This window comes from Pituophis catenifer, unplaced genomic scaffold (genome assembly GCF_029215685.1).
Source record: "Pituophis catenifer annectens isolate HBS135680 unplaced genomic scaffold, rPitCat1.0.hap2 SCAF_12, whole genome shotgun sequence".
Classification (NCBI taxonomy): Eukaryota; Metazoa; Chordata; class Lepidosauria; order Squamata; family Colubridae; genus Pituophis; species Pituophis catenifer.
In genome coordinates, this window is record NW_027256892.1 from 11,343,317 (window position 1) to 11,399,619 (window position 56,303).

The 56,303-nt window shown below is 42.1% G+C and overlaps 2 protein-coding genes across 3 annotated transcripts; one reads left to right on the forward strand and one right to left on the reverse strand.

Annotated features, from left to right (window-relative positions):
- The first annotated feature begins 21,603 nt into the window (after window positions 1-21,603).
- CAPG (capping actin protein, gelsolin like) lies at window positions 21,604-34,174 on the forward strand. Of its 2 annotated transcripts, XM_070952413.1 has the most exons (10): window positions 21,604-21,760; window positions 23,030-23,064; window positions 26,946-27,118; window positions 27,583-27,737; window positions 29,058-29,225; window positions 29,587-29,736; window positions 30,307-30,399; window positions 32,653-32,785; window positions 33,440-33,528; window positions 33,767-34,174. In XM_070952413.1, exons 2-10 carry the CDS (start codon window positions 23,042-23,044, stop codon window positions 33,830-33,832), a joined length of 1,050 nt encoding a protein of 349 aa, XP_070808514.1. In that variant the 5' UTR covers window positions 21,604-21,760; window positions 23,030-23,041; the 3' UTR covers window positions 33,833-34,174. The 2 variants fall into 2 exon arrangements, with proteins under 2 accessions (XP_070808514.1, XP_070808515.1); XM_070952414.1 differs by lacking the exon at window positions 23,030-23,064.
- A 1,440-nt stretch (window positions 34,175-35,614) lies between these two features.
- LOC139323168 (matrix metalloproteinase-17-like) lies at window positions 35,615-54,085 on the reverse strand. Its single transcript, XM_070952412.1, has 11 exons — window positions 53,889-54,085; window positions 49,117-49,354; window positions 48,188-48,320; window positions 47,414-47,582; window positions 45,933-46,216; window positions 44,050-44,226; window positions 42,964-43,054; window positions 41,714-41,796; window positions 41,130-41,282; window positions 39,625-39,882; window positions 35,615-35,907 (listed from the first exon to the last, which is right to left on the reverse strand). Exons 1-11 carry the CDS (start codon window positions 54,083-54,085, stop codon window positions 35,615-35,617), a joined length of 2,076 nt encoding a protein of 691 aa, XP_070808513.1.
- Window positions 54,086-56,303: the final 2,218 nt, after the last annotated feature.

Genomic DNA, 56,303 nt, shown 5'->3' on the forward strand with positions numbered 1-56,303 from the left:
AAGAAGTACGCCCAGCGCCGCCACAAACCGAGACAGCAAAGTGGGAGACCCCCAGCAACCCCTGGTAATGGATCCACATCGACTTCGCGGGTCCGATGCAAGGGCGACACCTCCTCATCGTGGTAGATGCCTTCTCCAAGTGGCTCGAGGTGGTACCCATGGCATCTACCACAACAGAAGCAACGATCTGGGCCCTGCACCGTCTTTTCGCCACCCATGGACTACCGGATGTGCTGGTCTCTGACAACGGCCCCCAACTCACATCCCTGGCCATGGAATCATTCCTGGCAGGACTGGGCATCCGCCATGCCTTGTCTGCCCCGTACAGGCCGGCTGGGAACGGACAAGCGGAACGGATGGTGAGACTCACCAAGGAGGCACTCACCAAGATGGGCACGGGAGACTGGCAGGAACGGATAGACAACTTCCTCCTCACCCAGCACATCACGCCGCATGCCACCACCCACAAGAGCCCGGCCGAACTGCTGATGGGCAGAAGGTTGAGGTCACCCTTGGACCGGCTGCACCCCCAATACAGCCCAGAAGTGACCGCAACCGCCAGCCGCCCGCTTTGCGCCTTCAGCAAGGGAGATTCAGTTTTCGCGCTGAATTTCAACAGCTCTCCTAAGTGGCTGAAGGGGAAGATAGACAGCACAACCGGCCCGAAGTCCTACACCGTGGAGCTGGAAGATGGACAGGTCTGTAGACGTCACATCGACCAGCTCTGGAAAAGGTGGGGGGAGCGCACGAAAACCACCCAGACGAGGTAGGCCTACAACACCCCGACGAGGTAGGCCTACAACACCCCGGCGAGGTAGGCCTACAACACCCCGGCGAGGTAGGCCTACAACACCCAGACGAGGTAGGCCTACAACACCCCGGCGAGGTAGGCCTACCACACTCCTGCGAGGCAGACCACCGCCATCCCGACGAGGCCGGCCAAGTACACTACCAGGCACTGTCACGTCGACAGTCCAGCGAGGTAGACCAGGGCCAGCCGCATGGGGGATGGCAACACCAACCCAGCGAGGTGGGCACCCGGCACGACAGGGCAAGGGACTACCAACCCAGCCCCCGAGTAGACCGGGACCTGCCCAGAGGGGAAGCATCGCACCCCACCAGTGAAGGCAGCCAACGCCAGCCTGGCCAGGGAGACCTCCGCTCCAGGCGAGTAGACCGGGACCCAGCCAAGATGGGCACCCCACTACCCATGGGTGAGGGTGGCACACGACTCCCCGGCGAGGGGGACCCCTGCCCAACACAGAAGACAGCCCGGCAACAACAACCCGACCCAGATGACCCCAGTCACCAACCGGCAGTAGACCAGGGACTAGGGCGAAGGGAAAGCCGACAACAACCCGGCCAGGGAGACCTGCACCACCCCGGCAGGGGAGACCTCTGCCGATCCGCAGAGGTAGCCCCTCAACAACATCCCGACCAGGTCGACCACCGCCGACCCGACGGGGTAGGCCAACGCCAGCCCAACCGAGGGGACCTGCGCCACCCCTGCGAGGTTGGACAACACGACACGAGCCAACACCACCCACAGCTGGCAGACCGGACCCGAGGGCACCGATCCGAACCACCCCCCAGACGACAACAAGCCGAACCGCAGCCGAACCGCAGCGCCCGGGAGACCGGGGAGGAGCAAGTGACAGCCTGGGACTTACCGAGACTCAGACGCTCTTCCCGGGTCGGAACCGAGCAACCGCTACGAGACGATAGATCCACAGGCCAGGAGGAAGACCACCAGAACCAGCCATCCAAGGTCTGCGGTCCGGCCGGAGGCGCTGAGGGTGACCCCGCACACTCGCCAGCCGAACCGAGCCCGGTTCCGGGGAGGGAACCAGGAGACACAGGAGCCCCGTCCGTCCAGGTCGGGGACGAGGAAGAAGTGAGACTGCGCAGGTCAACTAGGGTGCCGAGGCGTCCTACGTATCTGCGTGATTACGTGACTTTCATTGATGAGGATTGACAGTTCCCGGACTAAGAGGGGAGGAGTGTTATGTCCTTATAAGGACATCCGCCCGGATTGGCTGCCAGCCATCGGGCGGGAAAGTTTGAATCCCTGTCAGGGGCGGTGCGACTGCCGGAGCGAATATAAGGAGAGCTCCGGCAGCGCGCGGGCAGTCTTGTCTTGTCTTACTTTGTAGCCAATAAAGTTACTAAATGTATCGAGCTGGTCACGTCTTCATTTCCTGCGCCTGATCTAACACTTTCCTTGCATGCAAAAGAGTCATCAAAATGTTGGTGTTTCCAGAGTAACTTTTTGCTACAAGGAATTGAATACAAGTGGGGAGGGTAAGGCAGTCCACACACTCTTACTTGAAATGGCATAGGCCAGGGTTTCCTACCTGAGCAAGGGGTTGTACTAGAAGATCTCCAAGGTCTCTTCCGGTTATGTTTTTTTTTTTTTAATTTGATTTATATGCTGCCTTTCTCCGGAGACTCAGGGCGGCTTACAATGCGTTAAGCAATAGCCGTCATACTTTTGTATATTTATACAAAGTCAGTTTATTGCCCCCACAATCCGGGTCCTCATTTTACCTACCTTAGAAAGGATGGAAGGTTGAGTCAACCTTGAGCCTGGTGAGATTTGAACTTGCAGTAATTGCAGGCAGCTGATGTTAATAACAGTGCTTTAGTCTGCTGCGCCACCAGGGCTCATGTTATGCTATGCCAAGCCATGCCATGCCATGCCATGCTATTCCCATTCCCATTCTACTTATGGGATCTTGCTATTTTATCTTGTATTTTTTGGGAGTGTCTGCAGGACTCAGCTGATCAAGGCTTGGACATTGGCTGTGGAAGAGAATCTGAAGATCTCAGTCTACTTTCTGAGGTCTCCAGTTAAAGGGAAGGAGGACTGAATACGTTGCACAAATCTAATCCGTGCCTATGAAAATACAACCCACACATGTTTACTGATTTAATCTAAACCCCTGGGTTCCTGCAACACACATTACCTAAACTAGCAAGCTGTGCAAATCCAGCCTCTGGTGCGTTGCTTGAACATGCACATCCAGAGGAATTATGCAGAAAGGAAATCTTGCTCTGATCAGATTGGGGACCTCAGACTTGTTTTCCTTAGAAGATCCTGAAGCAAAATACAAAACTGAACATCTGCTCCTGGAAGGTGCAGCCCAAGGATGTCATCCATTCTATATACTTCTGATGTTTTCCATACAGCGATGACAACCAGGACCCCCATTTTCAGAAATTAAAAGCAGGTTGTAGGTATTAGGCTTGCCTGCATACAGACAATTCAAAGAGGATCAGCAGTCAGGTTTCTTGTGCCAAGGTTTTCGTTTCTTCCATGACATTAGGACTGACAGCCCCACCCCCTCCTAAGCAGTTTTCTTGTATCAAACGGTTCTCAAAATATTATTATGATGTGAAGGAGAGACCAGCAAGCCATAGTTTTACATTTCCACCAGTGCGATTCACACATTGAGCTTTATAGACGTTTTGTTCCAATCTTCCTCACCTGAATATTCTTGAGGTGGCTGGAAAATCTAGGTACTGTAGCTCAACAGGTAGAGAAGGGGGGAGCTGCTGGAGCCCTTTCTATGGGCTTTAGAAGGAAATAGCACCACCTTGTGTTGCCTGACTGCTATAACTTCCCATTTTATCCAGTGCATAAAGCGAAGATTTTTTTAAAAAACATAGTTTGTCTTCATCAGAATGTCACCTTTGGGTACAACAGTAGAAACTGTCTGAGATTTGGGAGAATAATGCACACAAAACCCCTTATGAGATATAAATATTAGTTGTAAAGGATAGAAGAGCCATAAGCCGAGAGTTGGAGATATTGGAATTGAACTTAAGAGATTTTAGGAGCCTTATGAGCTATTGTGCTTTGGTATTGTCTAAGCTTTGGAAAATAACTGATTTGGCTTGATAAGAGGTATTGATGGGAATGTTAATACTCAGAACTTGGGGTATGCTGGAGCCAAACTTAGTTGCCAAAGTTGCTTGCAAATTACAAAACAACATGAGGTTTTTATTATATTATTCCAGTTGTTCAAAGTGGCTGTGGAAATATCACCATGATCCTGTGCCATTTGGTAGGATCTTAGTAGATTCATCTGCTCAGCGGAAGTCTGTCTTAGGATGTGAATGGTCTTAGGGACATTAAGTGGATAGTTAAACGTTATAAAAAGCAGTGATCTGTCACACGTGATATAGAATGAAGGTTGGCATGAACTTAAGGGACTCCAGCTCAGGTATTCTATGGGTGGAGATGTCTGTGGGCCCATTTGGCAGGCTAAATCTGCTCACCCATTTAATTTCCTACTCTGCTCTAGAGCAATAGACAGGGACAATGTGGACACTTAGATTTAAATTCCTCTTTCTGGCACTATAGGGAGTAATAAGAAGCAACGAAGGGGGACCAGATCAATCATTGGCAATGGGTCTTGGAAGCTACCCAGATTTCCCAGGAGTTGAAAGCAGGTCCCTCTCAGATCACACTGGTGTGCCCCTTTTGTTTGCAAAGCTCAGTTTGTGATCAGGAATGCAGAGGCCATCCAAAACTTGTGTTCTGCATAAGGAGGCCTACTAAAGGATCAAATGGGGATTGTTGTGTTTTTCATGAAGGAGTGCAGGCAAAGCTTCCAAGAGCAACATAACTCTTTAGTCAACACATTATATAAACAGATTATGAAACAGGAAGAATTCAGAAGTGAAAATCAAAGAAAGATGAAGCAAATGATTTACTCAGGGAACTGAGACCCAAATATAGAGAGGATTCTGGAGCAATCCCAACCTTCCCTAATGGAGAACACAAACGTTTTAAGAATCTTTTGCCCTTGGAGTCATACACTATTCATATTTGGATTAGATGACCCTCAATTTTCTGCTCAACGCTAGACCTTCAGATATTCCCAGAAAAAGCTGGTCTTTCATCAGTTTGTAAATCTGGAATAGGCACTCTAACCCTCAAATCTTAATAGCATGTGCATGAGAATCCCACCTGCTTTGGATCACTGCTGCTTCCATTGCAACCCTCCAGCACCGTAAAATTGTCTTCCTCTTGGACAGTCTGAAGTAACTTTTCCTTATTGATTTTTTCAGAATTGTTATCCACTTTGGAAGATTTGCCTTAACCCAGCCTTCCAGATGTGTTGGATGCAACATTTATCACATCTAATTAGTGATGCTGAATGTCAGATGTAAATGCCTTATTCTCTAATGTGTAAATAATGTATATATGGAACATCAGGGGTTAACTTATTCTTTGGACTTTAATGTATTCATAATTTACCACTCACATTCCTGGCTCCACCCCTTGTATATATAAGGAGCCATCCTCCCCATTTTTCCTTGCTTCTATCTTGAATATTCAGCGAATATAGAATGCCTATTATGATTAAAGAGAAATATATTTGAATCTCTAACTTCTATTATCTTTATTGAGTCTGATCCTGAAAATATTGCAACAAGCTGGTAGCAGAGGATGGTTAATTGACTCAATAAGTAATTAAAAATGTCCAAGAAAGATAGGCCCAACACCAGGGCCTACAGCAAAGAAATAGAAACTGATCAAGAGACGATCAACGAATCCACTAATGCGATCTCGAGAGAATCCGAAGAATACACCACTGAAGAAGAAGAACTGATGAGTGAAAATAACGACCAGGAAGAAATCGAGATAGAAAATAACGAACTCAGGTCAGAGATATTAAAGATACTAAAAAGCCAAAAGAATGATGAAAGCCTCATCGCGGACCTCCAGGAGATGCTGAGAAACAGCGGAGCAGCGAGAGAGAAAAACGTCATTAAAGAAAAACCCAAAGATCAAAAAACTGTGAGTGAAATGGCTACTGAGAAAATAGTTGTAAAAAAGAAAAGATGTGACATCGCGCGAAATTTTGAATGGCAGCCATCTTGGTTTCAACGAACTTCAAAAGAGAGTGAAGCAGAGCCAATCAAAACGCTCAGTTCAAAATTTCTGGCGCGAAAAACGCTAACAGACGAAGAGAGTGAAAAAGAAGTCTCAAACTCTTCAGATGAACCAAAATCAGAAAGTGAAGACGATTTAACAAAGTCTCAAGTAAAGTCAGCAATGAAAACGCTTTTTGCTGCTTTTGGGCCAAGATTGAAAATTTCCAAGACATCAACAAAGAAGCAAGAAATCAAACCGACAACTCAAGACCTGCACGCTCCCATCCTGACTTCGAAAACGACGACACCCGAGCCCAGAGAGCCATGCCGATTCCGTCCTACACCGCAGACAGAATCGAGTGCCAGCGCACACAAGAGAAAGAGAAGAACCGTCGCCATCACCAAAGCCCCAAAAACTGAGCCAGAGACCGACTCATCTGAAGAGGAGCGGATCGAGAGAGCTGAAATGGAGAGAACCTTCCACAACGGCGCCAAAGAAGAAATGAGCAACGCGCATGTGCAAAACTACGTAGACGGCCCCGAAAGACTTGAACTGGCCAGAGAACCGCGCAGACTCGTTACAAGCATCCCAATGCCGTTCTGTAATTTCCTGCACTTGAGAGACCACGGACTGCCTCAGGTTGTAAGTAATGGACAAAATAATGTGGGGAATTTACCCAGTGACTTCCCAAAACTTAGAGTTGATGGCATTAATTTACAAGAGTGGTACCAACAGCTTCAGGTTATTTTTATGAAAGAAAATTTACTATTCTTTATAACTAGTCCTCCAAGAAGACCTTGGACTTTAAAAATAGATTGTTTACATCATAGAGCATTTTTCATAATAATTTCTAGCGTGTCTCCTGCAATGTATCATAGCATCAAACCAAACCTAACTGTATCAGAAATAATTCAATGCATGTTTAATCTATTTCACAGCGATAGCGTAGCCACAACCACAAGAATGTCTAAGGATTTCTTTTCTTCTAGAGTGAAACCAGGGGTTTCTATAAGTGAGCATTTGATAAATCTAAACAAAATAAGAGCTGAGCTGCAATTGAGGGGGGAAGTGATTTCAGATCAAACAATGAAAAGTGTTATTATCAATTCACTTGATCCATCATGGGATAGCTTTATGTCACACTTAGATACCATTAATTTGGGATATTTATCAATAGAAAGTCTATCTAACAAATTGATAGCAGAAGACAATTCAAGAAAAAATCGTTCCAGTAACCAAACAGAACACAAATCTTTTAGGAAAGTAGTCTTTCAAGATAAATATAATGAGGCCTTTAGATGCCACAATTGTGAATCCAGGGAACACAGTAGAAGAGACTGTCACAAAGTCCCAAGGGAGAGACATAGGCCAGAATATAGGAGCAAATACAACTACAGACAATCTTCCACAGATAGACACAAATATAGAAGTCCACCAAATTACAGAGAAAGTAGAGGGGGTAGAGAAAATTCAAAAGAGAGAAAATCTGGGTCACTAAATGGGCTAAATAAACAAGACAGCACCAGAACACAACAAGATGAGAACAATAATTGGCTTATTGATTCTGGTGCAACAAATCACACCACTAACAACAAAAGTATATTATCTTCATTTACAGAAGATAAGTTTGTGATAAAGGTAGCTAATCAAGAAAAGGTTCAAGTATTAGGCAGAGGAAATGTGACCTTGCCTGGTTTAGGGAAAATAGAGGGGGTATTATTAATCCCAGAAATACCTCACAACATACTGAGTGCTATAAAACTAAGCAGAGAATCTGACATCAATATAGTTTTCTCAAAGGGGAAAGCAACTATAGAAAAGAACAAAACAAATGTAGGCACAGTGATGATAAAAGGGGGTCTACCCTATCTGATAACCAAAGAAAGATGGTTACATAACATTGATTCAAATATGGAAGATTGTATTGAAGCAGATGATGAAAATGTCAGTAACAGTGACAATGATGAATGTAAAATAACTCATGATAACAAAAATACACACAATGAGAAGAAACCAAAAATAGGTAAACCAATTCATGATGAGTGTGCTCACATCTTACATAGGAAGTTAGGACATGCAAGCTTTCCTGTAGTACAAAAAATGACTGAACACGCAGAAGGTGTCAAAATAAAAAATTGTGAAAATTATTTGGAATGCTCAGTATGTAAATCCACTAAACTAAAAACCAGTCCCAGACCAAAAAAATCTAACAGATCAACCAACAATATTTTTGATTTGGTACATATGGACTTAGTTGGTCCATTAACTCCATCAATTACCTATAGAAAACGTTACTTCCTAACAATAGTGGATGATTACAGTCGCTATGGTTTTGTTTACACATTAAAGCACAAGGATGAAACCTTTCAGAAATTTAAGGAATTCTACAAACGCATAGAAACACAACATAATATCAGAATAAAACAAATTATGACAGATAGGGGATGTGAATTCATGTCTAAAGAATTCTCCCAATGGTTAAAGGATAGAGGGATGCTACATTTCACGTCCAATCCATTTTCTGCATTTCAAAATGGGATTGCAGAGAGAAAGAATTCCACACTACAAACCATGATTAGATGCACATTAGAGGATGCTGGTTTAGGCAAACAATTTTGGTCAGAAGCCTTACATTATTCAAATTACACTCAAAATAGGACATGGTCCAGTATTGTGAATAAGACACCATATGAGGTGATGTACAATAGAAAACCCAAATTAGCACACATGCACATATTTGGAGTTACTGCAGACGTACACATACCTAAACAATTGAGGAGAAAGGGAGAGAACGTATCCAGGAGATTAAGATTCATGGGATACGAAACTGGAACCAAAGGGTACAGATTCATTGATAATAATAACAAATTTATAGTATCCAGAACTGCTGTGTTCCATGAGCAGGCCAATTGGTCTAAATTGCACCTTAATGAAATATTTCCTAATAAAAGCAAAGATAATATATCTTGCGAGGAAGGAACAACAGAAAATCAAAGTATCAACAAAAGTAAGAACAAAACCAAAACTTGGACAAATAGTCAGCATAAAATAAAGACAGACACATTAACAAAAAAGGAAGCTAGATATTTGCATGACAACCATAGCAAACCTGAAAGAAATATTAGAAACAATAGAAACCAAATACCAAATAAATACAAAGATTACATAATGCATATGAATGGAGAACAAATAACACCTAATACATATGAGGAAGTATTGAAACTTCCCCGTGAAGAAAGAGAAAAATGGGAACTAGCTATGGAAAAAGAGATGGAAAGTTTACAAGGATTAAATGTATTCACACCTGCGATCGCACCTAAGGATAAAACAATTATAGGTACCAGGTGGATTTATAAAATTAAGAATTTAGAAGGAGGTAATACCTTATACAAGGCCAGACTAGTTGCACAAGGTTATGCACAAAAATATCCAGAAGACTATACTGACACATATTCACCAACAGTGAGAACAGAGAGTGTCAAAACAGCTCTTGTAGTAGCATCTGCACTCAATCTGGACGTGTTTCAATATGACATACAGACTGCATACCTACACGCGAAATTAGATAAGGAAATATATGTAAGAGCACCACACAGTCAATACACTAATAAGAACGAAATTTGGTTATTAAATAAGAGTCTGTACGGATTGAAGCAATCTGGCAAAAGATGGTACGATTGTTTGGTAAAAGTACTTAAGACCATGGATTTCAACGCCACCACTGCTGATAACTGTTTCTTTGTAAAAAAGAGTAATGATCATATTGAATTTGTATTAATTTACGTTGATGATATTTTATATATTGGAAAGCATAAAGAGAGCAGGGAAATCTTTGTAAATAAGTTAAACGAACACTTCTCATTGAAATCACTAGGTAGAGTGAACAAATACCTTGGTGTACAAATTAACAAAACAAAAAGGGGATTCAAACTTACTCAGAAAGATAAAATCATTGAACTCCTAAACAAATGTAACTTAAATAATGCCAAAACATGTGACACACCTATGCAAACTGATTTTCTCAGAAACATTGATGAATCTTCCCCTGAGTTTAAAGACAACACATTTTACAGATCAGTTATAGGTTCACTCCTTTATATATCTAATTGGACTAGGCCAGATATTGCATTACCTCTCAATTTATTGTCAAGATATGTTAGCAGACCAACCTTGTATCATTGGGAAGCTGTCAAAAGAATTTTAAGATATCTGAAAAGTACATTAGATTTTTGTTTAATATTGGAACCCAATAATGACAAAGAACCAAAAATTACTTGTTATGCTGATGCAGATTGGGCTGGTGATACATCATGCAGAAAGAGTACCTCTGGTTATGTTTTTCTGTTGAACGATTGTCCAGTTTACTGGTATACTGGTAAACAAGAACTGGTAGCCACTTCTACCACAGAAGCGGAATATGTTTGCTTGTCTAAAGCTGCAAATAACCTTGTATGGTTCAATGATTTGATCACAGATGTTTGGAAGAAACCTACTTTACCATTTATTATGCATGAAGACAATAAAGCGGCCATTGAAATATCTAGATCCGATGCAATTGGACAAAGGTCCAGGCATATTGATATAAAATTTAAGCACGTGAGACAACTATCTCAAGACGGATTCATCAAAGCAATACATTGTGATACTTCTGAACAATTAGCTGACATATTAACAAAACCCTTACCTTCTAAACAACACAAATATTTAACTTCTAAATTATATGTATTATATTGTCCTGAATCTGAATGTAACTGGTGTTGTATAACGAATCGGCATTTAGAGGGGGATTTGTCAGATGTAAATGCCTTATTCTCTAATGTGTAAATAATGTATATATGGAACATCAGGGGTTAACTTATTCTTTGGACTTTAATGTATTCATAATTTACCACTCACATTCCTGGCTCCACCCCTTGTATATATAAGGAGCCATCCTCCCCATTTTTCCTTGCTTCTATCTTGAATATTCAGCGAATATAGAATGCCTATTATGATTAAAGAGAAATATATTTGAATCTCTAACTTCTATTATCTTTATTGAGTCTGATCCTGAAAATATTGCAACACTGAAGAAGATCAGAGCTATAATCACACCAATCTGGAAGTCAACAGGTCAGGGAAGGTTGCTTCGATACAGCCAGAATTCAGGGAAATAAACAAATGTCTTCCTCAACTCTATTCTAAAATGTTATTAAACCTGAATGGATTCATAGGACCCTGAAACTGCTGGCTTCATCAGTTCAGTCATTCATTCCATGAATAATCATGGCAAACTGGACAATATGCCATTCTGCTGAGTTGTAGAGTTTGAAATGCAAGAGTTTATTTTGAAAGACTAATAGCCTTTCCCTTTGGAGAATCATTTACCGGTATATTATTTCATTTCCCTCTTATAAAACTAATTTGTCTTCTCCCAAAAGTGTTTTTTCAAAAGGCAACTGGATTTTATTTTTTCCTTGAAGACATTTGAAGTGTCTCATCCAAGAAGCTTCTCTAATTTGTCTTCTGTTTTCTCATAATGGCCAAATGTAGCTGCGTTTTCAGGCCTTTCTGCTAAACAAAACTCATAAATCAATTGTTTTATATATACAATTTATAGGCCACACAACTCCCAATTACTCTGGGCGGTTTACCCTGAAAGTAAAAAAAAAAAAAAAAGAGTACAAAACTCAAAGAAGAATCCTGAGCAGTCCTAGAAGTGACATAAAGCCAAAGAAAGTCCATCCAACTGGAACTCAACCTTTGTCCTGCTCTAGCGCCTGGGAAAATAAAGTTTTTAATAGCTTCCTGAACGTCATCAGGATGGGAACCATCCAGTTCTCTTTAGAACTTTATAAATTAAACTAGGACTCTCACAGAACACACAGACACACAAAATAATCTTACTCTAGATTTCTATTCAGATGAACGTTCACATCTATCAGTAACTGTCCATGCAGCTCCCTCGTTCTCCATGGAAAATACTTAACCGTTCTGTTTCAGCTCCTAATCAGCACCAGCAGCCACTCATCGGAGGGTAATTGGCCAGCGAAGCTGCTTGGAAACAAAGATATGCTCCCAATTAGTTCTCCCAGGAGAGCCTCCCTGACATGGAGTTCTGAGGAGTCCAGCACAGGAGGTCTGTGCATACATTTCATTAAGGTGCTGCTCTCTGTAGTGATCAATATTTTCCTACCCTGTGGAGGAAAAAACAAATTATGAAAGAACTTTTATACAAGTTGGGAGGGAGAGCATGATGAGAATTCTGCATTCTGGAATTCTTTTCAATCTCTTTATCAGAGCTACCAGAGAAGGTGACCTGTTTATTCTCATGATGTGTCTCTTTGTGTTTATGTATAAGTGCACACGGGGAAGCATTAAGTGGGCTGCACATGATCCGCTCTGGGTCATGTGCTTGGGTGGGAGGAGGCAGTTACCTTTCCCGCTATTGCCCAGCTGTGTCTCCCAGAGGATGCATTGGGGAAATGGTGTATATGTCACAGCTCTCAGCCAAATCCAGCCTATTTTCAAAATTGGTCTTATGTTTGCCAGCATTTCTCTGTGTAGCAAAGTTGTTCTCTTTTCCAAGTGTGATCAGACTGAATCCCAAGTCGATTTAGGAAATTTCTTTCCAACATTCCTCTGGATTGGGAAGCATAAAAGGGAAATAAAAACAATTCATTTCCTTCTAGGTACAGTTCCTAGAATTCAAAGCTTCCTTCCTTCCTTCCTTCCTTCCTTCCTTCCTTCCTTCCTTCCTTCCTTCCTCCCTCCCTCCCTCCCTCCCTCCCTCCCTCCCTCCCTCCAATTCTCTGAATAGATTATTATTCTTAGTTCAAATGATTTAAAAAAGCAAGCAAACAAAAATACAGGAATGAAGAACTGGGAGAAAAGAAGCCATGCAGATACAGAAATAATGCACTGATTAGAGGGCATTGAATCCAACATCCCAGACCACAAATGAGATGAGCTGGGTTTCTGAAGCACTTTGCAAAGTATTAGAAGATTGGAGGGGGGCACACAGCTTTTCACCTTGCTCCTTTTCCTGCTCCCACATGTGTCCTTCCTTGATTTTCAGGTGATCTTTGCTGGCTGCACCCCCATCTGGTGCTTACAAAGGACAAATGATGGGTGGAGGAACAGAAAAACATTCCTTCTGACTCAATGCATTTGTGCCAACTTGTCCCCTTCATCCTTGATTTGCAACCACAAAAATGTATTATCAGTCTTACATGCCTATGAGTAGAACATATAGTTTGAAGGTTGGCCTCTTCAACTCCCAAGAGCCTAGCCAAGAAGGTGCATGATGAGGAATTCTGGAATCTGTATTCATCAACTTCAGGACAGCAACTGATCTTCTGTCCTGAGATAGTTAAACTCTCTTTCACTCTGATGAGAATTGATAGCATTGGATCAGGTTACTATCCTTTGCACAAGTATCAGATTGTTGTACTATCTGAGGAAGAAAATAAGTTGACCTAGACATTGCCTATACACAGCAATAGTTGACACTCTGGATTCACACATTGCACTAAGTCAAAATGTAATTTGACTGTTGGTGGTTTAGTATGTTGTGCAAATCCAGCTACTGTGGTTTGTAAATCATGCTTTAAAAAGCCACAAACAAACCCAATGAACTCATTGGCATTTCCAAGAGCTACCATCTCTACATTTCTGGATGGGTGGTGAAGAAGCATGCTAAAACGCAGCAAGGAACTGTTGCAGAACAGTCTATAAAATTGAATTGAATCCAGTTCCTAGTGCAGTACTTCTCAACTTTGACAACTTTAAGATGGATGGACTTCAATTCCCCTGGCTTCTGACTGGGGGATTCTGGGAATTGAAGCCCACACATTTTAAAATTGTCAAGGTTGAGAAGCACTCTAGTTTTCTCAGCAACAATAGAGAAGTGCTTTGACATCAGATTTTTTTAACAAAGAACTTTCATTCAATGCTCAAAATATGAAGGAGAAGAAGGGGTCATAATGAAATCCCAAGTCCCACTGCCTTACTTTCTGCAGTTTGACCCAAATACATTTCCTTGCATTGGTGCCTTAAAGCCATAACTCAGGGTGTGGCTACTTTCCTATCGTTTTCTATAAGGGGAATATGTGCAACAACAATCATCACAAAGAGGAAGAAGAAATGGGGCAGAGTGGGAGTTTATGGGATGATTTGCGGCTCTCGCTCAGCTCAGCGCAGCTCAGCTCAAGCCAACCCAACCCACCTCCTAGACTAGAGCAGTGGCTGGGGAAAAACAGGAGAGATGTGTATATTGCCTTGAGGAAAAGTGAGATAGAAATCTAAAACATTAATCTGTTAGAAGGGCAGGTGCTATGGATATGTGTTACAGATGGAAAAGTAGAAACCATTTTTATATGTTAAGTAGAAATGCAATTATCATGGCAGGGAAGACAGTGAAAGTGTGAATTGTATCTTTGCTAGGCATTTTGAAGTTATCGTGGACCTGATATGAATTGCTAGCTGCAACATTTGCACATTGATGTTGCAATGCATATGTCATGCACTCATTAAACACGACCTTGATGTACCTACTATCCCCTGTTATCCTTTTTTGTCTTTCAAGAGCATTTGGACTGAACAACTTTTCAACAGAAGATGCTTTAACTAAAGGACTAGGGTTTGTGATACCCTATCATCAAGATCTACGATTCAAGAGTTTTTTGGTCAAGAGCAAGCTAATTTCTATACAATGTACATTTGCTTCATATATTGTGGTAAGCAGTTATGAGAGGGGAGCGTTGAAATTCTGGAACTTGGGGGGTTTGTAATGCAAAACTTCTCTCAAAATAAAAATGGTACATAGGGTATATACATTTTATTGCTGCCACAATAAAATTGGAAATGGGAAACATGTCTTAAAATTAAAAATAGACTGTCATAATTGCATTTTATTGCTGGCAGCAAGATACCAGCCCCCAAAGTAATTTTAAAAATGCAGTGATTTTAAAAGGGTTTGGATCATTGCAAGGGTGCTTTAAAATCTTCATCAAGTTTTAGGAGAATTTTATTTGCAAAGGAGATGGTGTTTACTTATCCATTTGGCAATTGCATTTAAAAATAAAACTGAGTTTCATAGATTCTTCATAACTCCAAAATCAGTGTTATCCAACACCCTGGTTCATTGGTACTCAATGAACAACCAACCCACAACCACACACATGGCAGCCTTCCCTAATTCATGTTCTCCGCATGCCACATCTGGAAGGCACAACATCTGGGAAGGCTTCCATATTGTGATCAATACGCTTTCATTGCAAATGATTTTTGGATCAAACATTTTTTTTTTAATTTTGATTTATATGCCGCCCTTCTCCGGAGACTCAGGGCGGCATACAATGTGCTAAGCAATAGCCTTCATCCTTTTGTATATTTATACAAAGTCAGCTTATTGCCCCCACAACTGGGTCCTCAATTTACCTACCTTAGAAAGGATGGAAGGCTGAGTCAACCTTGAGCCTGGCGAGATTCGAACCTGCAGGCAGCTGGTCTTAATAACAGGGTGCTTTAGACCACTGTACTACCAAGGCTCGATTTACTGCAAGACTTCTTAAAATAAGATGTACGTATTTGGGAAGTCAAAGGGAAAATATATATTACTTTCGCTGCATGTTTAAAAAGATGGGTTTACCCTTTATCTGGAAGAAAATGTAACTTTGTGACTTCCACTCCAAAAACAGCTCCTTAAATTACTACTTCCTGCAGCTGTTTTTACTCCATAATAAAACTAGACAGGAGCCGTGTTCTTATTTAATGCTTGACTGATACAACAACTCATTTGAAGCTCATGTTTTGCTCTTGGAAATGTATCTACCTGTCTTCTGCTCTCTGTGTGGTTGAGAAGATCCGGGAAAGCCACTAGCTGGTCCTCCATCAGTTGTATGATATGTAACAGAGGGCAGGGAGCAAGTCTATACTTTGCTCCTGGATGTTGAATGTTGCCGGTGACAATAGCAGAGAAGTAACTTTCTTCATCCAGCTCAAAGAGAGGTTAAACTAACCAGCAAGAGGGAAGATCAAAGGCAATTTCAGTTCAACTATGGAAATAACCACAAGAAAAAAATAACAGACCATTCTTTGGAGAAGTGCTTTGAGTTAATTTCCAAAACCCCATACTGCTTCTCCTAGCCTCTAGCATAATGGAACATTTTGTTCATCTGATTCAATCAGGCTGATTATTTTTTCTTTAATAATGAACACATTGTTAGATTTGCTGGCCAGTCATTCTTTTTTTAAAAGCAGATGGCTAGTTTATGAGAGAGTCTCCTATAAACTTATTCAATTGGGCAGCTTCCATACATGCAAGACAAAATTTCCCCTCAGAGCAGAGAACATCAATGGGCAATAGAGGGTGAAATTCAGTGTGTTTTGAGGGCATTTGGTTAGAGAAGGCTGCTGTAAGGATAGATCCCCTTATCTAATAAGGCCTTTATTGCTGGCTATTAAAATAGCAGCTCAGTTTGCCATTGTCTCAAGAAGGGTGGGACTGGATCCACATATGACTTATGACTACAACTGAGACTAGAATTTCCACTGCTAAGAATAGAACAGAATAGAATTTTTTATTGGCCAAGTATGATTGGACACACAAGGAATTTGTCTTGGTGCTTATGCTCTCAGTACATAAAAGAAAAGATACATTCATCAAGAATCATAAGGTAAAACACTTAATGATAGTCATAGGGTATAAATAAGCAATCAAATCATATTAGGAAACAGTCAATATAAATTGTAAGGATACAAGCAACAAAGTTACAGCCATACGTGGGAGGAGATGGGTGATGGGAACAATGAGAAGAGTAATAGTAATGCAGACTTAATAACTAGTTTGATAATGTTGAAGGAATTATTTGTTTAGCAAAGTGATGGCGTTCGGGAAAAAACTGTTCTTGTGTCTAGTTGTTCTGGTGTACAGTGCTCTATAGCGTCGTTTTGAGGGTAGGAGTTGAAACAGTTTATGTCCAAGATATGAGATATTTTCACAGCCCACTTTTTGACTCGTGCAATATACAAGTTCTTCATGGAAGGCAGGTTGGTAGCAATTGTTTTTTCCACAGTTCTAATTATTCTCTAAAGTCCTCTGAGGTAAGTAAAACGGTTAAGTAAATTATGCCTGATTTTATTTTTTGCCATGGTTGTTAAGTAAATCACTATAGTTGTTTCCTCCTCCTCCTCCTCCTCCGCCTCCTCCTCCTCCTCCTCCTCCTCCTCACTTTGCCATTGCCTCCTTTCTAGAACTCTGAGAGTGTGATTGGCTCAAAGTCACCCAGCTGGCTTCATGCCTAAGCGGGACTAGAACTCTAGCTGATGCCTTAACCACCACACCAAAGTGACTCTAAATCATGTTTAGCTATCTCAATGCTTGGCAGCCCCAACCATATTCTATCCGAGTAGTATTCTTTACTAAACTATCCTGTTTAGTAAAGCATGGTTTCTGAATCACCCTTTAAGGTCCTAAAGCAGGTTTTAACCGGGTTTGGAGTCCCAGTCCTGCAGTTCAGAAAAAAGAAGAGCATGCAAAATGGGAGACATGAGAGACAAATGCTGCTTTTTCTGAATGCCTTCCAAGGCTGGAGACGTTTGGCTTTTACATTGGCAGGCAAAATAATTCTTTCCTGATTCTCCAGCCAAGCTGCTGGAATGCAAATAAGAAGATATCAAGGCAATAGCAAATGATCTTAGTTCCTTCCAGACACGGGAAGAGTTCTGGGCTAAAGGAGCACATCCGCTAAAGTGATTAGAGGGGCTGCCTGCCCTGATCCAGGTCTCCTTTGCTGTAGAAGACAGGAGCAGTTCACACAAAGTAGGAGCAACAGCCCCAAAGGCTCTCTGGGTGTGAATGGCAGCGGTGCAGTCACAGAAGACCACTTGCTTCCCTTCCTCCAAGCTCTCAGTAGGGAAAGACTTGCTCTGGCCCGAGGCTGTGTGCTTCTCTCTCCCCCCCCCTCTCTGTATGGTATGTGTAAAAAGGGAAAATGGAGCTCCAGCTTGCTTTTAATCTTCGGTTTTCTTGCAAATCCAATTTGGCAGCCTTTCAGAAAGGACAAGATAAAGAGCAGATCCATTGGCAGGAAATCAGAGAACAAGTAAAGGGGAGCTGTAATGAGTGCAGGAGTAGAATCTCTAAACTGCACAAGAGTCAGGGAGTTTAATTAACAGTAACAGGGTTGGAAGGGACCTTGGACGTCATCTAGTCCAACCCCCTGCTCACACAGGGAGACCTATACAAGGGATTCGAACCGCCAAACTGCTGACCTTTCTTCGAATTGCACTGGTGACTGAGCAAGCTTTTAGACTCTCCAGGTGTCAGGGTTCCAAGTAACACCCCCAACGAAATCAAACTCCAAGGCTTGAAGTTCCTCAAAGAGCCTTGGTAGTACAGTGGTCTAAGGCACCCTGTTATTAAGCTGGTTATTAAGACCAGCTGCCTGCAATTACTGCAGGTTCGAATCTCGCCAAAGCTCAAGGTTGACTCAGCCTTCCATCCTTTCTAAGGTAGGTAAATTGAGGACCCAGTTGTGGGGGCAATAAGATGACTTTGTATAAAATATACAAAAGGATGAAGGCTATTGCTGAGCACATTGTAAGCCGCCCTGAGTCTCCGGTGAAGGGCGTCATATAAATCAAATTAATAAAAAAAAAGCTAACTTTTATTAGAGATGTCATATTGGCACAGCTGGGAAAACCCGAAATCTGAAAGCTTCCAGGTTTTCCTCACCCACAAGAAAGTTCAAGACCTTGCCCACATCTCCCACATGTCCACACAGCTCCAATCATTTCTTTCCTGAACAGAAAAGACATCCTCCAATTTCTTCTTTGCACAGCTGCCGGACACCATGGCCTTGAACTTCTCTTAGAGAAGTTTGTTATTGTTATCTCTAGTTCACTCATGCAACTTCCAACTTCTCATGGTATGATTGTGGCAGGCCTGGATCCTCAAGGCACACAGGTAATATGGCTTCCAGGCATGACACCAGGGTCCTTTAGCTCCATTCAGATGTATAACTATCTGAGCCTGATTTATTTAACCATTTACTTATCTGAATAGCAGATAGTTGACTGGTGATTCCCTGTATTTGATGCTGTGAGCCATTGTTCACTTTGCCTTTGAGGGTTGTGTGAACCCCACTGGTGTATTCTATAAATAGACCAGTCAGTTCACACAACCCTCAAAAGCAAAGTGAATAATGTGTGAACCTTGCCAGTGGGAATAAAGAACAGGCAGAGGTCCTAATGGTATAAAGGCCAGGGGAGACCTGTGTCCAATTAACTCATGATGCTCAGTTGTGTATTCATAGTCCAGCTACTGTTCCTTCACTTTACCTAGCTTGTGGTTTTGCTGCGAAGATTACAGAATCTAATATTAAAATCTAAATGGAGTTTTGCAATCTAATGCTCATCTGATGTCCTGGGACTACAATTGTCATCATTCCTAGCCCAGTTGCTTTAGGCTCTAGGACAGGGGTCTCCAACCTTGGCAACTTTAAGCCTGGTGGACTTCTGGCTGGCTGTGGAATTCTGGCTGTGGAATTCTGGAAGTCCGCCAGGCTTAAAGTTGCCAAGGTTGGAGACCCCTGCTCTAGGGCTTTTTGGAAAAAAAAAGTCCTGTTGTTTGATGGCTGTTTTGCAGCATCTCAAAAAAACAAACAAAACAAAAAAAAAAAGAAAAAAAAACAGAAAGAAAAAAAAAGAAAAGAAAAGAAAAAAAGAAAAAGCTAGCTTTGTTTACTGCAGGAAATTGCATATTTGGCAGTAATATTTCTCTTTTTTTTTTCAAAAGGTTGCAGTGTCACCGGAAACTTGACTGATTAGAAAAATAAAACAAACACACAGTTGCCTGTGTACAAATTATGTGTGGTGGGTTTACTTCAATTAACATCTGAGCTAATTTTCATTTATTCAGTGGATAAAGACCAAGCTAAAGGAACAGAAAGGCAATATTCAAAATGCGTATGTGAACCACAAAATTACCATCCCTGTTTTAGTGCATTTTAGTTCAAGCAACTGCTTGAACCCTGCCTACAAACCTTGAAGTTCTCCAAGTTCTCTGATCCCTTTCTACTGTGTATTTCTGCTGTTTTAGTTTAGTTTAGTTTAGTTTATTTGATTTGTATACCGCCCTACTCCCGAAGGACTCAGGGCGGTGAACAGCCAAACAATAAAATACATAGATACAAAAAATTTAAAAACCAGATAAAATCAAATTAAATCATTTTGGCCCAGACAGATTAAAACACCCCAATAATTTAAAAACAGATTAAAATTTACATATTTAAAAAAGGGAAGCCTGATGGAATAAAAGCCCGCCTGATGGAATAAAAAGGTCTTCACAGCGCGGCAGAAGGTGCGCAGATCCAGGATCCTCCGTATCTCCAGGGGGAGCTCATTCCAGATGGTAGGTGCCCCCACAGAGGGGGGCTAGTTTTGGCTACTTGAGGATCTACCTTCCCATTTATTAAACCTATGGAGTCAGACATCCTGAAATTTATGGTTTGGTGTTTGGGACAAGTTCAGAAAAGAGATGAACTGAGTAACTAGATTAAATCTGTTGTGCAAACATCATCATTAATCTTGCTAAAACATAATAAGCTAGCTTTCTTCACCCTGATGTCTTACAGGGGAAATGGTGTTACACTGCAGAACATATTAAAGAAGGATGAAGAAGACCATCTCTTCAGGTGCAAAAGATCAGGACCCTTTTAAGGTTGCAGCATAGAAGACTTATTCAAGCCTATACACAAGAATCTGGACAATTAAAGTTCAACAATAAATTGACGGCAGATAAGCGTCAACAGAATTCAAGAGGGGTTGGACTTGAAACACCACAACAACTCTAAACTGATGACGTGTTTAAATCCCCCCCCCCCATTCTGTCTGGTCTTCTCTAGTCACTAAAGATACTGAGGTTTACTCTTACATCCACCATAAAGTTCCACATTGTTTACTCCACTTGACCTCCTTACTTGAGAAGAGGATGACATCTTGTGGTTGAGGAAAAATACAACATCATGCATTAACTTTAACCTTTTCAAATCAGCTGCAGAGACCACCAAATTGTGTGATTTTTGCACGTGTTCACTCTTGTTAGGTGCTCTTACACAGTGAAGGAGAATCATAAGCCTGATGCAGAAGGGATATCCCAGGAAACAAAATACGCTAAGGAGTTAAGCTGGTACCTGGCTGTGGGATCAGCTTTTGTTACAATACTTTAAAGTACTTTATACTTGGAGTAGAACAAAACAGAACAGAAACATTATTGCAGACAATGACTGGTCCATCTGGAAGGAGAAACAACTGACATTCTAGAGCAGGGAGGCTTTGTAGTATCCTTGGCCTAAAGATCTGTAAATATTTTCATGTCACTGTGATTCCTTCCTAACTCAGGTTTGCAGAATGTACCAAGTTACATCAGCATCCAACGGAAGAATCGAAACCCGAGCCAGTTGTGCCTCTGGTTTACCTTCATAAAAATTGCAGTGGGTTTATAGCTTGTCTCCTTCGGTAAGCCTTTTCATGTATACTTGACATACTTCAGGGCGTTCTTACAGTCATTTCCCGAGAGACTGTGTGGATAACCAAGACTGATAGGCCACGAGAGACAACCCAACAGATGATGCAGAGAGCGCCTGACGGGAAGTCTGTTATGAGTTCCTAATCGGAACCAAAGTGAGTCACCCTCCTTTTAACCACATCTGGCACTCTCTGCCTGCCGCTTCCCTCTCCCCTCCCCTTTGCCTGCAGCCACAAGTTAGGTACTGAACAGCTTGACTAGAGAGAGTCAAGAAAAGTCTCCACCCAGGAAATCTAATCTAATTCCACATTTCAGGGGTGGAAAGCCTTGTTTATACAGGGAGCTGGTGAGCGACGGCTTTGGTGAGTGCATTCAATCTTTTTCTCTTGGAGTGTTTGCTGATGTTAAAAAGGGTGACAAAGGTGAAGCTGAAATACTTGGCTCAGCCTGTAATTTCAGAAATAAAAACAAAAAACAAATGCTAAATTTCAGCTAAGGCCAGCTAAGGATTTTTGCAAACAATTAGATTGGATGGATTCAGCTGTTTGGGTGGCTTTTCTTTTATAATTTGGTCTGTTCAACTAAATGCTGGAAACATCTGAAAATATGGCATTTATTATGAAATGGATTTATTAGTGCAGGGAATAAGGTGGGAATTACTCCATAAGCCTTGGTTCTTTCTAGAATTAGTCTGGTCTTCTAAAAACTATAATTTAGCCAGCATTGCAAAAGAAATTCCCCCTGCTTCTAATTTGAGCACTTAACTTCCTCTATCTTTCCACTATTACTTGTTAGAAATAAATTCTCAGACTTTTACAAACCATGGCACAGAATACCTCCCAGCTCCTAATATCACCATTCTTGTACAAATCTTCAGCCATGACCTTCGGGGTTACCTCAGCAAGGAATAAAAAATGGAATCCTGTCTCCTGATATCTTTTCTTGCTTTATTATAAGATAGATCAAATAGCACTCATTAAATTCTGTAACTACTTAGCAGGAAGAGAGGAATCAGTTAAGTGAATAAACGATTTGAGCTGATCATAGGACAGTAGCATTGCACTGAGCAGCTTTTGGCTGCTCCCAAGAATTGGAAAAGGGGAAGGAGGAAAATGATTTGCTTATCTATCCACCTGTTCATCCATTCACCCCATTCCAATAAAATGCTCACATGGGAGATGTTACTTTCTTGATGCTCTGAGAAGCATCCTGCTTCTTAGGATGGGTAAATTCTTGCTTTTCTTCCCCTCCGTGAGCTGGCTTCACAAAAGTTAAAACTATTGTTTGTCAGTGTGATTTAATTTCCTGCTGTGATAATGGCATCACTTTGATGCCACAACTTTTCATATGTCTTGGAAGGTCACAGCTTCTTGTCATGATAGTTTGGCTTCTTCTTCTTCTTCTTCTTCTTCTTCTTCTTCTTCTTCTTCTTCTTCTTCTTCTTCTTCTTCTTCTTCTTCTTCTTCTTCTTCTTCTTCTTCTCCTCCTCCTCCTCCTCCTCCTCCTCCTTCTCCTTCTCCTTCTCCTTCTCCTTCTCCTTCTCCTTCTTCTTCTTGAAAACTAGGTCTCATACATTCAATGAACTATACTATTTAATGAAAGTCCTAATCATGTTTGCTGTTTCTCACCAGATCCTTGGAGCCATGTATACAGCAAACCCGAAAAGGTGAGAAATAACCTTTATTCTCACCCAATCAAAATCCAGTAACCATTTCATAAATAAAATTGAATATTACAATAATTATAGGTGGTCTGTATGAGATTGTGAGGTTTTTCAACTGGGTTTAAATTTATGTTTTACGTTCAGAGCCATCTACTACTTTGAAAATCCTTACTCTGGTTTCAAAAGTGGGGTGTAAATCAGTGGTGGGTTTCAAAATTTTTCACTACTGGTTCTGTGGGTGTGGCATGGTAGGTGTGGCGTGGCTTGGTGGGCGTGACAGGGGAAGGATACTGTAAAATGTCAATTCCCACCCCAATCCAGGGGAAGGTAACTGCAAAATCCCCATTTCCTCCCGATCAGCTGGGACTTGGGAGGCAGCGAATAGATAGGGGCGGGGCCAGTCAGAATTTTTACTACCAGTTCTCCAAACTACTTAAAATTTCTGCTACTGGTTCTCCAAAACTGGTCAGAACCTGCTGAAACCCACCTCTGGTGTAAATTGGATTAGTGTTAATCATTAATTAAGTGAGTACTGCATCTGCTCTCTTGCCCTACAAGAGAACTTTCCAGGCTCTTGTCTGAAATATATTCTTAGTCTGCCTTGAGGCCACATACAAATTATTCCTAACTTGCTTGTAATTTCTTTCTTGAAGTTATCTTCTATAGTGAATAGTCTTGGAGAGTTGCAGGTGGGGTGAAAATAAATATTTAGAACAGGAAACCAAAGTGGGTAATAATCAGGATATGTTCCATACAGGTTCCCAACGACTGGCATTTCTTCAAAGGAAAAATTAACAATGAAAGCATTTTTTGGGGAAAGAAAGTTTAAATAATATTGTTTGTTCTTCAAGAAGTAGGTTTGATTGCATCAAGCAACATTTCTATGTACTGTAACTGCTTGATCTTGACATTATATTAAAACAAGCAGGGAAGCAAGCAGATAAATCTGAACATATAGTTCCTCCTCTCAATACTTTTCTTTCATCTGAATAACAGAATAATAGAGTTGGAAGGGATCTTGGAAGTCTTCTAGTCCAGCCCTCTGCTCAAGCAAGAGACCTTAAATCATTCCAGACAAGTGGCTGTCCAATCTCTTCTTAAAAGCCTCCAGTGATGGAGGACCCAAACTGCTTCACTGATTAATTGTTCTCACTGTTAGGAAATTTCTCCTTAGTTCTAGGTTGCTTCTCCTGAATTTCCCTCCTATGATTTCTCCAAGGTGAAGCTTCCCAGATTTATTGGACTTCAGTCCCATCATTCTTCAGCTTTGCCTATGCTTAAGGTGACCAGATTTTAACATTGGTAAAGAGGGACATTGTGGGTGTGGCTTATTTTGAAGGGCGTGGCTAGCTGGTCATGTGACTGGGTGGGCGTGGCTAGCTGGTCATGTGACCGGGTGGCCATGGCTATGTGTATAGGGTAAGGTGACCAGATTTTAACATTGGTAAAGAGGGACATTGTGGGCGTGGCTTATTTTGTGGGCGTGGCTAGCTGGTCATGTGACTGGGTGGGCGTGGCTAGCTGGTCATGTGACCGGGTGGCCATGGCTATGTGTATAGGGTAAGGTGAACAGATTTTAACATTGGTAAGAAGGACACCATTGAGGGCGTGGCTTATTGTGTGGGCGTGGCTTGGAGGCCATGTGACTGGGTGGGCGTGGCTAGCTGGTCATGTGACCGGGTGGCCATGGCTATGTGTATAGGGACTACTCAGAGGGCTGAAAAGTCATTTCTGACAGGTCCTCACACTTTTGACTGGTCCTCACACTTATGACCATCCTCACATTTATGCCCGTGCAGTATTCTTAACAACCATGTCACTCATTTCACAACTGCTTCTCTTCACCATGGTGACAAGATAGGGCAAAAACGTAAAATGTGAGGACAGTCGTAAGTTCGAGGACTGGTCAAAAGTGTGAGGACCAGTCAAAAATAACTTTTTCAGCCCTCTGAGTAGTCCATATGCACAAAAGGACTAACCAGAGGGCTGAAAAAAGTCATTTCTGACAGGTCCTCGCACTTTTGACTGGTCCTCACACTTATGACCATCCTCACATTTATGCCCATGCAGCATTCTTAACAACCATGTCACTCATTTCACAACTGCTTCTCTTCACCATGATGACAAGATAGGGCAAAAATGTAAAATGTGAGGACAGTCGTAAGTTCGAGGACTGGTCAAAAGTGTGAGGACCAGTCAAAAATAACTTTTTCAGCCCTCTGAGTAGTCCATATGCATTAAAGGATACAGCAATAGAGAGGGATGAAGGAATGGAAATTAGAGTAGGAGTGAGGGTAAGAGAGGGAGGAAGAGAGGAGGAGAAGGAGAAAGGAAGAGGAAGTAGGGAGGAGAAAAAGAGGGTGGGGGGAAGAGAAAGTAAGAAGGAAAGAAAAGAGAGAGGTGATATGTTTGAGGAGAAAGATTGCTGTACAATAAAAAAGATGAAAGGGAAGAAAGCCAACCCCAAGCAAATATAAAGATATTAAGATAAAGAATGAATTGTTAAACTTTAAAGAATAAAAGAGAACAAATATGAATAAATAGCAATAATTAGAAACACACATACAAACATACAATGTATTTTCTTTGAACAGAATATTTGGCTGGTTCACAAATTTAAACAGCGTTTAATCATTTCAATTAAATTTACAATTTCTATATTTCCTTTTTGCCATATTTATTCCTCATCTATTTTTTTAAAAAAACAATATTACCCTTCATCCTCATCTCTAATCTTAATCAAATTCAATTTTTCCCTTCTATTCTATATTATACCCCTTCCCATTGTCATCTATTTTTATATCCATCCTCACATTGGTTAATTATGTAATTATGTAATACAGTTGTTTAATACAAATTCAACATTTTAATATAAATCAATTAGTTATATAACTATCTTTTTTGTATATTAATCAATATGAACATGAATATTCCAATTATTTCCATGCAATCCAATTTCTTACAAATCAATTAATTATATTTACCAATAATAATAAACCAAATAATTTCCCCCATATATTCCTCCAAACCACAACTTAACCATTTCTGCTTTCAACACAATATACAATTATTAATAGTATCTCAATTATTACAATTCCCTAGTTAAATAGAGCTTTTTTTCTTTTGTGTTTTAAAATCTTGAACTCTCCTCTTTTGCCCTAAATTTCCCATTGTTTGCAGTTTTGCACCTACCTTTTTTGGTGAGGAAAAAGAAAAAGAAAAAGAAAGAAATCTCTCTCTGCCTCATTTTGTCACGTTGCAGCTTTACTTTCGCTTTCGCCTTTGTTTTCAGCATAGCTAGGGGGAAAAAAATCTGCTCCAGGAACTTTTTGCAGCTTTTTGCAGCTAATTAACCTAGCGGAAGCTGTTAACAGGGGCTGTTTTTTCTATTTTTGCAGGCATGGGTCTACTCTTTTTTTTTTTTAACACTGATAAGCTGTAGGTCGGCCCTTTGAAGCCCCGTGGCAAGAGTTTAAACAGTTTTTTTCACCTCTAGCCATCAGCGGGGATTCAGGAGGCAGCCGGGACTCAGGAGGCAGAATGAAAAATCGGGACTTTTTTAAAACGCCGCGGGACGCGGGACAAATTGCTCAAAAGCGGGACTGTCCCGCCAAAAGCGGGACGTCTGGTCACCTTACCTATGCTGGCTGGGGGCTTATGGAAAGATATTCTGGAATGGTATGGTCTCTTGCTTGAACAGGGGGCTGAATTAGAAGACCTTCAAGGTCTCTTCCAACTCTGTTATTCTGTTATTCTTAAATTGAAGTCAAATGCACTGCAAAGCTCTATTCTTTTTCATCCCACCTTCTTGATTCTTGGTTCCATTTCTATTTATCTTGTCCTCTTTCTTCCAATTTAATAAATACCAACCTTCTGTTTGGTAGTGGCTCTGCCTTTGATGTTTCGGCAAAAGAACCAGGACTGCACATCTGGCGTGTGGAGAAAATGAAGCCAGTTTCTGTTCCAGATGAGATGAAAGGCATATTCTATTCTGGGGATTCATACCTTGTCCTTTATAATGGCCCAGATGAACATTCCAACCTGCATATTTGGATTGGTAAGCAAAGGGTCAAAATAATCCTTAAATCAACAAGTTCTATCTGGGGATGATGCATTTCTATAGCTTATTGCTGAATAAACCCTATTTGGTTGGATTCATACAATATGTGCTTCACAGATCTTAAGGACTGAGCTCACACAACATACTCAACCAATATTAAAGAAACCGTAATAAAGTTTAGTATGTTTTGCAAGCCATTGGTACCTGCTTCAAGACCAATTTCTTGAACTGAGTGGTGTGATCAGGAAACTTGCAATACAACACAACCCTATATCCTAGCAAGAATGAAGACTTTTCAGAAGTGGCTTCTTATTACCTCTAAAATGGATTTTTATGTGGGATGTAAGAATCTGACACAGAAAACCTTTTTTGAGGTAGCTGAAGCGGGCTAGGGGCTATCACTCAACTGGGTAGAGTTGGGATACTTCCTTGCAAAGTAATTCTCTCTCTCTTTGTTTCAGGTCAAAACTCCTCCAGGGATGAGCAGGGAGCATGTGCTTTGCTCTCCACTCACCTCAATTCCATCCCAAAAGAGAAGCCAATTCAGTATCGGGAAGTGCAGGGGAATGAATCAGATGTCTTCATGGAGTACTTTCCCCACGGCATCAAATACCAGGTGAAAGGAGACTCGTTTTTTCAGTTATAGACCTCACTCTCTTTCCAGAGCACTGTTGCTAAACATTAAGAACTTTCACTTAGTTAAACATTTGTATCTGTAATTACACTCATACAAAGTTATGCTGTGGAGATAGTAGGAGACCAACATCTCCTTCAATCCCCATCAGGCTCATGTTAGCCCAGGTGAGTCCTGTTGGCTGACATCTTCCCTTTTTTACTTCTTGGGAATCTGTTCCCTGTTTTTTTTTCTTTTTGTTCAATTTCCTTTCCATTATTTCCTCCAAGTTTAGCTTAGTTTTTCTTCTCTTCTAAATTGGAGAAAACAACAGTAAAAAAGCTAGTTTGATCTGGTTGGTTCCTTGTGCCTGACACAACAGTCAAAAATCCTAAAAGGTTTCTATCACTCACAGCCACTTGATTTATTTTTTGTTTGTTTCTGGGCAGATCAGGCACACATTCAAACAAAGCTATAGATTACAGCTAACCACCATCTTAACTTCTTCTTAACACTTTGCTCCTTCTGCAGCACTAGTTTTCCCTTTGATATCCTGATGATAGCAATAGCAATAGCACTTAGACTTTTATTTATTTATTTATTTATATTTATTATTCCAATTTATATGCCGCCCTTCTCCCGAAAGACTCAGGGCGGTGTACGGCCAAAAGTAAAAGCACACAAATATAAAATTTAAAAACGATTTAAAAACATATTAAATAATTTGGCCCAGCTAATCAAATAAAACACCCATTTTAAAATTTTAAAAAATTAAAAAGGTTAAAAAATTAGGCCAGCCTAATTGGAATAAAAACGTTTTGAGGGCATGGCGAAAGGTGCGCAAGTGGGAAATCCTCCATATCCCGGGGGGCAGTTTGTTCCAGAGGGCAGGTGCCCCCACAGAGAAGGCTCTCCCCCTGGGGTCACCAGTCGACATTGTTTGACCGACGGCACCCAGAGGAGCCCCTCTCTGTGGGAGCATACTGGCCGGTGGGAGGCTATTGGTAGCAGCAGGCGGTCTTGTAAGTACCCAGGTAATATACCATCCCATAGTGATTTACAACACTCTCTGAGTGGTTTACAATGTCAGTATCTCGCCCCCAACAATCTGGGTCCTCATTTTACTGACTTCGGAAGGATGGAAGGCTGAGTCAACCTGGAGCCGGTCAGGAACAAACTCCAGGCTGTGGGCAGAGTTTGCTTGCAATATTGCATTTAAACACTCTGCCACCAGGGCTCCTATAGTCCCAAAGAGTCTTTCCTGACCCCTATCTTCAAATTCTAGCCTCTGTACCCGTCTCAACCCCCGTTTATGGTCTATAGGAAGGCGGTGTGGAGTCAGCCTTTACCAGAACCCAGGTCAACCATGAGCAAAGCTCAAGGCACCAACTCTATCAAGTGAAAGGAAAGAAGAATATCCGGGCTGTGGAAAGAGAACTGAGCTGGACCAGTTTTAATACGGGTGATTGCTTTATCTTGGACCTGGGAGAGGTGAGTCTGAGAAGGGAGACATATACCTGCTAGAAAAAGAGTATATGTCATAAGAGTACATGGTAGTGTTCACATGACATGGTGACTCATATGTTACCCAACCAGATTGCCCATGTGGTTAGCTTGTAGTTCAATTCATCCTCCAAAGTCTAAGCTAATATAGGGAAATTATGGGATATAATTTCCATATACCCTTTCCACGAAGGGTTGCTGTGGGACTTCAGTAATGGTAGATCTCCCAATCTGGCTTTGGATTGGAGATCATGGGAATTGTAGTCACAACACTCCTATTGAATGCATGGTGGAGAAATTGAAAGATGGTGAAGGCTGGATGTTAGTCGGTTTCTACTTTTCCTTTTAGAAAATCTTTGCCTGGTATGGGGGAAAGTCAAACATTCTGGAGCGGAACAAAGCTCGGGATTTTGCAACAGCAATCCGAGACACTGAGAGGAAGGGAAAAGCAAAGATGGAGATTGTTGTGGAAGGGGAAGAACCTGCTGAGATGACAGCGGTAAGATTTTTGTGTGGAACAAAGAATATGAAGGGTAGATGCAAATTAGTATCTAGGTTGGCCATTTCCTCATCTGCTCCTTTCCAGTTGTGTTGGACCACAGCTCTCCTTGTTATCTGGGGATTATAGAAGTTGTAGAATTCATCTGAAAACGAGTCAGGATCAGAAGGCTGGATTAGAAGATTCCAAGGAAAGGTGTACAAAAAGTGCCTGAAAAGTTATGAAATATTCTTTATCCATGGATTACTGTAGCATCTGGCAAGGAGTTTCATACAGAAATGGACCATAGGAACAAAAGTTTCTGTTTTAGAGTAATTCATACTATCAGGGCTGCTTGACTTTTTCATACCAAGGACTATATTTTAGTGGTTGACAGGGCCAGAACCAGTTTGCTGATGCATTTCTGTGGTAAATGGATGAAGTAGTACTTTCTAGATGGGAAGATGTTTCTGGCAGTAGCTGCATGGCAAACATTGAATTTGAACAGGATCATGTTAAGGTGTAACACTGAGGTTCCAATACAGGAGGGACTCTGATGCAAAGAGATATTGGCATGATCTATTTCTCTAGGTACTGGGTCCTAAGCCGATTCTGAAAGAAGGCACCGCTGAGGAAGATATTGTGGCTGATCAGAAGAATGCTATTGCAGCAGTACTGTATAAGGTAATAACCAAAAAATGAGAAGAACCTTACTTGAGATTGGATGGGGTCTCCAGGAAATTGTTCTCTTGTAGGCACCTTCTGAAATCCATTCATCCTCTCCTTCTCCCTCTTTGAGAGGGAAACCTATTAGCTGCTGGTTGAACATTTGAATTTAAAAATCTAAATATCTGTTTAATCAACTATAATGCCCCAGTATGATCCTACGCTAGGCATTGTGTCCCTTTAAAAGGATGGGTAGCCACAAAGTCCATAATGCCACTGGAATGAGAAGGCTTGCTGATGTCTTCCAGGCAGCCCTCCCATACCACAAAACATTAAGCTTACAAGCAAACCACAACAAGAAAATAAACCCAAATGACTTTCTCTGTGTCATTTATTTGCTGCAATTTTCAGACTGTGGGTTGGATGTGTGTATACACACATTCATCTTGAAGTAAAAATGTGGCAATGGAAAAAAAATAGCTGTTTTCTACAATTAGCTGAGCAATATTTGTTTTTTTGCTCACTTTTGTTGCATATTTATGATATCTGGGGGCATTATGAGAAGCCCCGGATTATTTCCAAAAGGAGATATGGAGACTCCATGGGTGGAAGAATTCAGTTTCAAGCGAGTGTACCCATACACATAAATCATTAAACTCAGAGATTATAATTGATCTAGTTTCAGTATACCACACTGCACTGAGATCTAGAATCTTGACAACAGCCCATTCATTATTGCTCAGACCAAAGATTCTCTTGATACAATAATAATAATAATAATAATAATAATAATAATAATAATAATAATAATAATAATAATAATTATTATTATTATTATTTTATTTCTATACCGCCCTTCTCCCGAAGGACTCAGGGCGGTGTACAGCCTATTTAAAAACACAGACAAACAGCAATTTAAAATTTAAAATAATTAAATAAATTGGCTCAGATTTAAAACCCCAAAAAATTTAAATACCCCAATTTAAAACTATTATGTTGATAGTCCGGCCTGGCGGAACAACAGGGTCTTCAGTGCGCAGCGAAACACCCAGAGGTCGGAACTCTTACGTATTTCCGGGGGCAGTTCGTTCCACAGGGCTGGGGCTCCCACAGAGAAGGCCCTCCCCCTGGGTGTCGCCAGCCGACATAACTTGGCCGATGGCACCCTGAGGAGACCCTCTCTGTGGGAGTGAACTGGTCGGTGGGAGGCTATTGATGGCAGGAGACGGTCTCGGAGGTACCCGGGTCCTATGCCATGGAGCGCTTTAAAGGTGGTAACCAACACCTTGAATCGCACCCGGAAGACCACTGGGAGCCAGTGCAGCTCGCGCAGGAGGGCTGTCACATGGGCACGAGTTGCGCCCATAACCACCTGCGCGGCCGCATTCTGGACCAGTTGGAGCCTCCGAGTGCTCTTCAAGGGGAGCCCCATGTAGAGAGCATTACAATAGTCCAACCGGGAAGTAACAAGAGCATGAGTGACCGTGCGCAGGGCGTCCCGGTCCAGAAAGGGCTGCAACTGGCGGATCAGGCGAACCTGATAAAAGGCCCCCCTGGCCACGGCCATCATATGCTCTTCTAAAGACAGCCGTGCATCCAAGAGGACACCCAGATTGCGAGCCCTCTCCGTGGGGGGCAAAGATTCACCCCCAATAGTCAGCGATGGCACCTGCTGACTATATCGGGGCGCCAGAAGCCACAGCCACTCGGTCTTGGAGGGGTTGAGTCTGAGCCTGTTCCTCCCCATCCAGACCCGCACGGCCTCCAGGCAGCGAGACATCACATCAAGGGCATCGTTGGGATGGTACAGATTTAGATTTGATATAGATTTGTCTAACCCCCCTCAAATTCTACTATAGCTCTCAGAATTCTCAACTGTTTTCCACACTGATTCTGAGGGATACTCTTCTGATACTTCTGTAGAATATGAAATTAGGGAATGCTATGTTAAGGTGCGGTCTTGCTTCAAAGTGCTTTCTGTCCACAATTTTTAGCTGCTAACAACTGGATCAAAGGTTCCATTGAGGTTTTTTCCCCATGATATTAAACTGATAGAAGTTCTGGATGCATTGATTCTGTCCAGCATGTAGGAAATACAGAATACAGGAAGGAATGGGCTCCATGCTCAGGCATTTTACGCTTCCTCCACGTCGGTGGATGAGAAAATGCTGGCTTTAAAAAAATGCACCATAAACCTCAAAAGCCAGACCTCTACCCTGTGATTATTGGATTCCATTAAGTGTAGTAAATTGTATACTTCTCAATCCTGAGGTCTCTGACATGACGGGGAAAATGAGTCTGACTAAAGTCTCCGAATCCAGTCCATTTCTCCAGGACCAGCTCATCACAGATGACTGTTTCATCCTGGACAACGGGCAGCATGGAAAGATCTTTGTTTGGAAAGGTAATGTCTATCATACATTGTCTCAGGGCCTTCTCTGGAACCATAAATACAAAGTATATATATGCAGTGAAGAGTAGAAGAGTAGTTGAGAAACGTCTACACCAGAAGACATTCTGATCAATGTTCCCAAGTCATCAGCTTCTATTTATTTTTTTCCTGCCATCACCACCACACCTTTCCTTTTTCTTTGCAATGATTTCTATGATTGGATAGTGGTTAAGATATTGGACTAGTAATAGGGACATCCAGATTCAAATCCATCCTCAGTTATGGAAGATCTCTGGATGAATTTGGGCTAGTTTATTTCACAGGGAATGGAGGAAAATAAAGGGAGAGGATGCTATGGATGCCACCACCTCGAGTTACTGAATGAAAAATGGGACAGGGAGGGAGGGAGGGAGGGAGGGAGGGAGGGAGGAAGGAAGGAAGGAAGGAAGGAAGGAAGGAAGGAAGGAAGGAAGGAAGGAAGGAAGGAAGGAAGGGATTGCTTTGCCTTTCACCTGCGTATAAGCAGATGCACTTATAATTAGGTGATGGGCAATGATAGACATTTCTCTTTTATTTAAAGGACTCTTGGCTCTTCTAATCCAGCGCTGGCCAAGGTCCCTCTCCCAGCTCTTATAAATTATCCTCCTCCTTCCTGTTTGTCTGCAGGCCTCAAAGCAAATGAACAAGAACAACAAGCAGCTCTGAGAGTAGCAGAGAACTTCATCTCACAAATGAAATATCCCCAGAACACTCAGGTAAGGATCCCTCAAGCTTGTGCAAACCATCTTTAAAATCCCCAGAAGGTTTTCATAAAAGAATGACACACCTCTGCTGACAGGTTCAGAGAAGGTCTAGGATGAAAGGTCTGGAGGAGAACAGCAATGTAGTGGTGTAACTCAAACATCTGAAGAGTTCTCGAAAAATGGACAAGGATTTGTTCTCTGCTTCGTTTTTTTCTTTTCCATGTCTCACCTGCTTATAATCTGGTTCCAGGTACAGATCCTGCCCCAAGGCCGTGAAAGTCTGCTCTTCAAACAATTCTTTACAAACTGGAAGTGAAAGCTGGAGTCTTCACCTTATGCTGGCAATACTCTGTGACTGCCCCATCAACCATTCAAGCCTTATTAAATTGGAGCCACTGTATCCTCCTTGTCTTCTGCTTTTGACCAACTGCCTTTAATCAGTAGCTCTGCATCTGAACCATGGGTGAAACCTTCTGTTTCCCTATTTCAGTCTTCACTATTGTGATAACAGTAGGGCAAACTTAACTAGAGGGATCTTCTCTCTTAATTTTTTGAACCAGTTCCTCCCAATTGTAAGCCTCTTCCTCTTTATGTCTAGAATGTGATAAATAATGTAACTTTCTCATCTCTATGGGAAATAGAACATTTTGATGCAAGTTAAGAAAAGTCTGTGGCTGGTTTCACACATTGCATTGAACCAAAACCAAACCAGTCACATTTGTAGGGTGCAAACCCAACCTTACACAAAATGTGCTGATTATTACTATCTAATGATAGCTTTACTTTCTTGCTTGCCTCATTGGCTATATTCGGTGCCTTGAGGCATACCTTTTACTGAATCATGCCTTTCCTGTTTTCACATAATATATTGAATCATAAACTTACTAAAGAGACTGAGTTTGACCCAACCAACCAACCCTGCCTTAATCCTAACCAAGTTTAACATTTTGTTTGAACACACCTGTCAAGTTAGATGTGTTGTGTAAACATAGCCAATGGGGGTTTTCTTCGCCAGTGACAGCATGCAATCAATCATTCTAAGAACACCCAGAGTTGTATAATTTCATGCTGGCTTTAATAACTTTCCTCCTTTTCCCATGACTTTTGATTTTGTGTCTTTCTCCCCACCTGGAACCCAGGGAACACCCCTCCCCCATCAACCTGGGTGGGACAAGAAAGATGAGTAGCAAAGGAGGCAGATGTCCCACAGGGAGTTTATGCATATCGTTTTGGCCAAAAGCAAGGATTGAAACTTGTCTAGTCTCAGACATGTTAAATTGCCATTCAAGTCTATGATCTGTCAAAAGTTGCCCGGTAGGTTGGATCTGGCTCCATCTGTCATGCCTGTTTTAAACAGCAAAGGCTGTGCTCTTATCCATCCTCTAGGCATTCTTCATCTTTCAATCAACTCTCTTTCTAGTTATAGGCCTGCAATGAAGCTTTCTTGATTAGCTTGACAGGCCCTGACAAGCAAGATTGCATCATTCCACAGCTGGGCTGATGGAGTCAATGTCAAAAGCAGCAGCTCCTTCCTGCCCCTGCCGGAAGTTTAGAAAAAAAACAAGCGGGGGAGGAAAGATTCACTGCTTCCTTCCCGAAACAGCAGATCAGATCTGTGACTAAACAAGTTTCATCAGACCATCTTTTGCCCAGGGAGAACTTTTACAATATAAAAAGAACTGACCAGTTAGGGACCAGATATCTTTGGTTCCTTCTATAAAAAAAGAGCTCCATATTTTCCATTCCCTAGAGTCTATTAAAGCTCTTTTGTCTTGTGGTTGGGCATTCTGATAACTTAGTGTCCATCTCCCAGCTCCTTCATAATTTTATACAAACATTGCTATTTGAAGCTCATGTTCCTACTGCTCCACATGTTAGGACTTTGATGACCTCCTGTTCCAGCAAAGTGAGGTCACCACTCCTTGAAGGATGGGCAACCCCAGCCTCAATCTCAAGGGCTTGTCACTTTCAGTCTCATCAGGAGCACTCTCTTTTTGTCCAGCCACAGATGTCCAGTGTGATCATCTGAGATAGTGCCTCTACTCGTGCTCACAGAGAAATACATAGGGCAATCCCAGGTCAATATTCCTCGTCCACGCTAGGCAAGTCCTTGCAGTGTCAGGAGAGCCAAGGGCAAAACGTTGAGCAAAGTGGAAGAAATGGCACAAAAAGCAGCACAAAAACACACACGTTCCTCAATTTTCAGCTGAGGGCCTTGGAAGTTGGGTGGAAGTTTCACTCCCAATGAAGGGCTAGTAGGCATTATCCTGAGAGGTTCGACGGTGCAATCCAGCCAATCGGTGGCAATGGAACGAGGGTATCCTGCTTGGAGTTGTAGGGTCTCCTGGTCAAACTTCCAATACTGTTGGCCCTTAAAAACATACAGTGTTCCTGCAGCAGGACAGAGAAGTGACAACAGCAATAGTTGCAGAAGACCAAGAAATGTCCCTGGAATAATACACAGAATACAGAATGGTTTGGAAGAGGGAGCAGAAGTGATACAGGTAGTCCTCAACTTACAACCATAATTGATTCCAACATTTGTTGCTAGGTGAGACAGTTGTTAAGTGAATTTTGCCCCATTTTTGCGACCTTTCTTTTTTTTTTTTTTTTTTTTTTTTTTTAATTTGATTTATATGCCGCCCTTCTCCGGAGACTCAGGGCGGCTTACAGTGCGTTAAGCAATAGCCTTCATACTTTTGTATATTTATACAAAGTCAGCTTATTGCCCCCACAAACTGGGTCCTCATTTAACCTACCTTAGAAAGGATGGAAGGCTGAGTCAACCTTGAGCCTTGGAGAGATTCGAACCAGCAGTAAATTGCAGGCAGCTGTGTTAATAACAGGGTGCTTTAAACCACTGTAGTACCAAGGCTCTTCTTGCCACAGATGTTCATTGCAGTTGTTAAATTAGTGACATAGTTGTTTAGTGAATCTGGCTTTCCCATTGAGTTTGCTGGTCAGAAGATTTGCTGGTGGTCGCCTGGGACAGGGCAGCTACTGCGGCCTTGGATCGCGTCATGCCTTTGCGGCCTCTGACCCGATGCCGATCTCATCTAGCTCCTTGGTTTTCCGAGGAGCTGAGAGAGATGAAGCGTCAGAAAAGACGCCTGGAGAGCGCTTGGAGGTCAAGCCGATCTGAATCTGATATATTAAGACCTACCTAGTGGCGATAAGAGCGGCGAAGTCTAGCTACTTCTCCGCTCTTATTGCATCTGCAGAGAACCGCCCAGCCGCGCTGTTTAGGGTGACCCACTCCCTACTTCAGGTGGGGGTACGGGAAGATTCCTTAAAGGGTCGAGCTGAGGATTTTGTACAATTCCTGCATGATAAAGTCGCTCAGATTCAGGAAGGCCTGGACTCCGATTGGGTAGATCCAGGGGAGGAGACGAGGGCAGGTCTTGAGAGCGTTATCTGGGAAGAATTTGACTCTGTGGCTCCTGAGGACGTGGACAGGATTCTGGGCAAGCTTAACGCTGCCACATGTCTATTGGATCCGTGTCCCTCCTGGTTGGTACTGGCCTCCCGGGAGGTTACACGAGGCTGGCTCCAGGGGATTATAAATGCTTCTCTGAGTGAGGGTGTCTTTCCCGCTGCCTTGAAAGAGGCGGTTGTGAAGCCCCTCCTCAAGAAGCCTTCCCTGGACCCGGCTATATTATCAAATTATCGTCCAGTCTCCAATCTTCGCTTTGTTGCTGTGATGTCCAGTTGCCTGGAGGCCGTGCGGATCTGGATGGGGAGAAACAAGCTCAGACTCAACCCCTCCAAGACCGAGTGGCTATGGCTTCTGGCATCCCGGTATAGTCAGCTGGTACCATAACTGACAATAGGGGATGAGATCTTACTCCCCACAGAGAGGGCCCGCAATTTGGGTGTCCTCCTGGATTCACGGCTATCTTTAGAAGATCATTTGACGGCCGTGGCCAGGGGTGCCTTTTATCAGGTTTGCCTGATCCGCCAGTTGCGTCCCTTTCTGGATCGGGACGCCTTGCGCATGGTCACTCATGCCCTAGTTACCTCCCATATGGACTACTGTAATGCTCTCTACCTGGGGCTCCCCTTGAAAAGCACCCGGAGGCTCCAACTGGTCCAGAACGTAGCCGCGCGGGTGATTATGGGCGCAGCTCGTTACGCCCATGTAACACCTCTCCTACGCGAGCTGCACTGGCTCCCGGTGGTCTTCCGGGTGCGATTCAAGGTGTTAGTTATCACCTTTAAAGCGCTCCATGGCTTAGGACCTGGGTACCTACGAGACCGTCTTTTGCCACCAATAGCCTCCCACCGACCAGTTCGTTCTCACAGGGAGGGACTACTCAGGGTACCGTCAGTCAAATTATGTCGACTGGTGACTCCCAGGGGGAGGGCCTTCTCTGTGAGGGCTCCAACCCTTTGGAATGAATTGCCCCTGGCGATACGGAATATCCCTGATCTCTGTGCTTCCCACCGTGCCCTCAAGACCCTGATGTTCCAACAGGCGGGGCTAAACATATGAACATGTGAATGATTTTTAAATGTGATCTAATTCTGGGTTTTATTTAATTGACCAAACTAAGTAATAATTTTAATTAGCAATTTTATGATGTTTGTGTGTCTATATTTTTCTTGACTGGCCTTGAGTCCTACGGGAGAAAGGCGGTATAGAAATATAATAAATAAATAAATAAATAAATAAATAAATAAATAAATAAATAAATATTTAAATAAATAAATAAATAAAAGGTTGCAAACATGATCCTGGGACACTGCAGCTGTCATAAATATGAGTCAGTTACCTAGCATCTGGATTTTCATCACACGACTATGGGCATGCTACAAAAGTTGTATATGTAAAAAACCTTCATGTCACTTTTTTAGTGCCCTTGTAACTTCTAACGGTCAGTAAACGAACTGTTGTTAATCAAGGACTACTTATATTGCATCATAAATAGAAACGTGGTTGCTTCAGTGTCCAATATTCAAGCTGAGAATGCTGTAGCCCTAATGAAAACCCAGCACATTCAGTGGCCACGGAAGGTTGTTAGCTGAGCATTGATGGACAGGGAGAAAAGTGAGAGCAAAATGGAATGGAGGCCATTATTCTGAATAACATCCTTGGACAATATGAAACAGGTTCTGCCTCCTGGAATAAAATGATGACTAGGAGAAAACTGGTATCCAGAAGCAAGATTAGATTTAATGGACAAGCTAGTGTTCTAAATGCAGGTCTATCCCTACTACAGGTAGTCTTCTACTTACAACCATTCATTTAGTGACTGTTAGAAGTTACAATGCCACTGAAAAAGGTGGCTTACAACCGGTCCTTTCCCATACAACTGGCCCAGCATCTCCATGGTCATGTGATCAAAATTCAGATGCTTGGCAGCCAGCATGTATTTACAATGGTTGCAGGGCCATGTGATCACTATTTGTGACCTTTCCAGAGGTCTCCCAACAAGCTGGATTCAGCTTCCCATATTGACCATGTGAGTCATATAACAAGCATGACAAAAAAAAAAAAAAAGATTGTAAAACTCACTTCAAAACCACCTTGCTTAGCCATGGAAATTCTGGTCCCACTGGTGGTTGAAAGTTAAGGATTACCTGTATCAGTAACTCCATAAAGAAGCATTTAGAAAGATTTGACCAAAAGAAGGGGACCACTTAAACCTTTTTACCAACCTCTGTTCAATTGGGTCTGATTATCAGAGATGGCCTGGAGAAGCCACTACAGTTTTCTTGGCAAAGGTTTTCAGAAGTGGTTTGCCATGGCTTCCTTCCTAGGTGTCCTTCCTTGGGCATTTGCCTTCTATTAAATGAGTGCTTTAGCACTGGCCACACCAGCATACAACTTGTATTGTGGTGATGCTCAAAATATGCTTCCAAATGTATCCACCAACCCCTGATGATAAATTATGTTTCACCCATATCTGCAAATCAAGGCCTTTTATTTAACGGGATATTCCTTGGAGCACCCTCTGTGCAAAAGACTTGTCTGTTCTGCACTTCTTGAAAGGACAGGATAGACTGGAGAGCCTGATGGCATTTCATGATTTCCAGGTGCCCAGATCAACATGCAATGAAACTTCTGAGTCAGCCCAAGGTCAGCCTGGGGGCCACAGCCCAACTCACCATCACTTTCAGTCAAGACAGAGTCGACAGAGGAGGAGAACTGCTCCCAGGATTCCTGGAGGAGAGAGGAAGCTTCCTCTATGTGCCTTGTAGTCTCATCATAGCACCAGTGAAGGTCACCCTTGAAGAAATAGGTTTTCTGATCTGAAGGCCAGGAGAAAGCACCATTGATGCCCCCTTGGGGCAAACCAAAGTCCGTGATTGGGCGAGGATAACCCTCCTCCACACCATTGTCCTTGAACACCCAGTAGAGAGGTCCTTGAGTAAAAAAAGGAGGGAGAAAGAGAATGGTATGAACAACAGAAATAACTTGTTATTGAAATCATTAATTACCTGCCCCATGTAATAGAAACTTGAAACAATCTCTCTTAATGCCACCAGGCTCCTGATTTTAAATAACAAAAATGAGAGGGAGATAACAAGCACATCACAAAGCAAATCATCAACCTAGCGTCTTCATTTCTAGAATTTCCCCCAAACTAGATACTTTTTGGCAGCATGGCCTTCACCTCTCAGAAGTCTCTGCATTACCCTGTGGGCTGAAGTCCTGTTTCTGGAGAACACACAGTTTGAGGAAGGTTGAAGAATGAAAATATGCTCATTTGTCTCAAATGAGATGGGACAGATAGACAGCATCTGGAGGGGTTGAGGGAGCAGTTAAATCTTTTGGTTTAGAGCAGCAAATAGATGATGAATTAGAATATGGTCTTGGTAATTTGCTGGTGGGCAGTGCCAGTTCAAGAGTATACGGTGCCTCTCACCCTCATTGATTAGTGGTGCCACCTCCCACTGATGCAAAGATTTTCATTTTTAGAAGGATTTGAAAGGGGGGGCAGCACTGGAGCCCCTTATTGGTGGACATCTCAGTAGTACTGATTGACCAGGCTTTAGTCAAAGGATGCTGGGCAGAATACAGGTAGTCCTCAATTTACAACCACAATTGAGCCTGCAATGACTGTTGTACATCATGATGGTCCTTAAGCAGGTGACTGGGCCCAATTTTACGACCTTTTTTGTGGCAGTTGTTAAATGAATGCAGCAGTTATAAAGCAAGTCCATTGTTCGCTAGAGACCATTTTTTGCTTGAAATCAAAAGTAAACGCCAGTTTGCAGCAAAAATATTGTAAATTGGGGTCACATTATTACAGGATACTGCAAACAGCTGGATTATAACTACCTTTTTGGGGGACTCTCTCCTAATTTCAAAAGGCTGCTAAGCCACCAATGGTAAGTCAAGGACTACTTGCATGTGAGATGAAACAACAAATCATTCTGCAGGTTTTTGTCTGGGCCTGCAGTTGATTATAAAGAGGATGAGTGTTTATTTGGTGTTTGGAAATCACACTAATTGCTTTAAAGTAATTAAATATGCCAGCTTCTTCCGTGCTTGGTCCTGCACTCTGTATATCTGCCATGGCCATTGGCTCAAAAGCACGTCGCATTTTACTGGAACAGGATGTCCTTCTGCCTTTGTCCAGCTCACTTTTCACTTGAGATCTTCTCACCACTGAAGAAGAGGATGCGATGATCTGCAGGTCTCTCATAAACAGCGTCCACTTTGCGCAGAGCAGAAGGAAGTCCTCGCCAGAAACGAGGGATCACAGCTGGTTGGGGAGAAGTGAGATGCCGGCTCTGGGACAGGCGCCAGAAGTACTGATCTGCCACCAGTGCAGGAATAGAAAAAAGAAAAAGATTAATTTCCATCTCAAAGGTGACCGTCTCTCCTGGCAGGTGTTCTGGGGTGTAACATGAATAAATATGAGCCTATTGAAGGCATTCAAAAAGGATAAGGAAGAATTACAAAAAGATAATCAAAGGAATTAGAAAGACGGATGTTTGGGGCTTCTTTTAAAAAAGGCAAATAAGTGAAGGCAAGATTGAAGTTTTTAAAAAATAGGTATGGTATGGAGGAAGGGGTTTCGCCCTGCCTGTTAATACTGGAATTTCTACTCAATTAAAAAAGAGGAGGCTGACCCTGAATCTGGATCTCTTGACCATATGCCCAATAGCCCACCCCACAACAGCACTCCGGCAGCCTCTTTTGGGCACCCTGAGAGGAAGAAGCTGCTTTGTCTTCAAGGTAACTAACCTTTGAAAAAAAATGTTTCTCCTCGGATCTGAGCAACAGCATCGATGCTGGAGTTACATCGGTCAGGAAATCCTTTTCCTGGTCTGGAACAAGGATATTGGGAAAAACAACAACAACTCACACAGTGGGATTCCTAAACGCTGTGTTGGTTTCATTTGAGATGGAAAAGGAGGTGTCAGCCGTGTGAAAATACATTTTACCTCAATGTAGCAATGTGTATTGTTCTATTCTGAAGTAGATTTTGAGCGTATCCATTAAATCTCCCTCTGGTCTAGACAAACCAAGGCAGAATTCATGAATATCACATTCTCACATTATCCTTACCCCAACACTGAATCAGGCCGAGTGGCAGAAGTGATTTCTGTATCTCACCTGAATTTGACTAGTTCCCTCTTTTATTCAAAGTGCTTCGGGTTCAACAGTTTCAGACTGTGATTTAATAGTCAGGCTTGTTCCGGTATCATTAGCCAGGTTTTGACCCCATTTTTTTAACAAAATGAGAAAATATGTTTAATGATGGATTTCCTAGTTTGTTTGCCATCATGGATGGAAAAACAAAATCCTCTTTCGATGGTCAGAATACCTTACTTATATTTTGGCTTATTAAGCTGAAATGTCAAAATCAAAACAGGGTCATATGTCCATTTTATAAGTGCCTTTATGAGCTCCATGGTTAAATTGGGATTATAACCTGATTTCTTCAGTCTTAATATAATATAATATGCTATCCTGGCATTACGAAGTGGCATTTGCTTAAATATAAACTGTTTATTAGACAAAGGCTGAAATTATTGACCATCTTAACAATGATAGCAAGTTTTATCTATAAATAAGGACTTTATTGTTACCTTTTAATCTCTGCAAATTAGCCTAAAATTAACTGTAGTAAAATAAATTTGAGGCAAAGAATTGTAATGTTAGTGCATACAGTCACAGAACTGTGAAATATTTGAGATACAGGGAAATGGTGCATACATATGTAGACCATTGTGGTTTCTAAATTATGGCTGGTTTAGGACTTAGCGTGCTGTCTAAAACCAGATAATTGCTGCTTGTTCAATAGATCATGGTCAGACAATCCAGTGCTTAGCCCGATACATGAATCTACTCTACATCTTTCTATAGAATCTTTTACCTAACGCTGCAGAGGTGCCAAAGCTGGGATCATCCAACAGATCAGCGCAGAGGCTATCCAAAATATACCTTGATTTACCCTTCGCAAATGAACAGTATAAAGACTGTCATCTAACCTGACTGCAGGGAAATTCTGTGATAAGGAGAGAAGGCCTGGCAATGGAGTGGTTATATCATGCTTCTCTGTAGAATGAAAAACTTTACTCCCTGGTTAAAAAAGGAGAGAAACAAAGGAAATGTATTAAGGGAAATGAAGAATTTTGGTGGCAGACATTGCAGTCCAGAGAAATTTTGAAAGAAGGCCAATGCAAATTAGACTGAAGGCTATACTATTGAATTGTATCAGCCTGCTTGGTCAAACACAGACACTCACACCCCACAAACACTCAGTCCATCACTAAAAGTTGGGCTGGACCTATTTCAGAACTGATAGTGCCACGTATATAGTGACGAGCCCCTGTCTGCTTGAATGTGATTCTACAGAAAATATGGGAACTTGATTGATTGACCTTACAAACAATCCTGATAATGAGTATGAATATTACTACATAACTAATTATTATATAAATCCAGAATATTAAAATAATGAATTTAAATTAAAAGTAGGCGAGGAAAACCACACAGTTCTTGTTCACTATTTCACATCTACAGATTAAAGAATGGGTTGGACATGCAAACCAATACCTTCAGAGTTAGCTATTCTAATAAAAGGCTTTATTAGAGGCTTTTTAAAAATTGCAATACATCTCCTTTATGTGGTCTTTATCAGAATTCTTAGATGTCAAGCCTGTTGCTGGTGGATATTAATAGGAGTTGAAGTCCATTGCATCTATTGGATCAAGTTGAGAAAGCTGATCCAAAGGGCTCAGGCAAGGTTTTAACTCAGAAGACAGAATGACAGAATTGAAAGGGACCTTGGAGGTTTTCTAGTCCAACCCCCTGCTCAAGGAGGATAACCTGTATTATTTCAGACAAATGGTGGTCCAATCTCTTCTTAAAACCTCCAGTGATGGAGCACCCACAACTTCTATAGGCAAGTCATTCCACTGATTAATTGTTCTCACTTGTTAGGAAATTTCTCCTTAGTTCTGTTCTCTCCTTGATTAGTTTCCATCCATTGCTTTTTGTTCTGCCTTCAGGTGCTTTGGAGAATAGGTTGACCCCTCCCCCCAGCAATGTTTAAGATTCCATGTTGCACTTACCATAAAGCTTCTGGATTTCAGCTTGATCTTCCATGTGCAACTGGTATTGCAAGGGGTCTCCCACCGGTCCTTGGTAATATGGGTGCATGATTGAGTGCTTGGAAGATGAATGTGCTAAGCCAAGACTGTGCCCAAACTCATGAATGGCCACAGCAAAAAGGTCGGTGCCAAAGTCATCTGTCAAACAACAAAAATCACTGGTTGAGTGATCCAGACTGAGTCTACAAAATGAGAGAAGGAATCACAAATGCACAGCACAGAATCAAAAGGACAGCAAAAATATCATCCTGTCCAATAATTTCCTACAAAGTAATATATCCAACCTTTGTTGAATCTTTTAAGGCATCTTGAGAGCTGTGAACAATGCTCAGTCCAGATTAGGAATGAAAAGTAACTATGGATAATGGCTGCCTCTTCTTAAAATGGCTCGTCTCCTACACTTGGACTTCCTTTGTTTTTCCTTGAAGACATTTCGCTTCTCATCCAAGAAGCTTCTTCAGTTCTTGGATGCTCACCCAAGAAGCTGAAGAACTTCTTGGATGAGAAGCGAAAGGAAAAACAAAGAAATTCCAGTTGCCTTTTGAAAAAGCACCTTTGAGACAACTTTGGTCTGGATGACTGAGAATCTCCATAGACACCCCTCTCCTACAGTTCTCAAATTTCAGCCATTAGGTACCCTAGAGCAGAGAACTGGATTTGCTCTAAAAATTGAATCTAGGTCTCCATCCTAGATTATGGGACCAGGTTGCATCAGAGGGTGAATCTTTGGATACAGGGCAACATCCCAGCCTGCTTAGTGGATGGAGGAAAAGTCAAATGGGCCAGACTAACAGAATAGTTTTATTTTTGTTTTTTGTTTTTCAACACTGGTTTCCACCAAATGGAGGTATGTCACACATAGAAGCAAATACAATAATCAAAGAAATAAGCAGCACACATCTAACAAACCCCTACTGCCCAATCTAACCCAATCAGAAGCAGCCCCATTAAAACTGAGCAACCAATTTCTCACTCTAGTTGAAAATACTCAGACCCACAACCTCCCCCTCAAAGAAAACATGCACTTACAAAAAAGAGACATCATCAAATATCCCTTAAAAAGTCACATCAACAAATTTACCTGGGATAAGCAGAAAAGCACCCCAGACTGCACCCCTCCCCCCAAAAAAGAAAGGCAGGTGTTGGTGATAGGAGATTCTATTCTCAAAAGAGAATAACCCCACATGAAATCAGCACAAATTCTTCTTGGGTTATGGTGAAAGTCTTAAAGCATTATCCAAAAAGATGAAATAGTGGGGATAAAGCCATGATCATGGTCAGAAAGAAAAAAATCTTTCTTGGTTGAGGTAGACGTTATGGGCCCTGCTTTGGAAATTTGACAAAACAATGAAAAATCCCTGTGAAAGAAGAACCACATCATAAAATGCATTAAATGCACCACATACATACAAATGCATGCATATTGATGTTACTGTTCCTTTTTGTTTGGTTTGTTTGTTTGTTTGTTTGTTTGTTTGTTTGTTTGTTTGTTTGTTTGTTTGATGGTTGCTCTACCTGTATGTCACAAGTTCAGCAAAGCCTCCTCCTCCTCAGGTTCATTGTAGCTCCTTTTGGGCATTCACTTGAACCCATAGAGAGGTCAGCATGGGGGGAGAAAAGTACATGCAGCCTTCAGGTCCCTCAGAGGGTGTACTCACATTCAAGCCAAGGCAAGTACAGTTGACCTTCAGACCATTAGATAAAAGTGGGGTAACAGGAGAAGACAAGGGAAGGATTCTATGCATGGCCGCATTCTGCATCCAATGTGAGCCTTCCATGCAGTCAGGCAAACACCTGAACAGGTTTACAGTTCTTAACTCCACTACTCCTGAAAATCAAATCACCTGGTGAGCGGAAAGTCCATTCTTCATCCCCATCAAAATGGACAGTGCCAGCCCTCTGGGGGTCTCCAGGAAAGAAAGCATGGGCCACCATCCCACCAGGTCCATCAAAAGGATAACTGTCATGGTGATCCAGCTGGAGGAATTCCACAGAGAGGTCAGCAGTGTGGCCGCCAACCTCATGAAAGGTTAATGGTATAGCTTCACTCCAAACCTTTAGGGCATAATAGATCAATACTCGCATCGTCTCTCGGCTGAGACGAGCTCTTCGGGGGTAGCTCTTCACCCTATTGGAAAAATAAAATCTGCAGGTGAAAGCAACAGGAATATCATTTGCTTTCCTAAAGCATACTAAATTTGGCTTGCTTGAAGTTTAGTTTTTTGGGGAACTGAGGATGTAGTGTCAACCTAGGACAGTGATGGTTAACCTTTTTGGTGCCAAGTGCCCAAAGTGCACACATGCAAATGCACATGCAAATGCACACATGCGTGCCCAAGCCCCCAAAATGCAATGCACATGCCCCCGTACATGCGCCCCGCCCCACCCCCCTGCGCCCCGTTTTGGCTTCCAGGTTGGTGCAGGAGGCTTTCCAGGCCCAAAACGGGGGCCAAAACCAAAAAATGAGCGTGCATGTGCGCACATGCTTGTCTGGGCCGCAACCCGGAAGAGGAGCTACCCAGCACATATGCATGTGCCAAGAAATGAACTTCTGGTTTCTGGCGCACTGGCCAGCTAGTCTTCTGGGTTTCTGCCATGCATGCGCACACGACGACCAGCTGGCTGGCGTGCATGCTCATGCAGAAAAACAGAAGACCATCTCTTCCAGTTTCCAGCACTGCCACACGCAAAAAGGCCAGCTGATTGCGCCAGAAACCCGGAAGAGGAATGGGCAACGCCGCGCGTACCAGGTAACATGGCTCCATGTGCCACTTTGGGCACACCTAGGTCCATTCACCATCATGGATGTAGGACATTTGCTTCATTTATGGTAAAAGGCATTCTGCAAATCCATGAAACTGGTTCCCTCAAGAACCTTTTAATCATGCTGTGCCACTCTGATGAAGTAGTCAAAATATTGAATTGGATCCTAAACCAGGTTTAATGAAACACAATTCCTGGTTTCACATAACACACTACACCCAAAACAAATAGACTTTATAATGGCTTAAAAAGATGCCCAGATTCACTTAGCTGGCAGACTCCATTGCTAGATTCGTCTAACGACAATAAACCAGAAGCTACCCGTTTCCATGTTAGCCTAGTTGTCTGAACTCTGGCACTGAACAACGGAGTTTGCACAAGGTACAATTTTTTTCTTGATCTAATTTCCCACCAAGTTAGTGTTGCTCAACCTTGGCAATTTTAAGATGGGTGGACTTCAACTCCAGTATGCTGACTGGGGAATGCTGGGAGTTGGAGTCCAGCCTTCTTAATGTTGCCAAGGTTGAGAAACATTGCATTAAGAGTACATGTGTATACCTACTTCCAGGAGATGTTTCTTTTAGTCAAAACTGAACCAGCACTGCGCCTCTCCCGACTTTTTCTCCTTTGCCATCTCTTCTTCCTTGCACTCTCTTTTAAAGAAAACTCTGGGGGGATAATATCAGGCAAGGCACAGCGAGGCATCCGGATCAAACTCAGTGTGGCATCATCTGCAAAAATTTAAGGGAAGAGAAAGAAAAAACCTCAGAAAAATTTAAACTTTCAGTCCTTGCCCTTTCTCTTTCAACTTGCTTTGCCTCAATTTCTTGGAAACAAGCAATTTTGTGGCCAGTTTTATTAGCAGAAAGGCTTAAACCTAAATCTCTGATGGCATCAAAGGGTCTTTTGACCTGAAATGCACTGATTCTGCAGAGTTGTCTCCAACTGTGAGATGGGTGTCATATAAATTTAATTAATAATGAATCAATACATTCTGAAAACAGTATATGAAACATGAACCCTGGTCCTAGCCGAGACATTTAATACTACACCCCATGGAGTCACAGCTAGCAAAGATATATATTTCCTAACAGACTAAAGTAGATAAATTTATCCTGATAGTTTTCCTCATTTTATTTCATTTTAGAATCCAGTGAGGAAAACCAACTGTTGTAATTTTGTCTAGAAGTATAAATTCAGTACTCCTTCTTCACTGAAGATATTCAAGAAGTGGACTGTCCTCTCTCATTTATGGATTGAGAGAGATATCCATTGCAAAACCATGGATCCCCAAGGAGAACAAGCAAGATACTAACATCTCACAGTTTTATTATACCTAGAATCCCAGTTTCTGCAATGCCAGCAAAACGTTGCATCTCACGAAGGGCTGTTGTCACGGCTTCCCAGGTTTGTAGTTGGCCTGTAGTAGGATCAGCTGGTGGAAGGTATCCATAATGTATTAACCACTCCTAAACAAAGAGGATCAGTAGAAAACATGAGGTACTCTAGTCCTTACCTTTCCTCCTGAGAATTATAAATTTCTTAAACTGGGCCTCTCTAAACTAATTTGCTCCTGTTTTATACTGCTTCTTTGCCTACGTAGAAGAAAAACCACTAAATTCATTAGGGCCAATTTTCAACTACCCAGCTACAAAATTGCAGATTCTGCATTTTGCCAAAGCCCTTGAAAGATTCAGCCAGATTTTTGGAATGCTTTTCTGTACCAAGTTGCTGATTTTTCATTTCTTAGAGTTTCCATTTAATTTGTGAAATGCCAGGTTTATCAAACAACTGGGCTTTTAATTTGTTTTTTAGATGCTCTCAGGGAAGAAAAATCTCATTACTTTTCATGAAAGCCAACTCTCTAATTCTCAATCTCAATTTTCAATCTTAAGAGAGATGGACTTCAGTTTCCAGAATTTCTAGAATTCCCCAGAAAGTCTGTTGTTCAGGGAATTCTGGGAGTTGAAGTCCGTATTTAAAGTTGCTGAGGTTGAGAAACACTCTAATCAATGTCCTCAAACCACCTGGAGAAGAGATGCAGCACAGAACCAGCTTGGCTTTCTCCACTTTGTTGAAGCACCCATTTTCTTAGAACAGGTTTTCTCAACCTTGACAACTTAAAAATGTATGGACTTCGACTCCTGCAGCTGGATGGGGAATGCTGGGAGTTGAAGTCCACACATCTTAAAGTTGCCAAGATTGCGAAAACCCCTCTTAGATGTCACAACTCCCCAGTTTTCAGTCGCTTCAGGTTTGACTTACGATGACTTCTCCAGTCTCGTTGGTGGGCATGGGAGCAGGATTGAGGCAGGATGAGGAAGATGGCAGCAACAGAAAGAAGAGAAGCCAGTGTAGAAAGATGGCAGGTGGCTTCGTTCTTTGCTTTTCCTCCAGGTGCTGTTGTTGAGGCCGTCTGTGATATTTCTTAGGAAAACAGACTTTTCCAGCCTCCATCCAGGTGCTGCTCACTGTTTTGGTGTGTTCACCACCTTTTCCAATTCTGGACCGGGAAAAAAAGGATTCCTTTTTTCCCTGCAACCCAGCTAAACTGGTTTATTTTATCTGGAAAAAAAAACAAATGTAATCAACTCCAGTTGCAGAATGAGATCAAGGAAGGTTTGTTCCATGAATTGTTTTTTTGTGTGTGTGTGTGTGTTTGACCTAAACCATCTATCATATCATACCATTGAAGAAATGGCAAAAATAAGTAAGAACCTTCCTAACTAATTATTTGACAAATATATGAGGTTTGATTAGATCTTCCTAGCAAGATCTGTTTTGAAACTCATCCCTACTAACATTTACTTCTTCTATTTTATCTAAGGAATTCAGCGCAGCAGAGATAGCAGGCCAGCAGTGTAGTGGTTAAGGCGCTGCCCTAGAAACAAGAAGATGGTGAGTTCTAGTCCCGCCTTAGGCATGAAAGATGGCTGGATGACTTTGGGCCAATCACTGTCCACCATTTTGACTTTGTTGACCCCACTCTGCAGACCCTTCTGCAGAACTTCAAGAAGCTCTCTTAATATGAGCACATTTAAGTTCTAGCGGGTTGGTTACCTATGACTAAGGTGGCAGGGAAATGCTTGTCAGCAAAACAAATGACAGGAAACAGGTAATCTGAAAGAAAGAAAAATGGCAGAAGTGCAAGGACATTTACTTGGATGTTTACTTTACCAGCTTGTTGTGGAAGAAGGAATTCAGAACCATCCCTTCAGGGCAGACAGAATCAGTTTATTTATTTATTGCAATAAAGGATCAGACTTGGTATCGCTACAAGAAGTCTGACCACCCTATGATTTTCAGCTCAAAGCCTTTATACAGTTTCAAACAAAGGATTCTGTGAAGTCAGCAATTTCTTATTATCACAGACATATGTTACACAAAATGACATACCTTAATTACTGAGCTTGTTACTATCTTTGCAAAACAGTTATAATTCTTCTTAGAAGTTGCTGAAGCATAGATTCAAATTATCTTCTTGTTGAAACAATAATATGAACATCTTGTCTCTCTGACCTTCAAAATGTAAATCAACAGACTGTCTTTATCTGTGACAACTGAGGGGCAACTGAGGGGCCTCTTCTCACTGGTTCTACATCAAAGAAGGAATGTGTCTGCCTTTTATTTCAACTGGATACATTTGCAAGCACAATTTCTCTTCTACAATACTATGAACAAAGAGGGCCCTTCAGTGATCATCTAGCTGGATCCGCTTTTACTTTATTTATTACTTTATTTATTACTTTACTACTTTAAGCTAGCCAATGCTTGGCATACTATCCAGCACAAGGATTGTTGGCACTTTTTGACTGAAAACATTGCTGCTGGAAAACACAAATAGATAAAAATGTGACTGCTGTTTTACAATGGAAAACACAGATGCATCTAAGGAAGAGTGCTCTGGTGAACCCATGGCTTTTAGCATGTATGGTGGAGCATGAGTGCCACATGATTTCAAGACAACGGCACCCAGTTTGTGCCCTCTCCGTGACTAGCACACCTTTGTATACTCCACTCAGAGTCATTATCCAATGCAGAAGCAGGCAAAGTGAAACTAGAGGCGCCGATATGCCACGGATGCTTCTCTTGAGTTCAACTCTGCTTATATTTCTTTATAGATTCTTTCAGTCGAAAACGTGCTGCTCCATAAGCAATCTTAAAAAAATACAAAAGAGACAAAGCCTAGAGCTTTGTTTTGCTCAGTCACCCAGAAGGAAAAATCAACCCAGAAAGGAAAGTTATAATAGCTGAAAGAATTCTGTGGGGTGAGACCTAGAGAGCCATCTCTTTAGCCTGACTTTTGGTAGATGGCTAACTTACAACAGGAATATCTATGGGATAGGGGGCGGGAGTGAGATGCCCAGCTTAAGCATTAAGCATTACCGGGCCTGGTAGCTCAGCAGACTAAAAGGATTGTGATTAACACCAGCTGTCTGCAATTACTGTAAGTTCGAATCTCACCAGGCTCAAGGTTGACTCAGCCTTCCATCCTTTCTAAGGTAGGTTAAATGAGGACCCAGTTTGTGGGGGCAATAAGCTGACTTTGTATAAATATACAAAAGTATGAAGGCTATTGCTTAACGCATTGTAAGCTGCCCTGAGTCTCCGGAGAAAGGCAGCATATAAATCGAACCAATAAATAAATAAAAGTGCTTTTCCAAGAGGACGGCAACAGGACTTTCTTGGGGTTTTCTTTGAAAACGTTTCACTTTCATCCAAGAAGCTTCTTCAGTTGAACAGAGAAGGGAGGGGGAGGGAGGAAAGGAGGGTTAGTAAAGGAAGGAGGGAAGGAATGAACTTTGGGAATCGCTGGCAGTTTTGACCCTTTGGATCTGTCTGCAGCCAGATATCTTCCAATTCATTTGGAAGATTTTCTGCTTGTTCAAAAGTGGCACTGGTTAGAGATCAGGAGGTCTTCCCCCAGGAAACAGTGGAGGATTCTGTTTTACTTCATTCTGATGTTTCTCTGATTAGCTCTTGCCCTGATAGCTTTATGCTACATCTGAGCCCAATCCATCAACGTTTGTCAGAAACAAGGCAAGGCTTGATTTTAAATTCATATGGGGGGGGGGGTCTCACAGAGTGAGGGCAACCTGCCTAGAACTGGGCTGTTAAGACACATGCGGGGTGTTTTGTAACAGTGAGGAGCATAATGAAATGCCCACAATTTGGCTTGCAAATTGAATTTTGCAGAGGCACCTCTGCTGACAGTCCAGTGACTGAGATCAAGTATCCTGAAGGCCAAATCACAGCTGGCCTTTTGATTAAAATGAGAGCGCACTGATGCTGTTACCTAGTTGGATAATTAAACGTCTGCAAGAAAACAAACTTCAGAGGGCAGCATATAAATTAAATAAATATTTTTAAAAAGCATTAGAATCCCATCCCTTTCAGGGGTATATAGAAAAGGGTGGGGTAAATCCTGCAGGTGGCATCTGTGATCTATCCTTCCCCACCCTGGATATCCGTGCTTTATAGGGATTTTGTTGGTGGGAGAAGAGGAAGGGCTATGTACCCTGTCTTTGCGGAGGGAAGGGGAAGGGGAGGAGGAAAGGGAAGGGAAGGGAAGGAAAAAGGGAAAGGAAAAAGGAAAAAAAATGAAAGGGAAAGAAAAAGGAAAGGGAAAGGAGGAGGGGAGAGGAGAGGAGAGGAGAGCAGAATGAAGCTTATGAAGACAGGAATTCTATAATTCTGTTGTAGGCATCAGAGGTACTATAGATTTAAATTCAGGGCCATTCCTGCCCCCTCGGAAGCAATCTCTGAGCCAATTCTTTGTAAAATATACAGGCTCCACATCTTCAATTTTCTACAAGGGCAAAAAAGGAGACTTGCATTAAAACTGTCACTTTAGTAATGGAACACCTCATTCATCAGCTGTGCCCAAACATCCCGCCTTGTATTACTGTTTGCTAGAGAGGCTGCTATGTTAAAGAGGCCCAGGGCTACCTTCCAGGGGAACAGAATCCGTCTGCATCACTCAAACCGATGTCAGTCTTTAATTGCTGTCACCGTCATTCTGACTTTCCAAGTCCATAAATTTTGTAATCACTCTAAGGCACAAAATGATATACAGCATGTCTCCTCTTGGTTTAACCCAACAAGCAGACAGAAATTATCTAGTTTGCTTTTATAAAAAATGGACAAATTAACTTTTTTTTAAAAAGAGCATTCTCTTTACATTTCAACAAGACTCCGTTCCCCTTGTCCCCTTTTCTCCGGTTTCCGAAGGGCCTCTCCCATTTCTAGGAAGGCTGGAAATTACAAGGAAGGTGGGAAGGTGATGTTCTTCCATCTTTGGCTTTGAAGAAGGAGGACTCCTACTTACCCGTCCAAAGGTCCCCCGAAGAGCAAGTCCTGAAGGATCCCCAAGGGCAGCTTTGCTCCAGTTAATCTTTTCCTTGGAAGGAGACTGGGGTGGGGCAGGAGGGGAGGGAGGGGAAGGGAGGGGAGCAGAGACCAGCGGCAATTCTCTTTAGGGCAGGGAGGCATCCTTTGAAGAACTTATCTTTCCCAGAGGATTAAAAGAACCCACATCCCACCCTGCTCTGCCGGGACTGTCAGGGGTGCAATTCCTCTAAACTCCTTTGCCCAATTTAACAAGCAACTTGGAAAAGTTTTTGTTTTACTTGCCACTATTCCTCTGGCTGCTGACCATCTCCCTAATCTCCCTTCCCTCAACTCACAATCTTCCTTCCTTCCTTCCTTCCTTCCTTCCCTTCCTTTCTTCCCTTCCCTTCCCTTTTTTCTTTCTCACTGAATGTGCAGCACATGCACTTAAGGACTTGTGATTTTGTACAGCACACTCAGACCTACACCCGCTCTCACCTCTTGGATCTCTTCAGAGAACCAGCCCTCCCCCTCCCTCTTAGCTTTCCAAACCCACATGGTTTTTCTTTTTCCCAACAGTCCACCTGTGCATTTGGTAACTCACTCAGAGCCCCTTTGTTTGATCACAACACTGATGGCATCCCCACCCGTAGACACCCCTCCACCTCATTTGACAACTTGCTAGACCCCTGCTGCATTCAACCTACCTGATGCAAGACTCAGCTCCCCAAAGGCTTCCATCTGACCGAGGACTTTGTCTCTTCCACCAATCAGGGAGGGGCACCTGAGAGGGGAGCAGGAGGGCAGGTCCCGGGAGGGAGGAGTTGCCTGCAGCAGTGGTGAGCTGAGGATTGGGTCCCCAAGTCCTCCTCCCAACACCATTGCATCTCATGCAATTGGCCATAGGGAGCAGGGACAGGATTTTTAAAATAGTTTTATTTTATTCTTTGCTTGTTGTTCTTCTATGCATTCTCATAGGTACATTCCTGTCTTCTTGGCACTGGAAGAAAAATGTGACGGAATTAAGAAATGGACCCTGTTAGAGAGAATAATGTAGTATACTAACCTTTTCTGCCAGATTAAAAAAAAAACTGGGAGAGGAGACCATCCTCCCTAAGAAAAAGAGGGCAGCTTAACGCCTCCTCCAAAGTGCTTTATGATTTAGCTGTTGGCACAGGAAAAGCCTTTGACTCTCAAATGCATCCGGCTTTTTTAAAAAAAAAAAAAGTTTGCCAACTGATGTATTGAAGTGGAAAATTAGCAGAATATTCTCCTTCTTCTGTTCCCAACATGGCAGTCTTGAATTATGAATTCTCAGCCTTACAGCTATGTAGTCCCTTGAAGCCTCTGGAGTATGTTAGGTTGAGGGGAAAGAATTTTACATTCCATTTACATAAATAAAACAACAGCCATGGAAATGAGAAGAGGCCCAATCACAGTGAAGCTTTCAATTGGTTTAAAATGATAGATTTGGAGGAAACCATCAAGAAAAAATCCTCTGTAAAGCCATGTTCAATTCTTCAGCATTCAAAATTCAAAAGGAGGAGAGAGTTCAATTTCTGGAATTAAAATATGAAGTGGCTTAAACACATTACCTGGATAATATTAATTTCTATTGCTATAGAGTCACCTTAAGGAAATGTTCTTATTTGAAAGAAAGGATGGGTGTCCCATCCTTTCAAAAGGCAATGGACTTCCTTGGTTTTTTTTTTCTTGAAGACGTTTCGCTTCTTATCCCAAAAACTTCTTCAGTTCTGAAGAAGCTTCTTGTATAAGAAATAAAACATCTTCAAGGAAAAACAAAATCCAGTTGCCTCTTGAAAAAGCGGCATTGGAACACCATTCTTTTTTTCAGATAAGAACATTTCTTTAAAGTGATTCTATAACAATAGAAACTAATATTATCCAGGTTCAAGCCACTTCATATTTTAATTCCCCAACCTGGATGACTGAGAATCTCCATAGACAAAAGGATGGGTGGGCCTGGGACATTCATGGTTCTCAAGAACTGGAAATCAATGGAGCTGGAGATCACATGCATTTGTGTGCATCTAATTTTACATTTTCAAAACTTGCCATCATAGAAAGGACTCGTCTTCAGAACTGTACCTTTCTGGTTCTAAATGCAACTGGGTTTTCTATCTACGATTCTTTCCATCCATCCAGATCATCTGAACTTCACCGGCTGCCTGATTCTCCTTTTTTTCCTTGTCTGGTCTGAAACACTAAGCAAATGTCTGTCTGCTTTTTCACAATAATTGGATCCGTCCTTGTTTTCAACCTGCAACTTGATAATCAGCCTTTATCATGAAGGATCTTGCTTGTCCTTTTATTCCTCTCAGCTAAAGGCTTCGCCCATTAACCTCCAAGCAGAGGCAATTGGGCCCTGGAGAGACTTCACTGGGATGCATCCCCTTTAGGAAGCGATGAGTCCAGAATGGCTATTTTGGGTGATGGGGTCAACCGGGGCCTCTGTAAGTTCCAAGCAGAACAATGCTGGTTGACAATGAGACCATTAATCTGTTGGTAGACGGCTGTGACCAGCTAGACTAGAGGTGGTGTCCATGGTTACACAGACTATGAGGCTCTTATTTCTCACTCAGATCTCTGCAGTGGGGTGGGTGGAGCGGGCGAGGGAGAAAAGCCACCCTCACAGCAGCCAGACCGTGGAGGAACTGAACATGGCGTTTACTTCCAATAGAATCTTCTCTAGTTCTGGGCACAACGTGGGAGATATTCTATCGGGTTACTTACAAAAAAACTTTTTCAACTTTCAGCTACTTACAAAGTAATAAAGGAAGGATAAAAATCAGTAGTCCTCAACATATGGTCACAACTGAGCCCAAAATTTCTGTTGTTAAATGAGACAGTTGTTAAGTGAATTTTGCTTATTTTAATTGCCACAGTTGTTAAGAGAATTGCTGCCATTGTTAAGTTAGCAAGAAAGTTGTTGAGTGAATTTGGCTTCCCCATTGACTTTGCTTGTCAGGAGGTTGCAAAAGGTTTACATGAACTCAGGACGCTGCAATCGTCATAAATGAGTCACTTGCCAAGCGGCTGAATTTTGATCACATGACCTTGGGGATGCCAAGTGTGAAAAATGGTTATACTCACTTTTTTCA

What these genes read in the sequence shown, in the direction of transcription:
- CAPG (XM_070952413.1), top strand. Translation starts at nt 23,042, where the DNA reads ATGTATACAGCAAACCCGAAAAG. An exon ending in TATACAGCAAACCCGAAAAG is followed by an intron (nt 23,065 to 26,945) that starts GTGAGAAATAAC and finishes TCTGTTTGGTAG; the next exon opens with TGGCTCTGCCTTTGATGTTT. An exon ending in AATATCCCCAGAACACTCAG is followed by an intron (nt 33,529 to 33,766) that starts GTAAGGATCCCT and finishes ATCTGGTTCCAG; the next exon opens with GTACAGATCCTGCCCCAAGG.
- LOC139323168 (XM_070952412.1), bottom strand. Translation starts at nt 54,085, where the DNA reads ATGGCCAATTGCATGAGATGCAATGGTGTTGGGAGGAGGACTTGGGGA. An exon ending in AAAAGAAACATCTCCTGGAA is followed by an intron (nt 46,217 to 47,413) that starts GTAGGTATACAC and finishes TTTTTCCAATAG; the next exon opens with GGTGAAGAGCTACCCCCGAA. An exon ending in TCGCATCCTCTTCTTCAGTG is followed by an intron (nt 39,883 to 41,129) that starts GTGAGAAGATCT and finishes TTTTTACTCAAG; the next exon opens with GACCTCTCTACTGGGTGTTC.